Source organism: Paramacrobiotus metropolitanus, unplaced genomic scaffold (assembly GCF_019649055.1).
Source record: "Paramacrobiotus metropolitanus isolate TYO unplaced genomic scaffold, Prichtersi_v1.0 Parri_scaffold0000017, whole genome shotgun sequence".
Classification (NCBI taxonomy): domain Eukaryota; kingdom Metazoa; phylum Tardigrada; class Eutardigrada; order Parachela; family Macrobiotidae; genus Paramacrobiotus; species Paramacrobiotus metropolitanus.
In genome coordinates, this window is record NW_026570237.1 from 744,819 (window position 1) to 805,766 (window position 60,948).

The following is a 60,948-nucleotide window of genomic DNA, read 5'->3' on the forward strand; positions in this document are numbered from 1 at the left end:
CGCCAAACACTAACCCCCGAACAGGCCCGCAAACAGGAGGACATGTACATCGACCGAGTCGAGCACATGTTCGAACGATGGGCCAAAGATGGGATCATCACTTGCAGTCACTGCCTGTGGGGAAACCACGCAACCGATGGCTGTGGCTACGCAAACAGGCCATACGGCGGAAATCCAAACCGAAAGTGGTACTTGGATTGGCGGAGCCGTTACACAAAGGGCTACCCTACCGGGTCAGCAAACCCCAATCGCTTTGGCTTGGTGCCACCCAAACAACCCAGACCACAACGTGGTAGTGGGGAGAATGGCAGCCGAAAGCCGTTTACCGGCTCAGGAAGCGGGTCTGGTGGCGGCAACCGCCAGAATGGTCCAAAACAGGGATACCAAACGCCAGCCAATGAAAGGCCAGCGCTACCACCCATACCGGACCAGCTGGTGAAGCCAAATGGCAACGGCGGCGGCCCTAACCGGGCCAGCCCAACCGCGGGAAACGCTTAAGGTCGGGGAGTATCGGCAACTCACCCGACCTAAGACCAGAACCAAAACCGCCGGATAAAGATAACCACCCTGTACAGTTACTAACCCACATGGATCCCAAATCGATGGCTCAACAGCCTACCGGCGGATCCAGGTTTAGCGCCAAACCAGCGACTAAGCCATTTGGTTCTAGAAGTGATGCCAGACCGACAGTCGTCCAGCTGGCGACCAAGTCGTTTTTCGGAGCCTCAATTAACCCTAAGGCCAACCGATCACCGAAATTCGGAGCCTCACCTAACGCTAAGGCCAACAGATCACGTGGCAAAGCGAGACGTCGCACCACGAATATGACGTACCCGCAATCGGCGTCAGACACATCCTCCGACAGCGCACCGGAAGGATGGTCCGTAGAAAATACGGACAGTGAGGTTGATCCACTAGAAGAGTGGACAGCCGAACCTCTTGAGGCGTCTACTCCTTGGATCTGTGAGCTCCAGAACCGTGGACGATCCCTCGGCACCACACCAACGGTGCGAACTATAAACAGCTCGAAGACCTTCCTAAACACCAAAAACATGTTTTCAACCCTACGGGTAGTGGAAACATCACCACAGGAAGAGTCTGACGAACAGGAGCTTTCAGCACCCCAGTACGCCCCTGACGATCCAGGACCAGTGTCGCTAATCCTCATTGTACCGGTGATGCGGGAAGTGACAGTTGGTCTCCACGAAAACCGCAAACCGAAAACCGTCAGAGCATGGACACACAAAGTCCAAATCGGACCAGTCCACACGCTCGCTATGCTGGATACTGGAGCGGAGATATCCCTCATCAGCCAGCAGTTTTGCACCGCCAATGGCATCAAAATAGAGCCATTAGGACGGAACACCAAAATCCTTGGTGTTGGCGGACAAACCGCCTTTGTGGTCTCCCACTGCTGCACCGTACCTGTGACATTGCAGGGATATAAGAGCCATCACACGTTCTTCGTCCAACCGACGTTAACGGAGGTGCACGTATTACTTGGATGTGACTATCTCCACTCCAAGTTTACCTTCATCCTCAAGCCAAACGAAGAAATCGTTTGGGACGCGGTAAAGTCTATCCCGATACCAGAGGCACCGGGACCCGACGATGAAGTGAGAGTCAATCGGCTTGATCACCCAAAAGGTTCTCCTTCTACCTGCTGGGAATGCCTGGACACCATTGAAAGCCTCATATGGGAGCTGCGCGTCCACAATGCAATCAAGCGTTACATGACCCAATTCCGTGCAGGCATACTCAAGCCAAATCACGGGATAGTAAAGACTATACCGATACCAGAGGCACAGGGCCAACGGCCGGTGCCTGACAGAGAAATCAAGGAGAAATTGGTCCAGCGCTACAAAACTTGGTTTACGGGAGTCAGAAATTTCCTGGAATACCGCGCTAACCAACTCCTAGCCCTAGAAGAGGGCTGGCTTGAAGAAAAAGGCGAACCACTAACGTGGCCGCAGATAGCCGCACAATATGGACCATTCGCCCAAGAACTGGACGACTTGGTCCAAGAAGGAGTTTTATGGGAGGACGAACGTCTAGCCCTTTGGTGGGAATATAAAGAGTACCACATGGAAATGCCGAACGCACTCAAAAAAATGTGCACGGATCTCTTCGATGACATCATAGCACTTCGAAGAAAATTGGCCGAACATCCAGGCGTAACCGCCACCATATGGCCAAAGTATGACCTGAGCCTGACTAACGTCAGGACCATACCGGAATTATTGCCAGAAGCTGCACCGCACATAGCGACAAGAGTGTGCTCCAATGATGGCCCACACCCAGAACAGGGAGGCCATCGAAGGGACACCAGCCAGAACGAGCAGGACCCTTCGTCAGAGGAAGTCCAGTTGACTTGTCCTCTATGTGGAGACGGCGTTGAAGCGGTAATACGGGCCATACAAACCCGTTCTGCTCAATGGTAGACAGGAGGCCGACCAGCCTCACCACTCCCTAACAGGAACCGTCCAACCACTTTGGCGGAACCGGACGAACCTGAGAAGCAAGAAATCGCAACCGGAACGCCAGAGATCCAAGAAACGGATCTTACAACCGAACCGGCACCAACAGTGGCCGGCGGCGCGCCAACCTCTACCGAGGACAAAGGCAAGCCAAAACCCGAGCAGGACGACAAACCCGAGTCTACTGATTCGGACGTCCATACTCCTAAGCTCAAGTGACTCACCGGGCACTGACTCTGATAACCAATCATCGGAGGAGTCAAGTGATGACGAAGAGGACACAGAAATTCTCCAACTACGAGCCGAGACACCGGTAATCCGCAAACTGCGGACCGAACGTCCAATAGACGGTCTTAAGGAAGAGAGAGAAGTTGTCTTCGTTTATCAGCGGTACACTCTACCAGCTTATTCGACTTGCTGGATTAAGGTCCGGTCCTATCGGACTGTGGACCCGGGACGGCCAATCCACTTTAAATCGCTGAGACGACCACACCGCTTGGTCATACCGATCGAAGCGGAGGTCCAAACTCGAAACAGCGAACACGCGTGGATCCAGATCCAAAATAGGTCCCGACGCGACCAAATCCTCCACAAAGGTGCAAAAGTTGGCCATATGTACTACAGTGACATATACGAGCCAGACATCAAGGAGGACAATGTAGATTGGTCCATTCCCAATGCCGACGCCTTACCATGGCCAAAAGCGGCGGGGAATAACCCAAACCGGTACCGCACCATTAATGACCATGCTATGGTCCGGGCAACGGTAAAAGTGGAACTCCTACCGGAGTCCATCACCCCGGTCCAAGTCTGTATTGACTTTCCTGTCGACCCTAGACAGAAACTTATGTACCTCGGAAGCCAGGACACCAAACGGAGCCTGGCCATGCTCGACGGACCAGTCCAGCATGATGGCAATAGTTTCACCATACTTGTGTCAAACTACTCCAAAGAGCCCCATATACTCCGGAAGGGAGTTAACATGGGCCAAGTGGAGCCATACGAGGAAATCTCGGACGAAGAATACGCCAAGATCAACTCCCTCCAAACCGGAGAGGAAGATCCTGAAGTGGAACGCAAAATCCGCGCCCACATCGCCAATGCACATTTTGGCGACCACCTGACCGAGGAGGAGACCGCTCTACTCCGTCAGGACTTATGGGAACTCCGGGCCATATTCCCGACGCCCAAAAAGCCTTACGGCGACGTCAAAGGAGTGACCCACGTCATAGAAGTTGGCGACGCTGCACCGATTAAAATGAACCCAACCCGAACGAGTGGGAAGGGACGAGAGTTCATCAATAAGCACGTCCAGGAAATGCTGGACCAAAGCGTAATTGAACCGTCCATGGCAGCGTGCAGTTTCCCAATGGCCCTCGCCTTGAAGAAAAACTGCGACGGGACCATGAGCACCCGGTTCCGCATAAATTACATAAAGCTGAACTCGGTGACCAAAAAGAACAATTACCCATTGCCCAATCCAGATAAACTTCTGGACCAGTGTGCAAGAAACGCCTATTACGGCAAGGTAGATTGTCAGTCCGGATTTTGGCAAATCCCAATGGACCCAACGTCCATGGACTGTACTAGCTTCATTACTCCAGAAGGAATGTACCGGTCCGAACAAATGCCGTTTGGCGTCTACAATGGTCCAGCCACTTTCCAAATGACAATGGACAAAATCATAACGCCGGCTCGCAAGCAAGGCGGCGTCTTGGCATGCTTCGATGACGTAATTTTCTTCGGCAAAACCTTCACATAATTCAGGAAACAGTTCGGAAATACGCTTATCTGCCTCCGAGTTGCCAGGTTCACGATAAAACCGTCGAAATGCGAATTTGGAATGGAAAAACTCCAATTCCTCGGACACATCCTCAGCAAGGACGGTGTCCATACTGATCCCGAGAAGGTAGCGGCCATCGCCGAGAAACTACCGCCCAAGACCGAGCGACAACTTCGCTCGTTTCTTGGACTCGCTAACTACTACCGGAAGTTCATCCAGGGCTACGCCCAGAAGACTTTCAAGATGTATGAAATCCTGCGGAAGGAAAGTTCAGTCAAGAACGACTGGACTGACGCCCACACCGCTGAGTTTAATGAAATCAAAAAGGTTTTGACGGAAGCCCCTATACTGGGCAAATTCGATGCGACTAAGCAGACCACCATCGAATGTGATGCAAGTGGCGCTGGCATCGGAGCCATACTCAGTCAGGACTCGAGGCCAATTGCCTACGCAAGTCGTGTCCTACATGGAGCTGAAAAAAACTACGGCGTGACCGAATGGGAATGCTTAGCCGTAGTGTGGGCCGTCCAAAAGTTTACGCACTACATCGACCACGGACCATTCACCGTAAGGACGGACCACAGAGCCCTAACTAATCTGCTCAGATGCAAGTCTAACCGGCCCGGCATCAATCCTCGTCTTACTCGATGGGCCCTCCCCTTACAGGGACGGGACATCACCACCGAGTACAAGCCAGGCACATTCTGTGACAATGCTGACGCATTGTCCAGATGGCCACTCGAACGGGACGACGACAAAGGCCCACACGAAGAGTTGAACCAAGTCCCTAACTTCGAGGATTATAAAGACGAGATCCCAGCACGCATCATAAAGGTGCGCAGGCTGCAAGTCACGGACGAGGACCCCGCAAATGAATGGGATAAGCCTCTCCTTCCTGATTGTAACGCAATCAGTGACTGGAATGAATTCAGCACGGCGGACATACGGGTCATCAATGTACCGGCATCCACACCGGGAGAGCCAGAGCCCGAAGTCCCACCGTGTCCAGAAAAAGTTACGGACCGCACCGCGCAAGAACTGCGACGGATGCAACACCGCGATCCAACTCTGGCCAAGAAAATCCACGAGTTGGAATATCAAAGCGAAATGGATAAAAGGTCCAAATTACCCGAACATTACCAGATGGACAAAGGTGTGCTCTACCGACTCACCGAAATCAATGCGAAACTCGAAAGGAGGTTTGTTGTCCCTCTGTTTATGCGGAAAAACATTATCCAGTCCCTTCATGATGGAAAAACAGGGAACCATTTTGGATACCGCAAAACCATCGAAGCAGCCAAACTCCGGTACTACTGGGAACGAATGAGCTGCGACATACACGACTACATCGACCGATGCCAGACGTGTATTTTCGGCAAAGTACCGCGGCGAGCTACCTACGGTAAGCTGCAGCCGACCGAAGCTGTTGCGCCTTGGTACCGCGCCTTTGCTGACTTTAAAGGACCTTTACCGGTAACCCAAACAAAGAAATACCGGTACATCGCCGTGGTGGTCGACCAAATGACGAAGTTCACCATAGCCCGGCCGATCAAGACAAACTCGGCCAAGGAATTTGAGAAGTTCTTTGTCGAAGAAGTCGTACTAAAGTATGGCATGCCACATACAATGCACTCCGACCGGGGCACGCATTTCACGGCAAAATCTTTTGCCAAAGTGGCGAAATTCTTCGGCATCGAGCAGACCTTAGGATCCTCTTATCACCCAGAGGGCCAAGGCCAAGTCGAACGCCAGATGCAAACGATCTGGGACGGAATTCGAAACTTTGGCTACGCCGGCGACGAACATCGTTGGCACCGGGCCCTACCGTACGTGATCTCCGGCATGAACCGTGCCGTTCACGCGACCACTGGATTCTCGCCTTGCCACATGCTGTTTGGACGAGAAATGACCATACCGCAAGACGTCCTCGCTGGGACCAACGTCCCAGAAACCTTTACGACTAACGAACGTTATGTCCAGAGGATGCAGGAGCGCCTGAACCGGGCGCATGAAATTGCCAAAACGCAGATCGAAGAAGGGTTCCTGCGGGATACGGCTATCTATAACAAGAAGAAGTCGCAGGCCGAGTTCAAAAAACGGGACTTGGTCCCCCTAAAGAACTTGGTGGACGACCCGACCAATCCAAACAAGTTCGAAGGCGTCTACATTGTCATCGGCATACCTAAGCCGAACACTTATTGGATCCAAGAGCGGGACACCGGTGTGGAACACACCGTATGTGTCGATCGCCTAAAGCCATACCTTAATCCGGACGGCCCCACCCGCAGAATAACTCGCTCAACTAAGAAAAAGGGCGGCGACGCCGAACCGGAAAGTACAGAGTCAGGAAGGTGCACCAACAAGACAGAGCCGGACAAAAGCAAAGATGCGGCTTCTCCTCCCGAAACCAAACTGGAGGAGCTGCTGAGGAAGCAGAAGCCCGGAAAGGGCCCGTCCAAGAATCTTGTGGCGGAGCAGCAAAAGACTTTGCAAATCCCAGGCTATGGCCCACCTTACCTAAAGACCTCGGACTCAGCAACAACAGTGAAGCGTGGCCCAGGCCGACCTCGAAAGGCCAAACCGGATTTCGAGACACCGGCGCTGACCAAGCTTCAAAACCAGCCATTAGCAGTCATTGATCCAACTTTGGCCCCGGCGGAACCGGAAAATGGGACATCCGTCACGGACAAGCCCGCGGCGCCAGAAGAGCCAAAAGTAGCCCCGGCGCCCAAGGATAAGCCCAAAAGACCAAAGACGCCCAAGAAGCCTAAGGCAACCCTTACGGCCCAGCAAGTCCTTGAAGAGGACGTAGTTGCTGAAGATGAGACGGATAAAGACTTGCTCACTCGTATAACCACGGGACGAGAAAAATCAGAGAGAGTCATAAAGGGAAAAAAGCAGAAGTCCAATACGCACCCACCGGGCGTATCGGACAAGTCCAGTACAGTCCCACCGGATGTACTGGACAAGACGGTTGATAAGGCTGGACAAAATATTTAGCGTCATTCTGAAATAGCTAAATAGCTTTAAAATAATATCCGACATGGTAGACTTAGAATTAGTCTGGCTGAGGATTTTTGCAAGCCGTAGCCGATGCCAAGCCGGCTGCTTAGGCCGGCTGGGAGCTCCAGCCGCGATAAGTTAGCCGGCTAAGGCTAAAAATGGCAGCGGCCGGCCGAGAGCCGGCTAAGTCGCGGCTTAGCCGGCGACTGGCCAGCCGGCTGGGAGTTCCAGCCGCGATGAGTTAGCCGGCTAAGGATTTCAGCCGGCCGTCAGCCGAAAAGTCAGCCGTTTAGCCGGCCGTTGCCATCTCTAAACTAACCTAAATTGACTAACCTAAATCTAAATTACCAGTAGCTTAGAAGTAGCTTAACTTGGTCCGATATCTGACATGATAGCTTAGACGTAGCTAGCCGTACATTGAACTAACCAAGTAGGTAGGAGTCTAACACCGCGTGATTCGTCTCGTGACAGCGCCTCATTTAACAATGGAAGGACGCCGACGCACCGATCGCTCTGATGACTCCCACCGCAGTAACCGTACACACCCATATTCACGACCGGAATGCCGGTCGGGCGGATCTTCCGCTCGGTCGTCTAACCGGCCTCCGAGTGTACAGGTACCTAACATTAGGGCCATTCTAACCGCCGAGCAGTTGGCTACTATGTCAGTCGGCCCCAGTTCACGGGCCGACACACCGCTACCGCGTTCCCAGCCTCTGCCACCTCGAGCCATTCCGCCACAACTTTGGCCGCCAGGGACATTCTCTGACCATACTGGACTCTTGGTGAATGCAGCAGTAGCTGGTAGCCAGCCAAGCTCAACGTCGAACCAAACGGTCCGACATTACCCCCACGGCCGCACCGGCCCTCCTCAACGAATCCTCCTCCTACCGACCACTTCGGCAAATTAGCCGGTCTTTACAACCGCGGCAGTCGGGCCAACGGTCACGACTACGCCGGTCCATACTGGACCGCGACCACAGTTTACCCCGCCGCCATATGACAACTCACACTATGGATATCCACCGTATCCTGCGCCTGGACCTTCAAACCAGCCGCAGCCGGACACAAACCCATGGCGATACCCACCACCGTGGATGTATCCGCCTGGACCTTATGGATATCCACCGCCTTACGGCGGATATGGAGCATACGGCCAGCCGCCGTATAGCCCACCTTCAGCGGCACAACCTGACCCTACGGGCCAGGTGCCGTCTGATTCATCCATTGAGCCTCCACGAGCGGGACCGGAAGCGTACCGAACTGCAGCGCCGTCGGAAACCCAGCCAAGCACATCACGGCCCGACGGGTTACGTGATTACCCATTACGGGTATTCGTGGACGGACGACTCACCGTGTACAACCGGCCAGAAGAGGTTCCACCGGAATTGGCGGCCCAACTTGGCCTGGCCGAACCGGAACCGGCGACAAGGCCAGCACTGAATTCAGTGTTAGCCAGGCGTGAGCAGACTGTCCCACCGACAGAACCTGTGTCTTCGCCAGAACCAGAAGATGAAGAAGATGAAGGGGACGTTCAATGGGACCCAACAACCCCACCAATGAGAATTGAATCCCCTACCGAACCTCTGGCTGACGGCCGGACTCCACTCTACCAACTTCAGGACAACCTGAAGGAGGTAGAGAACGCCATCCGAGAACTGGAGGTCATGATTCGAGAGTTAGACAGGCGAAACCCTCACTACCGTGAGTTGGCCCAGCGCATCGTCCTCGATCAAGACGAATTCCGGCGCCTCGCATACGAACTTAGCGAGGAAATCGCGACCCGCCAGGCTTAAAATGAGATTTTCCCATTGCATGACCAAACCGGTCAGGCATTGCTGGCGGCATCTCGCAGGCTGAGGGATCAGCTGGAACAGCATCGGACGGAAAGACAGCTGACCGAAGGATCCGTAGCACTAACACGTCCGCCACCAGCACCATCAGCACCGCCTCCTCCATTGAACCGAACAGTCGTAGTTACCGCTACGACAGGGAAATCTTCCGCGCCACCAGCGGCCCAGCCTACGTCTAACGACGAGGCAATACTGAGGGCCACTGGCTTGGAAACGCGAGAACTGGCATCTTCTCCGTACGACTTGAGGGCTTACCCAGACATACCGCCCCTGGAACGCGAACTCCACGCAGCGGAACTCCTGGAAGAGAAATTCCGCAAGGCCATCAGTGGCCTAAAAGGCGTGGACATCGCCACTCTACGGAGAAAAGTCGCGTTGGGCTTAGAATTCCAACGGGTCCTGGAATACATAACCAGGATTCGACGGGCCATGCTGCGGTTCATGGATAAGCCATTAAACACGGCTAATTACGCGCCAGCACTGCGCGATTTCCGTAACCGGCAGTACCAGCTTGGCCTGATAGAGGAAGCACTTAGGCGCGTGTTGCCCAAACCTCGACCGGGGCAGCCAACACGCGTCGGACAAACTGGACTTCTCACGCCTACACAGGACTCAACAACGCCAACCGGCGCAAGAGTTGAGACAACGCTTCCTCAGAATCATGCGGATCTCGGCTGAACGATTTGCAGCCGGACCAGCACTTAGTCGACCAGCCAGCGCGTCGGACACAGAAACCAACAGCGACATCGAATGGCTCGACATGCCAGATCCGATTCCAGTACCACGATTGACAGTTCCGCCCGATCATATGGTCGCGCCAGAACGACAGGTCCACCCGAGACCAGCCTCACTGGTGCCGCCACCGGACATAGCGGAACGCCTGGTACGGATCATGAGGGGTAACGTTACGCAAGGCAGACCGGTTTACACGGACGACTTCCAGGTACTGAACCAGCCGGCCAACGTCGATCAACCGGCCCCTCGGACCTTACGTCAACAATGGGACGAAGAGCAGGCAGCAGCGGACCAACGGTTACGCGATGCCGACACCGGGCCAATGCAGATGACGATACCTCAAGTACTGAGGATTCGGCACCTTATCAGGGACGCCGAGGATATCGAGCGTCGCATTACCAATCGGATCCAAAACCTCAGCACGTCTGACCCAGGAGTGGCCAGATTAACGGACCAGCAGCAAACACTGTCCCAACGGATAGCTTTGCTTAGGGAGATTACTCCGAATAATACGATGCCCACCGGCCTCGGACTAAGAGTCTTTGATATTCTAACGAGGGGGGTCCGCGAGACTATCGAAGAATACTGGAACGTCCAACGACCTGGCCCGTCAACGACGGCACACTCCAGCGACTTCGACCCGGTAAACGAATGGCGACCATCACCAGTGTCCGCGCCAGCACCTTTGGCCCTGACATACGAACCGGTCGCCCCAGCACCAGCTGGACAACCAACTCCAGCTGAGTCGGCTCAGGCCCTAACGGTGCCTGGTCCAACATTAAGCCAACCTAGGGACACTGCTGGAACTGCTACAGCGGGCAGCAGTATAGAAGTCCCACCGCAGAACGTCGAAATGGACGTGAGCCTGCCGGATAACACCTTAGAGCTTTTGTTGGAGAAGCCAGTCGAACCGAAGTCGACACCAGTCCAACCGGCTGGTGAAACGACAAGTCCAATGGTTGTTGATGCACCAACGGTGTCATCACAGCAGATGCCGAAACCAATCGAGGGCGACACATCAAGTGGAACCCTTATTGTCCGACCAACGGACAGGAAATCCACAGGAGGAAGGCCAGAACCAGCCACTCCTGCCACAACAAGTGGTCCACAGTCGCCCAGGTTTAAAAAGAAGAAGAGGACTCCTCCAGAAGCAGATGAGCCTCCTTCACAACGGTCACTTCCACCTTGGCAGGGACCAAGAGAAAACATGGAGCTGAACCGTCTGACCAGGCCCACTCTAACAGCGTGGAGTGGTCCGCCAAAGAACTTAGACGTCCCTGGCCCTACCAGGCCCGGCCCGTCCATACTTAAACCTAAGAAGGCGGAACCACCGACTTTGACGCTTCGAGGCCTAACGACCAAGAAGAAGAAGTCGCCGCCGAAGAACTTTCCTGGCAAAGGACATGTGCTTTCACCACCGGAAGCACCAAAGATTCCGTCAGGAACGACTTAACCTTTGCGGGACGAACCTCCAACGAGGCATCGTATCCGACTGACTCAAAAAGAGTCATGGGATGACCCGCATAACCGGGCTGTAAGCGAGATCATAGAGGTTGATCTGCGCTTAAACTTAACCGGAGAGGACATGCGCCAGCGACTACGCGCCGGCGATCCAACATTAACGGACCGAGAGATTGACCGCACCAACCGGGGTTGTCAATTGTTGGTCCAAGAACGGACAATCCTCATCAGAAAATTGATGGCCATGCGGAGCAAAAAGCCAGGCCCTTCGCCAACGCAAGTTGCCTAGCGAAATCATTGAGCATGCCATCTACATCAGGGGCCCACACATCAATCCAAGGGCATGGACAGTCGAACCGCGTCCACGACCAGGCCAGCCAGTAGAAGACGAACTTCCACCGGAAGAGGCAGAGAGCGAGGACGAACGTCCTCAACTGCCTGCGGCCTTTTGGGCCGTCTCATCCAGCGAGGAGTCGGAGATTGAAGAAGACTTGGACGAAAACGTCCAAAGGGAGTTATATGAGACCAGTCAGGTCCGGCCACCTTCAACGAAGGAATCGCCACGCCGAAGCCGATCTCCATCAAAAAGGATTTCTCCCGGACGCGCCACATCAACTCCGGCGCGAATGCCCTGTATGCCGGCCATCGAACCGGCGCCTGCCAGGTTCACACCGAGCCGGCCAGGCAAGTCCCCGACCAAAGAGAGGATGGACACCACACCTCCTCCACAGCCAACCATGACCATTACTGTGGAAAGAATTGCAGCACCTACGGTGTCTGCAGGTTTATCACTTGAGCCAGTAACGGTCACAGTTAGGACTCCTGCACCAGTGGTCGCAGAATCGGCCAAAACGACGGTGCAGATAACTCCGGCTGTCTCGGACCAAGAAGTGGAAGCTGACACGGCCCTTATGCCCATGAGTGCTCTCACTTCTATCGAGCAGAGACACTTAATCATCCACGCAGACCAAAACGAGCGACGGCGATACCGATTCTTGCTAACGAAGAGGCAGGAGGCGAAGGAGCAGAATAACATGGAAGAATATGACATGTTATCTGAGATGCTCGCGCCATTAGTTTACCGAATGGTAAAAGACTGCCGGACCCGTCGCAACCAAAGGGCTTTTCCCCCACCGGGGCAAGATCCAATGATGGCCGAAGCACTGTCGTCAAGTGCACCACCAACCGTGGTACCACCAAAGGCACAACTACCAGCGGCTTCAGAGCCAATGGACACTACTCCGTCTGGGCCTGTGGCCATAGCGCCACAGCCAGAACCAGTCCAACCGGAGGAGCCACCGAAGGCCACTTCGTCGGCACAAGAATTGGCAGGCCAAAGTTAGTCCGGAACAGGGCCAACGGCCGCTGCTCCGACAATACTGACGAACATGCCCGCCAGTGTCGACGACATACCTTTTGGCCGCCCAGTATCATTCCCTATAACCGGGACACTGGAGAACTTGGCACTTGGCATGAGAGTGATCCACTCAGCTAATTCCCAACGGAATAAGCTGCCGAGAAAAGCCAAAAACCCAGAGAGGGCCAGACCGGCCTCTCGTCCAAACTCCCCTCAACCGAGTGGAAGTCAGGCGGCCACACCTTGGCACAACATCTAATCCAGAGGCCGAACGGAACCGCCAGAAGAAGCAGGCGGCCAAAGATAAAAAGACAGAGGCCAAGATCACCCAGCTAGAAAAGCGGCTGTCAGGCGATGACGACGTCCAAGTCCTATCGGACAGTCCAGACAAACCAGCAGAGCCCGTACTAAATCGTCCACGGCGAGATCAGGAGTATGAACCACGCTTCGGGACAGAACCGCCCTCAGAAGAAGTGATGCTCCCCGCGCCCTGGGACGACGAAGCCGAGCTACCGGATCCTGGACCGGAGGCCACACACACAGAGATCCCAGCGGACCACTATGTGCGATTAACCGTGGCAGCCGCCAGGGCTATGAGGCGCGCAACAGGACGAGACATGTACCAATGCCTCGTCTGCGTCCTACGATCTCGGATGAAATACAAGGAAGAATACCAGGGCCTACCGCCGGCGGACCGTGTACTAACGGCACCCTTTATGCGGCGGATGGTATCCCGGATTCTGGACATGGGACTTCTGGTCCGCACACACCGTGACTGGTCCAGCATGATGGAATAACACGTGGCCCATCGGCCAGCAGGACTTTCCCATAGCAGGGACTTTCCATCAGATATGCAGAACTATCGCTTATCTGCATAATCCAAGAGGCTCCAACCTGACCGATATCGCCAGGACACTCAACGCCCTCTACTACCAGGGAGAAGAGAACCTGGATAAACTCATTACCAGACTGGCCGATGAGCTAATTGCGCTGGTCTGGGAAGGAACCCTGGAAACGACCAACGCACATAGGGCGGAGCCAATTCGCTTCACTATTCCGGGATTCATCCCACAGAAGACCCTACTGTCTCTGTATGTGTCACACGACGTTGACACAAAATGGGATCCGGACAGAAAGAAAGCAGTGGGACCGCCAAAGGACAAGTTGACCGGCAGAGCCAAGGAGGCTTATTTAATCTCCCAAGAGGCCAAACTGCCCGGTCCGAAGAACTTGCCGGTCGAAAAGCCCCCTCGACCATCGGTCACAAGGAGAGAGAGGGCCGCACGGCAAGAAGAGGAAGATCAAATGCGCGCGGCCGGAATCCGACCCGTGCCTAGGGACACTGTGTCACTGCCTAACGCAGCTGGCCAGTCCAGACCTTCTTCACCGACTCCATCAGCCACATCAACCAAAAGTCGAAAGACCACGGCCACAAAGGCCACGGCTGCAAACAGGAGCCTGAGGAAGGGCCCGCTACCACCGGGTCGAGACGTATCAGGCTCCGAGGACTCCGAACCGGAGGACTCAGAGGAAGAACAGCAAGAAGAGCCGGACCAGGACCAAACCATGGAATCCCAAAGGTCCGACTCTGACGACGATGATGACCAGAGCCCTGGTAAACTTACCATGGACGTCCCACGGGACCATGACACGGAAATCCTACCTGGTTGTCAGATATATGTGTGTATACACATCACCTTTCTGCATAGCAACGTTATGTATACGAGTCAATGTTTTGGTTTTTGCTGACAGTCAGTCAGCGACCTGCGTTCGATAATAAAAGTACATTTATTATCACGTCACGACAAACTGGCGTGAAGGCCACACGACCTCACGCGGTCTGATTCCTTACACAAAATGTCGACCCCGGCGCCGATAACGCCTGCATCGCCTACTTCGCCATCAGCCCCCACGACGTCCAGCGAGAAGACTGGATCCGGGCTGATCAAGTTTGAACCCGCGAAGATGACATGGCGGTGGTGGCAATTCCAATACAGGAATTACGTGAAGCTACGGAAAATCAATGACCTGGAAGACCAGAAGTGTTTGCTGCTAGATTCACTCGGGATCGATGCGGGGGAAATGCTTTTTTCCATGTGTTTACCTACTGATCCCGAAAATTTCACAATTGCGCAGCTGGTGGACAAGCTCGAGCATGCCTAAGTGAAGAAAACGAACGCCGCCACCGAGTGGGCGAACTACTTTAAGCTGCAGCAAGAGTCCGGTGAGACCTTGCTGGATTTTTCAAATCGCCTGCGACGAAAGGCATTTCCCTGCGGTTTCCCAGCCGACGTACTTGAGAAGAATATGTCGGCGACCTTTCTGAACGGAATCGCAAGCGACGCTACACGCCAACACCTGCAATCCCAGACCTACACCACTCTGGAGAAGGCTCTGGAGATCTGCGAGGAGTACGAGCTCCGGAGAAGCAACAAGAAGGGCAGTACGGCGCCTGATGTGGCTCGCGTGGACAATGCACGCCGTGGCGGCGGCGCAAGAGGAAGAAACCGCGGCGGCGGCCGAGGCGGACAGCAACGGCGCGGCGCTGGTCCGGACAGGCAGCTCGCAACTAGTAGTAGTACAGGAAGCGTGTGCGATGGCTGCGGCTCTAGCCAACATGTCCGAGCGGAGTGCTGGGCGAAGGAGCTAGCATGTAAAAACTGTGGAAGAAAGGGTCATATTGCGAAAATGTGTCGAAGCGGGAAGCAACCTGCAACCCAGCAGCGAAGAGACGGACGACGGACATTACTCGTGGAAGAGGAATTTGACGTCTTGTCAGTGGACACAACGGGGGGACGATCCATCCACGTACCAGTAAAGCTGGATGGCGTGCCTGTGTCGCCCGTTCTGGATACAGGATCCAGCGTGACGATTATTGCGGCCGACACGTGACGATCAACCGGATCCCCGAAGCTGTCACCGTATACGAATACTCTGCGGAGCTTCACGGGGCACACACTAAAGGTCATCGGTACTGCAACCGTGGAAGTCGACCACGCACGCACTCGCAAGGCACTGCCGGTTGTGGTGGTGGCCACTGGTGGAAACGTGCTGGGTAGAGACTGGATCCGCGCCTTGGATCTCAGCCGACTGAGTCTGCGGGATTTGCAGTCGACCAGGGTGTCTACAGTTTCCGGCACACTGGAGGTGTAACAGCTGCTGAAGAAGCACAGCGCAGTTTTCCGTGACGAACTGGGCCATTGCAAACATTACAAGGCTTACCTGCACTTGAAGCCAGGCGCGACGCTTGTATTCCGGAAAGCTCGATCAGTGCCATTTGCCTTTCGCGAAGCACTGGATCGCGACCTGGATCGCCTGGTGGAGAGGGGCATCCTTACACCAGTGGAACGGGCCGACTGGGCAGCTCCAGTGGTGACGGCGCAGAAACGGGCTGGAGAAATCCGCACCTGTGCCGCCCTTAGCACGGGACTCAACGACGCTCTCAACGTCCAGCAGTACCCGCTGCCGACGCCCGATGAGCTGTTCGCGAAGCTGAACGGAGGGAAACAGTTCAGTACGTTGGACCTGGCGGAAGCGTACGCCCAGGTGGAGCTAGATGAAGAGAGCAAGAACCTGGTAGTGATCAACACGCACAAGGGGTTGTTCCGGTACAACCGACTCCCCTTCGGTGTCGCCTGCGGTCCCTCCGTGTTTCAGCAGATCATGGAAAGTGTCCTCCAGGGATGCGAGGGAGTCGCCATTTACCTCGATGACATCATCGTCACCGGGGCGACGGAAGAGAAACACCTCCGGAACTCCAACGCCTGGAAGAGCACGGTTTCATGCTGAAGCGCAGCAAGTGCTTCTTCCTTCAGGACTCCGTGGAGTACCTGGGGTTCGTGGTGGACCACCGAGGTCGCCACATTTCCCAGGACCGCGTCAAGGCACTCCGCGATATGGCCCGGCCGACCAACATCAGCGAACTCCGAGCGTTCCTGGGTCTGGTCAACCATTACGGGAAGTTCGTACGCGACCTGTCCGGAAAGTGTGCGCCGTTCCACAATCTCCTGAAGGCCGGAGTCGCCTGGTCCTGGTCCAAGGACTGCGAAACGCAGTTCCTCTCCTTGAAGGAGCAGATTGTCCGCGCGACGTTCCTGGTTCATTACGATCCCCGGATGCCGCTGGTCCTCGCCGCGGACGCGTCACAGTACGGCGTTGGCGCCGTGATCTGTCACCGTTTCCCGGACGGAACGGAACGGCCAATCGCACACGCCCCGAAGACGCTCACAGCCGCCGAGAAGAACTACGGCCAGATAGAAAAGGAGGCCTTGGCACTGGTGTTCGGGTGCCGGAAGTTCCATCGAACTCCTTGGACGATATGACGTACAACTTTCAACGTACGACCCTCAGCTGAGTGACGGGAATGAATATCCCCCTAGTCGCCCTAACGGGTTGCACTATCTCAGCGAGGACGTTCGATACGTCGTTAAAAAGATGCTGCGCGTAGGTTGGCTCAAGCAGACTGTTGACGAGCCAGAAGCCCAGCAGCGTTATGCAATGAAGACTAACCCACCAGACCGATATGGCCCTCGCCCCACTGAACCCGCCTCCTTGGCCTCAACCAAGTCCAAGAAGAAGCGGCGCACTTACCATCAGTGACCTAGGCGTAGAATTCGCATAGGGTCTCGGGGGTGATCCCGATATAATTCACCGGGCAAGAAAAGCCTAGTTAACAAATTACACGTAAAATTATATGGACGTAAAACATAGGGCGTAATTATCATAGGGACCTGTCATAGAAAGCGGACTTAACCTCATTCTGCAAGTTTCATTTCTGTTACCACAGAGAATGGGACTTACACCGCAGCAGAAGTACGAGCCGTGATTTTCGGACTGCAGACGCAATAGCGGGGATCACTTAAACCGCCGGGACAATTCCTCACGGGAATTGTTCCCCTGCGCATACCACCTGCGGCCGGGCTTCCGCGACAAGACCGACAGAGCCTACTGCTTCTACTTAGAAGTGGTGAGAGGCAGTTTCGACGCATACTGTCATATGACCAGCCGCGATGGAAGCCATCTGTTTCCTCTATTGAGGGACCATAAACAGATAGAGATCTACGATCTCTACATCAACGCAGTGGCGACCGACAACCTGGCTGGAGCAGTACCGGAACCCCGATCCCCCCACTCAGCCAATCGGCTCGAGACCAGAAGGAGCAACGGGACCGGGAACGTCGAACCCGTAACACGGGTTCTGACCAGTCCTCAGGGCGTGGCCCAACGGCCGCCCCGAGAAATTACGTACATCAGCCACATCCGCAGCAGCCATCGTCAGGCTCTCAATCCTACGGATATGGGTTGCCTATACCGACGACATATAACCAGATCCTGGAAAACATCAACAAAGCAATGGTTGACCAGGTAGCTAAGCAGCTGCTGGAAGGTGGACTGCTGGATGCCTTGAAGGGCCAATATCAGCCAGCGCGCACTGAGCACCGCCCGCCACTGGCACCGCTACCGCGGAACCCAGATGACTTACGTCATCAGATTCAGAGTCGCAACCAGGACCAAACTGGCCGCCAAAGTCGTAGCCAGCCCGAGGAGCGCCAAACGCGCACATCACCCGGGAAGCGAAACGAGGCCAAGTCTAACCTGGTTGTCGCTCAGTCCACCAAGCGACCAGAACGAAGTGTCAGCTCGGTGGCCCACAACATTAGCATTCAGATCCCAATGGAGACGGAGTCCGCACCGCCGTCATCGGACCCACCGGCCCGACAAGACGTAGGCGTCAGTGCCACGGACTTCGATCCATATAAACATGCTGAGGACCAAGGCATCAATATCCGGCCATTTCCCCACCGGGTGGTGACGGATTACATTATGGGCGCCATCCCATACCCCAGGGACAGATGGGCCCAAGTCGACGCCATGGTCCAGAATCTGCAAACCTTCGTCATCCGGTCCGGACTTGAAATGGAGATGCAGAAAAAGGAGTGGCCCCGTGCTTTCAGCATGGCGGAACACACTGAGAACCGTTAGGGCTACTCAATGGTCCGTGACAATGCTCTATCGAGCATCACGGACTCTATCGAACTTACTTGGACAGCCTGTTACCAGACCGGACTGGAATGACTTGTGCCAATTGCACATCAAAAACGACCAACTTGACGTCGTCAAATACCTGGCCCAGTTTGTCCTACCGGACGCAAACGCCAGCTTCATCATCGCAGCTTGTAGAGCCGCCATGGAAATTCCATGCAAGCCGGCCGATTATAAGGAGGCCCCACTTGGAACGTACGCCTACTCGTACAACGGCATGATGATACGCATCTTTGCCGCCAGACTTGGTCACCTACGGAACTCGAAGTTGCCTATCGGCAGGGGAAGATCATTCCTCGGTTACTGACCCAAGTGGCCCTCCTTGGAAACCAAATCCACGAAATTGAAACGGGAGTCAAAATTCAGAGCGCCCTGAATGTTTTCAGGAGCCGCGCTAAAGACTACCGTTATCGACACCCAACGGACTTCGACGACGGAGCGGAGGCGTTCGTTAACCGAACGGCAGCGCGGAAACTTCCAACGAAGTTTCGCACTCAGCGATCCTCGACAGGATCGTCCGCTCAAGTCCAGACTAAGGCCGTACATTCTGGCCCAGAAGTCCAGCCGACCAGCGCCTCCAGCCAACCACAGGACAACCTAACTGAACAGGAGTTGGCGGACATGGAGGAAAGCGTCGTCGACCCACTCAATCCTGGGTTGGGCGACGGCGACCAAGCCGGACAAGGAGGGCAGGAACAGGCCAACGGCCATTCCTGCATGTTGGCCCTAAAAAAGGACCGACATCAGCTGGAACCGGATATGAACACCACGATGGGTATCACCCAACGGTTGTAGCCCTCGCCCAACAAACGTGGCTTACGGCCATGTACCGTCCACCTCACCAGACCTTCATCCCTGGATCTTAACCGGATTCCCCGGATAGGCTCTGGCTTAGCGGCTGGGACCATGAATTTGGCTCGGCCATCCCAGACCATCCGACGGAGTTTACCGGACCGAACTTGGCACAAGGCCCCGTTCACCGGCATGGAAAGGATCCAGCGCCCAGAAGACGGCGACTGCCCGCATAGAAGTTGCGACAAGCCATGGATTAGCCTGGCCCGCATAGAAGTTGCGACAAGCCAAGGCCAAGTGCTGGCCCATAGAAGTCGGACCAGGCCCGCTGTGTGTCCAATGGACCATATGCAGCTCACGAGTCTAGTTGCCATACCAGGCAACTGGGACAAGTGAGTACGGGAGCCACATAGAAGTTGTGGTACACCCACTTTGCATGCCATGTCCAACATCCTCACCACGGACTGCCCAGAGGCCCATCCAAAAGATGCACCGCCCCGAGGCCAAATGAGGATGCTTCTAGTTAGAAGACCGACTCCTTTGTGGAAAACGCCTACCAGCGCCCACAATCTAATTTTTTGGAGTTTGGCCCGGCCAACCTGATGTTTTCGTCAGACGCCACTTAATTTTGTTATGGCCACGGTCTTAGGGAAACTTACCCGTCATATCTGACATGGTAGTTAACTCATGGCCCACGGCCATTGAGGCGGACCAGACTTAACCAGTCTGCAACTTTGGACCGTCGAAAAAACGAGTAAGTCCTTTTGGCCCGCCATCAACTTTGGACCGTCGAAAAATCGACTAAGTCTTTTGGCCCGTCCAACGACGTGGCCACTGAAAAATCGACTAAGTCTTTTGGCCCGTCCAACGACGTGGCTCATCAAAAAACGACTAAGTCCACATCGGAGAGCCGAAACCGGTTATACAGGACCCACACCTCAGCAAAGGCCAGAAGCAAGGCCCTGCCATTCCGGAACCCTGTATCCCGGCCCAGAGCATGTCAGAGAATGTCAGAGACCGAGTTTGGACCGCCCCAACGGGTTTGGTCCATCACCCCACTCCGGTCCTGGGACTTAGCAATTTTTCCATTGCGGCCCTTCTGGACTTAGAAAATTTTTGGACCTAGGCGCATGACCAAACCGGCATGCAAGGCCAAAACCGGTCCAAGTTAGAGACCCATATGGGCCATCCAAACGGAATCGGTCTAAGCATTCTATTTTGGTCACAGGAGTACCCCTCCTGTCCAGAGGCATTACTCTGGCCCCATATGGACCGCCCAACCGGGCTTGGTCCGCCATACTGAACTAGGAAGGGGAAAACTTGTCCTTGCGCATGCAACCGTGCCCTCCTTATACCGCACCGCTGGAATTACTACACTGGACCCCTGTGGATATCTCTGGGAACCGTCGCCTCGGATCTACAGGATCAGAACAATCCTATCGGATAAAGCGGACCGTTGACTAGGACCCCTGTGGATAACCGCGGCCCTGTGGTATACCTAGTCGGAATAAGCCATTTTTGTCTAGTTTTTTAACCAAACCTGGTTTTTCTAGACTTTAATAACCAAAGAAATTGATGTTTTTATTTAGCCATTAACCAAAGGAATTGGCTTTGGGATCTCTAACTTTGATCTTACTTTAATTCTCACTGGAATTGTGATTTTTCTATTTCAATGTTTAACCAATGAGCCTTATAAACTTTATTTTTTTACTTGTTCGACCAAAGCAAGCCTTCAACCACACTGGAACCCCCTGCAAACAGAGTGCACTCCAGATTTCGGCCGTTCGGTGCACTGCACCGCGGGTCTGGAGGAAGCTTACCCTACCGGGTTTAGAGACAAAGTGGCATCCGGCCCTACCGGGTATCGGATCCTGGCACCCTACCGGGTTGGCCAGGGGCAGAGTCGGAAGGTGCTCGCAGGAGCTCCCACTCCCGCCCAGAGGCATGTCAGAGACCACTCACTCGAGGCGGTAGACACCTCTTGTGGCTTTCTCTGTCGCCCGCCCGCACATGGCTACGCCATTCGTGCCGCGCTATTACGCTGCTCACTCAGCGTATACTTTGTCTACGCTGACCAATCAGCGTATTTCTGCACTCTTGAGGGCGTAGCCCAGCGCTTACGAGCGATTCTATGCTTTACGGCATCAGCTGTTGCATACCTGCAGCACGCTGCATCATTATCACGATTTTGACTTGCGCGCTTGCAGCTACTTTCCACAGCATATGCCGCATTGGCTTTTTCTGTGTCTGTTTGTGGTTGCTTTATTGATCTTCAATAAAGGCATATTTTGCCCCATTTTCTCCTGCTTCTGTGTCATATCTGACAGGTGTGTGTTCAGCTAATGCCCGTTTACGGGTTGAAAGTGGTAGCAATTAATTTAACTGGGATACTAATTAGTTTAAGTGAAATAAAAACTATCAATTATTTTAATTTAGATTGCATTGTTAGTAAAATAGGTGAAAAGGAGGAAGTATGCATCGTGGGGATGGAGGAGATTCTAGGATTCTTGCATTAATTTCAAATGTCCGGTTCGGTTCGTACTGTGCAGATTACAGTCATATTATTTTTCTTCTTAGCAGTATGCGAAGCCATGATACTCTTATCAATAGAGCGATTGTTTTGCCTCACGAGCGGTAATGTATCGATTTTGATTTGGCCACCGTTTTATTGAATTTTTTTAACTGAATTCGGTTTTCAATTCAGTTTTTAATTTTTGTCTGCATCGTCCGCTGTGCAGTATGGTTTCCACTCGGTGAAATCAGCGGGAATAAAATCATTGGCTTTTTTCATTTGATTAGGTATTTTACAAAAAAGCTTTATTTATGTTTTTATTTTAATTTCTTCAAATGTTCTCTACCACAAAAAATTAACCGAAAGGAAAAATAGCGAAAAGAAAATATCAGATCTTGCCGGGGCTCCCAACTACACGTCCAAGAAGGGCGTCAGCGGCACGCAGCGCCCCATCATCTCGGTGAAACGCGGCCAGGGCGGCGGGACGTCGGTGCCGTGGAAACGGCCGGCAGCGCTCAGAGTCCATCCGCTCTACCACGCGGGGAGGCGGGATACTACGTGCTGGCGGGTGGTTAAAGTGGGAGAGAGGGGACGCATTTGGAGGGTGAAGAGGGCGGGGTACTTCCGGTCGGCGATCTACAGGGGCCTGTTCAGTAATCGGAGGTCGGTTAAGGAGTGGAGGTGTTGCAGCGCTGGTCCAGCGCGCGTTTGCTAATAGGACAGTTACGTGTGGTTCAGCTGGTCCGAGCTGCGCTGGTGCTCTCAACTTCGCTCGAGGCTTCGAGCGAGCAAGTTGACAGTAAGTGTTTTCGATTTGGAAAGGGTGGAACGCTGTTTCTGAGTGTCTCACAATAACATGCAGTCCTGCGATACGCCAAACACCAGCACGTACGTGCTCAACGCTGGCTGGCGCAACTGGGTAATTCCACAGGCACCTAATGGGGATTGATGATTCTCGCCGGGATGGTGCCCTGGGGCGGTTGGGAGCCGTGCGACTCAGGTGCGACGGGAAGTCATCGTAGACACATAACAACAAGTGCTCATCCCGGCACTTCTTAAACAGTGCGCGCTCGCAAACTATGTTGTTGATTTATTGGATAGATACATGAAAATTAACAGAAAACCATTCTCTGCAAACGACCAAAAAATGTGTGATAAAAATGTTTACGGTATTCTTAAATTTAGCGCTAATGCTACGGCCACGGTATTGCATTACCGCCTCAAAAATTTCAACACACGAACAGAAACAGAGCGAATGCATAATTCTCTGTTGGCGCAGTCCAAAATCCCTGTTTGTTAGTGACGTCAAAATGACACACTGCCAGCCTGCAGTCTCGGCGAGAATCACGAATTCCATTGGAATCGCACTACTGTGGCCATACTCATAGGTACCACCGTAGCAACAGTACTATATAAGTACTTGTACAAACTAGTACTCCTAGAATTATACCTATAATACAGATACCAAAAAATCATAATTATATGAATACCGTTCGGAAAAACCGAGACAGACCGCGGCCTTCGGCATCGGCACGTTAGAAAATATTGAAAATTTAAGAAACTTGTGCAAAAATTAATCGCAGTCAATCCCACCAGCGTGATTGGTATACCTCGTATTCTTTCATATACGATATTTCTTAGGTTTCTTAGGTTTCTTAGGTTTCTTAGTAGGTTTCTTAGGTTTCTTAGATTTTCTTAGGTTTCTTAGGTTTCTTAGGTTTTCTTAGGTATTTTCAGGTTTCTTAGGTATTCTTATGTTTCTCAGGTTTCTTAAGTTTCTTAGACTTCTTGGGTTTCTTAGGCTTTCTTAGGGTTATTTAGGATTTCTGAGATTTTCTTATTTATTAAATTTCATAGTTTTCTAAACGGCTAGGACCAATGCGATCAACCGTTACGAAGTGTGCATTGCGTAACAAGCTTTCGCTGCAAAAGGGTGTGTACGGATGTAGACCCCGTAAACTGGTTATATGAATACTAACTAAGTAACAAGGGTCCTCGACACTTTGCCGATGGAGCGAATGTTCTCCCGTTCCACACATCCAATCTGCACGCTCTAAAGTGCTACAGAATCCTGTCAGTGTCGAGAGTGTTCCTGCATCATCCATTTTCTGGAAAGGCCACTACCCACAATCCAGTGGTCACTCAGAAGCTTGTTACCATGGTGGACATTAGCTTAACATGGGCTGTTTGTAAATCCCCAGATTGTTACTATGTGTTATTATATCGAATTGTCACTGAAATTAGCGAACTGCGAATTAGCAAAAACAACAGGTTCTGCTCACGCCTGTTTATTTTGTTCATGCCTTTCCAGTGGCCTGGTACTTCAAGAGTACATGCACGAAAACTTTCACTCGCGCACTCATAAACATTTTGTTTCGGTTATGCTAGCCAGAAGATTTATACACTGGGTGAAAATCGTTTGTGCAGAACATCCGGTTCTGAGTTATGTGTTAGAATTCCAAAGTTTAATCATTCAGGTGTACCAAAGATATGGACCGATCTCCTCATTTTTGCACGTAAATGCACACAACCACGAAGAACGTTTTTACACCGATCCACTGTTCTAGCATTTTTTTCAAATTTTAAAATGAATTTCAAAAATTTTAAAATTCATTTTAAAATTTGAAAAAAATCATGGAAGTCTGGATCGGTGTAAAAACGATCTTTATGGACATGCGCATTTACGACTTTTACGTGCAAAATTTGACGGAGATCGGTCCATAATGAGACTTTTGGTACACCTGAATACATTTAAACTTTCGGAATTTTCTAACAGCCATGACTCCCGAACCGGATGTTGCGCGCACAAACGGTTTTCACGCCAGTGTATACAAATCTTCTGGCTACAAAATATCATAAACCGAAACAAAACTGTGTTTGGAGTGCGCGAAAGTGAAAGTTTTCGTGCATGTACACGAATTTGGTACCATGTACCGGCCCACTTCCCTTAATGTAATAAACATCGTGCCATATTATTTATTACATATGCAGTTAACCTTTTTACATGCTCGAAATCCTAAGACATTATTCATCCGTGCTGGCTTGTATATATATTATTTAAAAGGCTCCTGCTTGTAGCTGACGTCAGCACGAGTCTTGAGGCTACGCAGGCCATAGACGCGCGCATCCTACGCTCGTGTGTGTATGCGGACTTTTCGATTTTCTGAAAGTCACAGCTCAGCATTTTTAGTGTTGCTGATAATTGACAGTGGAAATTAGTAAGTACAAAATGTGTAGTATCTCACTGTGATGTATTTTTTGAAATTTGAATTGATATATTGCAATTGATATATTTATATTAAATAACAATATTTTTCACTGAATGGAGATCTTTTGATTAACTGGCGATATTGACAAAGTTAAAAATGGCAGGAACGTATAGAAAATATTGAATGATATATTGAATAATATATATTGAATAATATATAGAAAATATTGAATTGATATTTTGCAATTGATATATTTATATTAAATAACAATATTTTTAACTGAATGGAGATCTTTTGATTAACTGGCGATATTGACAAAGTTAAAAAATGGCAATCGTTGGCACTGTGAGCTCTTTATGAATACCCTAATTCAACTTAATCCGAACCCAGGCGTTTTTTAAGTTTGTCAGGAACCTACGAGACTTAGCGTTTTTTGGTGGAACGTGACAGCCGCAAAGCTAGCTGCAGCAGAAAAGGCAGTCATTGTACGCAATAGTGCGCATCACACTTAACTAAATGGCTTGTGCTGATATCGACCGCGCAGTTGATCCCATAGTTTACCTCCCAGTGAACTCAAATTTGTTAAGTCCTCATACGCGTACGAGCGTAATGTACGTGCTTCGATAACCTGCGTAGCCTCAAGACTCGTGCTGACGTCAGCTACAAGCAGGAGCCTTTTACATAAGATTTTTTGGTTAATACAGATAGGGACTAGGGAGAGCAGTCAGAGCACTCCAGAGCGCATGCGCAAAAAACTCTACATAAAGCCACATTACATCGTTCCAACGGCGGCGCATTAGGCAAGTGTTGTCAATGATCCAGTGTATACAAATCTTCTGGCTACAAAATATCATAAACCGAAACAAAACTGTGTTTGGAGTGCGCGAAAGTGAAAGTTTTCGTGCATAATACGTACCATGTACCGGCCCACTCCCTTAATGTAATAAACATCGTGCCATATTATTTATTACATATGCAGTTAACCTTTTACATGCTAAATCCTAAGACATTATTCATCCGTGCTGGCATATATATTATTTAAAAACCATGCTTGTAGCTGACGTCAGCACGAGTCTTGAGGCTACGCAGGCCATAGACGCGCGCATCCTACGCTCGTGTGTGTATGCGGACTTTTCGATTTTCTGAAAGTCACAGCTCAGCATTTTTAGTGTTGCTGATAATTGACAGTGGAAATTAGTAAGTACAAAATGTGTAGTATCTCACTGTGATGTATTTTTTGAAATTTGAATTGATATATTGCAATTGATATATTTATATTAAATAACAATATTTTTTCACTGAATGGAGATCTTTGATTAACTGGCGATATTGACAAAGTTAAAAATGGCAGGAACGTATAGAAAATATTGAATGATATATTGAATAATATATATTGAATAATATATAGAAAATATTGAATTGATATTTTGCAATTGATATATTTATATTAAATAACAATATTTTTTAACTGAATGGAGATCTTTGATTAACTGGCGATATTGACAAAGTTAAAAAATGGCAATCGTTGGCACTGTGAGCTCTTTATGAATACCCTAATTCAACTTAATCCGAACCCAGGCGTTTTTTAAGTTTGTCAGGAACCTACGAGACTTAGCGTTTTTTGGTGGAACGTGACAGCCGCAAAGCTAGCTGCAGCAGAAAAGGCAGTCATTGTACGCAATAGTGCGCATCACACTTAACTAAATGGCTTGTGCTGATATCGACCGCACAGTTGATCCCATAGTTTACCTCCCAGTGAACTCAAATTTGTTAAGTCCTCATACGCGTACGAGCGTAATGTACGTGCTTCGATAACCTGCGTAGCCTCAAGACTCGTGCTGACGTCAGCTACAAGCAGGAGCCTTTTACATAAGATTTTTTGGTTAATACAGATAGGGACTAGGGAGAGCAGTCAGAGCACTCAGAGCGCATGCGCAAAAACTCTACATAAAGCCACATTACATCGTTCCAACGGCGGCGCATTAGGCAAGTGTTGTCAATGATCTGATAATTATTAATATGGGTGGTCAAAATCTCTGTGTAAGTTTGCGCTTGTTGTGTTGCGTTGTCCATGGTAGTGAATGGCACTGAAGGCAGATTTATTGCAGAATTCACGGTGCTGTCAGATTTGGTGTTTATTTCTACGAGTGTATCCGTTATCAGTGGTGGGAACATGTTTCAATTTTTTTCTCTTTAGTCATAGCGGAAAGATGAGTAACCGATACGTGCGCAGCAGTCGTGCCGCAGATACAAGCGGGCTGCTGATATTTGACAGTCCTAAATATAAGTAACGCCCTGGCCGAACCCACAACGCGGCGATTCGCCGCCGCGCTAAGTAGATGTGTGCTTGTGTGAGGGCGGTGCCAAAAATGCATACTCGTAAGGGCCTTACGCGTATGTAACTCCACCCTCTAGCATGCATACATACACGAAACTGATCGAACTGCCAGTGGATCTCGAAATTTCAAACGCTCGTCTTTCGTTTAAGTACTTCTTAACAGAACTTCCCAATCGATATACCAAGAGATAGAGAATTAATTTTCATAACTTTTTGGTACCTAGCAAGTGGATATCTATGGCAAACCGAGAAAGTTATGGCTGTTTTGGTTTCTCGTAGACTTAGCATAAGGATGCAAGCAACGCCTCCTCGCACGGACCCATGCTATGTCTACGAGAAACCAAAACAGCCATAACTTTCTTGATAGGTTACAAACATCCACTTGTCAGGTATCTAAAAGTTCGTAAATTTCTCCTCCATGTTTGTATGCAGGTTGGGATGTTCTGTTGAGAGGCAAACGAAGGAAGAGTGGTGCAAGTTTTGAAAATTATCTAGCAGTCAGGTAGGCTACTTGTATGTGTATGCGCGATGTGGTCACATCTACACGCGTGCCGCACACCAGCTCGTTTTGAGCCATACGCACAAGCCAACTTCCGGCGGCCGGAAGTCTTACTTGTGTGGATGGATGCTAACTTGTGTGCCATACAAGTTGCAACGCAAAGCCCCTACTTTATGATTTACGAGGATCTATTTTAATAGACTGAAAAAGAAAAGTGTTATCCAGATCTCAGCCTCTTATAGTCTTATTTGAATTTGATCTTTTTTTACCGTGGACGAACTCCTGTATCGTGAGTGGGGTAAGTCATTGGCATGGCATCGGAATTTCTTTTCAATTGAGGATTTGTCTCGGTTTTCAGGTTTTCTTTACTGGTACGCGTATAAAAAATAGAACACACGGTATTCATTTGTAACATTGGATTAAATTTCTCGTAACATCTCGCCAGAGGAACAGTTACGAGGCCCATTCGCTATAATTCAACTCACTAAGTTCACAATCAGTAAAGTACTCGTACAGAGAGAATATTCAGCCACTGCACAAACTCAGTGAAGGAGTACCCTGTCTACCTTCCGCTTCCCAAGAGCTCTGTTTTCGGAAAATAATAAAAAACTGTTTCATTACTGAAGTACAAGTAACATTTGTGAATATGCTGATAAAAAGCATTCGTTATGTAGCGTGGCAGCCGTGTTATTCGCTGAGAAATGGAGATGGAAAACAGATACGCATACTATATTCCGCAGCTTCAGCCCTTAAACATCATGGATCACTGTATGTAATAACAATTTATACTAAAAAGGTAGCCTCGCGCATTCGCGCTCGGGACGTTCGTATTGGAAAAAATTATAAAGTTTTTAAACTCGCAAGGTGAATAAAATAAGGGAATTAGATTTTAAAAACTTTATAACTCGTAACTAAGACGCATTTACTTACTTACGTGCTTTACTTTTACGGCCGTTTTACGTTCTTAACTTTTTGCGTTCAGAGTGCAGACGTTCTGATGTTCTGACATTCTTATGTTCTTAAATTTGCACGTTCTGAAGTTCTGATTTTCGGACGTTCTGACCTCCTGACGTTCTAACGTTCTGAAATTCTTAATTTTTCACGTTCAGACGTTCTAACGTTCTTAATTTTTTACGTTGTGTCTATCTCATGTTCTAACGTTCAGTGTTTGACGTTCATAATTTTTTACGTTCGGAGGTTATAATTTTCTGACGTTATTTATTTTCATGCTCCGATTAGGAAATTTAGCGATCCGCGTTCAGAGCAAATTTTTTATAACATTTTCTATACTTCGTATTTCGACTTTAGAGTTTGCCTTTTGAGTTTTCGTCCTGGCGAGTTTAGTTTCAAAGTTATAACTCGTTACTTTATTTACCCTTTAGCGATTGAGACGTTGGGAGTATTTTGCCCCACTCTGAGTGAACTGTTGCATTTCATGGGCCGTAATATTCGTGATTTAACCGGAGAAGCGCGTTCTACTGCTTTCCTTAAGCAGCGCTTCAGTCTCGCTGTTGTAAAAGGAAATGCCACGGCTGTCTTAAGCACGTTACTTTTTAATCCACGAGAAGATAGAGATTTTGGTTGTTTTTTTAATGTTTAAATTTTAACTAGCAAGTAGTGTACCGGCGCTTGCAGTCGTTGTTATCTTGGTGGGTATTGCCCATTAAAAGATAACTCGTTAACTCGAAAAAAACTCACATTAAGTTAAATTATTAAATTTAACTGCCCAGGTCTGTGTGGAACTATGGTAAACAGCACCTATGGAGCTATGGGACGTACCGCTCTGTAACTATCTTTATGAGCCCTGCTAGAAACCTTCCGCGACGACGAAGTTAGCTGAGAACGCCTCTTGGCACAGTCCAGTCCGGAAGCCGGTATCTGGCTGAATGCCTTGCCTTCAGCGCATATTGGCAAGTGGCAACCTTCTGGAAGATTACTCCTTGAAGAAATCGGTCGGGATTAGACTTGGTGCAGTCATTTGTGATCCGCGATTCCGCACCCATACGCAAAATGCCATAAAGCATTCGACGTGTACGGTCACCACGGGCTGTCATGCTTGTACTCCACTGGGAGACATGCGCGCCACGGCGGCCTGAACAGCATTGTGTGCCACTTATTGCCCACTTATTGCCACTTATTATTGCTGTAAAGCGGGCATCGCAGCGAAGCTCGAACCCCGAGGTCCACCCTATTCGTCCGATCGTCGCCCTGACGGGTGCATCACCTTCGCCTGAAACGCGGTATGTGTTTGGCTTGGGACGTTACCTGCGTGGACAGGTCCGCCCATCGCACATCAGGCCCACTTCCGCGGCCGCGTAATCCGCTGCCGCCCAGGCCGAAGACAAGAAAACGAGATTGTACGCGTATCTTCAGGGCAGACGAATTTTTGCTCTGCTAGGTTTCGAAATTCACGGCCTCGGGGGTAAGTCGGCTTCCGTTCTAAAAAGCAAATCGGCAAGTGGCTACAGCAGCACACTGCAGGTGAACCTCGCCCCGAATTCCTACGCCAATGCCTGTCGATCGAAATACAACGGGGATACGCGGTTTCCGTCCTCGGAACCATGGATGGATCGGACAATTTTCAAAGATTTTTTTTTTGCAACTAGCTCTGTTTTGTTACAAAATTTGCTCGATGCGACTGGCTTGTGCTAACAAAAATATATAACAGCAGCACATCTCTGTGACATCAGTGCTTTGAACACTGCTTTCTGTATGCGAGACAGCAAGGGTGATAACGTAGACGACCGTTGCGCTTTCCGTTCCCAGTCCTTTCGGCTAGTCCGCCACTTTCCAGTAACTGCGGCAAAGACCACTGTGAAGAAGCTTTGTGCGCCATAATTTGCATAACAAAACAAGGCATTCCCGGCCCCGAATGATTTACTACGTTGCATGAAAATAGGTAGCAATCTGATCAGCTTCAATAAATTAATTTACTTCATTTCAATCATACTGTCTTGTAGTGTAAAGTATAGTTAAGGATTCTCGTGAATGTCAATTTGAAGAGATTGTGTTATACGAATTATTGTAATGTACAATGTACCTGGCAACTGGCATATTAATTTTATAGTATGGTGTAATGGTACGTACGCTGTTGCGCTGTTGTTGTTGAATCTGCTTACAAGCGTAACTAATTTAAGTAATTAAACATGAGCTGCTAATGAAAGTACAGGTATCAGTATTAAAGTGTTGCAACTTTCCTTCAGGTCCTTTGGCGACCGGGTACCCTGGACGCGATGCCGCGGTGTATATATCAGCCTTTATTGGCGGATGCCAGTCAAATGAGCCATCGCAACACTGTCGCCGTCCGGATGACCCGCCATCCGGATGAAAGCGCCTGCGATGGCGACACCTGGTGGCTAGGGTACATACAGGATATCGAAGGCGAGCGCGCCTTCATCCACTTCAACTCTACAACAGCCGAAGCTCGCTGGATGCACATGGAGGACGTCTGGCCACTACCGACGTATCGTGACGCGCTGTACAGTCGAAATGCCACAATATTTGCGGCACTGCGCGACGAAGACAACGGACCGTTTTGTTTCCGCCCAGCCGTCATGCTGGATGAAATTCATGGTTGTATACGATGTCTTAACTTGGGTTCTATGATGTTTGGCATCCGAACCGACGTGTCCAGCAGCAGCAACGCCACTGCATGTGCTGCACACACAGCTCGTCCATGTGTTGAGGTGGTCCTCGACAGCCAAGTGTCCAATGAGCTGCCACCGAGCGGACCTCCCTTGCTGGAGCGCCGCAGCGGTTTGTTGTACACCAAGCACTGGATACCCTTCCCCCAGGCCAGCGCCCTTCTCAGCGAACCTTCCGATAAATTTCGCATCATCAAGCATGTCCGTGCCGCTCTTAAACACAAAATAAAGTTAGGAGATGCAATTCTGTGGGACTGCTGCCGGTTTCATTTGCGCATCGGAGCGGAGGGCTGCGTGTTCGTCGTCGTCGGACTCGCGACCGACGCGGAATCGACGCACTGGATGGCTAGAACCTTGTCGACAGTCCTGGAAACTCATCTGGCCAGCCGCGCCCTTCTTCCGCCTATTCACAATCATTTAGCGTTGCGCACCAGCGAAAATATGCCTTGCGAAGCCGGTACGCAGCCTGTCGTCAGTGTCATTTTTAGGCGTTTGGTTTTTCTACACATACGTACGTACTTGTACAGTAGATAAGGCAGCGGGCAGTTTATTGGGTCATACAATTTGTATGATACAATGAACACTGGTTAAACGCTAATTCACGCAGTACGTTTTAGTTGAGTAATTTAATTTCAGCACTAGGGATGGCAAAATTTTTTTAGTAAACTAATTAGTGGTTAACCGTCACTAAAATTTGCGAAACTAAAGATTTTAGTTTAGTGAATTTTGGTGACTAAAAGTTTTGACGAAGTTTTAGTTTAGTGAAGTGAAGTCTGGTGAAGTCTTGCCATCCCTATTCAGCACATAATACACAATACACTTCATCCAGCCTCTTACCGACACAAAACGTTTCCTGAACGCATGCATCAAAGCGATACTGATTCTCTTCTTCAGGAACTGAGTGGACCGCTTCTCCTGTGCCCTTTCAGACAACATCTTACCGAATGTATTAGTTTCTTTAGTAAATAAGTAAGTATTGCCGAACGAGGCATAAACGAGACAGCTGTACTAGTGTTTCTAATAACAGAGACAGACGGCCCGTGTCGATCCAAGCGCTTTACTGGCTCGAAACAAACTGAAAGTTAGTACTCTGTACAAGCCACAAGGCTTCCACTTATTAAAATACCGAATAAATATCGCAGTGCAGTGACTTCTGCTGCACCGTGATATACATGTAAGTTAGGCATCGACAGCTGCGTTCCCTTAAACTGACTAGTTATGTCTGCACTCTGCTCCTGGATCTGTCTACGCTTTATTTACTCATACGGTTGTAACTCCTTTATTGGGCAAAAGCCATCAGTATAACAAAAAGTGCATACGCGAAATTATTCGAAAATGATTTAAATTTAAACATTGTAAAAACAACCAAAATCGTTGGCGCCGTCAGTCATTTTAGGACGCATACCCAAAGTGCCCAGAACAGCAGCAGCATTTCATTTTACAACACCTAGGCCTAATCTCTGCTTTAAAAATGCAGTAGAACGAGGCTCCCCTGTCGCGTCGCGAATCCTTCTGCAACGAAACGAATAAGCTCCATAAATGTCGAACCAAAAGTTCCAAAAGTCTCGACCGCCAGGGAATAAAAAAGATATCCTATTCTTTAGGAGTATTTAGACGTTTACAGTCTTCGGCCAAATGTGCAACACTATCTGATGCATTTGCACTAGCCCGGACATGCGATGCAGCTACCGTGTCCCAGCATGTAGCGTCCCATACAAGTGCCCATACGCTGTAACTTTACAATTTAATAATTTTTTGCGGTAACACCGTAACGGCATGATCTGTACAATACATTACTCCCGTTTAGCTAGCTTAAAAGCAAAAAACACATTCTCGTTGTCAACCATGTCGTTAAACGTTCCAAGAACAGAGACAGCGTTTCCCCGTTGTATCTCAATACTGATTTTCTGGCGCAAAAACTCTCCTGACCGAGGATTACCAGTACAATCGCTGATCTTTCGCGACAGCTCCTTGAAGAATTTCTTTGTGAGTGGTCCAAATGTGCCCGTGGTTTCGAACGCGATCGGCTGTACTACATATCGGTCTGCAAGTCCATCGTACTTTCCTAGCTTATGGTTTTCGCGTGCTTCCGCTGCACTTCCCGGCACCCGTGACGTCCGGGCGATGTACGTTTGAGCGAACGTGTCTGCCACTGTCACATCCCATACTAACGGTTTTCCATTTTTCCAAGGGAAAACGGTAACTCCGTCTGGTCTTTGCCATCTCCTCTGTCCAGTCCCGGCGGCTCGAGGGACGATGGCATTCGTGCAGAGTTCAAGGCTCGCTTTGTCACGTCATTCAACACGGCGTGAACGCCATGCCTTCCTTTCGCTAACTTGCAAACCAAGCCATGGTGTCCCAGGCTGTCCACTACGTTACCGCAACGGCATACATGCTGTTCGCAGACCGGGGCTCCCAACCGTCGCGCAACGGCTATGCGTAAGTGGGCATCTTCCAACAGGTTTCCGAAGAGGGATACTGGCAATGCTGACAACCAGGCGCGCGACTCCGATGAGGATGCAGCCAACAGGCGGGCAGAGGTAATTACGCTGTAACTTGTACTTATGTTTGGTTGACCTGCTGTGGAATCTCGTGTGATCAGAAACCGGTAGAGCCGATTCTCCTGAAAATGATTCCGCAGGACTTTTACTTGGAGTGGGCTTCCTCTGCAGGCAAGCAGAGATCTGAGGATTTTGTCGTTTTTGCCGCAAATTATGGTTGTGGGAAATAATACTAAGCCTTCGCACTGTACTACAGATGATCACAAATCACAATCATTCCATGTATGTCGAAAGGTTGTAACGAGGGGGCGTACCGTCACCGTAGTCTTTAAACTGTAGGAAGAAGTTTTTTCTATTCTTGCATGAGCTTAAAATGTACTCTTTCCTCAGGTATCGACATTGATGCACCGACGCTGACTGAATTGACGCCTTGGCTACTAAGCGACATCCTATCCCATTTGGACGTGCATTCCCAAATGAAGGCCACACGGTATAGATTTTCCTTGTGGTCGCGTATTTCTTTCGAAAGGCAGTGACGATAGCGGGTCGCTGTGGTTCAGATGTAACCAGCGCTCTTCCGGAAGCAGAAGTTGAAAGCCGGTACATCGATAAGCTTCGCTGAGTGCACGTCGAAAAGCGTAAATATCCTCATAATACTCGTATTATGTTCAGTCAGACTCGGATGACAGAAGCGAACGCCACGGTTATTTCAGCGCCAAAATTATTGCTTTATATATTTTCGAGTGCGAAAGTCGGGAGATCGGCTTCGCTCATTTGCTGCCACTCTTGTAAGGCGCCGCAACCGTACACTTCCGGGTCGAAATCCACTATCCTGATAGTTAGTTACAGCCACTAAGCCGATGCCAAAAAGGCCGGCCTTTTGTAGCCTATAGAATTATTTCTAATTACAAATTAGCTTCATTACGCTTCAGCTACTGCATCCATGCTGACGAAGAACAACTAGACTGGTACTGAAACAGAACTGCTTCCCAGACTACAGATAGGATAAAAGAATCGGGTTGGTGTTAATATTAGAGACCATGCAATAGGAAACGGAAAGAGTACTGGGGATTGGGGAATATACAGGTAATCGATCGTATGTACGTTGCGCATAGAAGACAGATCGACTCTTGAAGAGTACAAACGAAGCGGCCTTTTGAAAGGTTTGAACTGATTTTACTGCCTACTCTAGCGAATTGTTGTAGTTTTAATTAACAAGGAGTGTGTGTACGTGTGTGTCTTGACAGGGTGTGTGCCATATGGCAGATGCTGCTGAGCCATCCCAGGATGAAGGAGCACGTCAGCATCTCATTCGAAAGCTGCTGGCACCTGCAAGTCGACACCGACACCTGCTTCAAAGCGGCCTCCCTCCTTACCCGCTTCCTCAGTTCAGCGACAATCAGTCTCACCGTGTTGCGAGTCTTCCCGCCGCGCGCCGTGCATGATTGTATAGAAGGGATACTCAGTTCCAGGGAAATCAATTTGCCTATACTTGTCCTCAGAGACCATATCGACATGGAACCAAAAGCTCTTTCGCTGCAGAAGCGGTCGCGTTTGACGCATGGGGCAGTGGTTCGTATGCTGTTCAACAAGCACATTTGCGACTTTATCTTGCTGTACAACTGGAAAGTTAGCATTCTCTTCGGTCAGCAAATGTACGACGTCTTTGAGGAAGGGTACATCTATAAGCCAGATTTCGGCGCGTTCAGGCGTCCTCTTCCAGCGCACGAGCGCCAATGGATGCTGCGCCTGTCCGAGCGGCCAATCTCGCCACCACAGCTGGCCATAGACGAACTACAAATCACTATTCCCAAGCTGCTGCTGTCTTGTAGCAACAGCGAAATGGGCATAACCAGTCGCTTCATGTGCGCGCTGAACGACAACTTCCCGCCGGTGACGCCGGACATGCTGGCAAAGGTCACGGCGGTCCACGCGCGCTGGCTGCGCACCCTTGATTATCCCGATGACTGGCACACCATCCGCAACTATCTTCTACTGTAAGTCATAAGGAGGAATAAAATTACTGTACTACCGATCCCATTTTGCCTGAGAAGTACCGTACAGTGGACACATGAGTACACAAGGCGATGATGCCGCTATAATAATTTTAATTTTATTATTAGCGCTTTCTATCATCACCGTGTTAAGAACACAGATTCTTTGCCTTAAGTCTTTGCTCGAAGAGGGAGCAACAAGCTGTTGCGGTGAGGTTGCCCTTTTTCTGTACGTTAGAGGCACTCGGGCAGTTTTCACAATCAGACACAGCGGGCAAACATCGTCAGGTCACTACTCTAGGAAATCAAAGGTCCCTAACTCCCTATTAGCCGTCAAAATAGCTGATAGCTACGTTACTGCGTACGCCCTGCGACGACGATTGGGGTCACAATGTCATCCTGCTGCTCCAGTACTAGAATGAGTGATCACATTCTAACGCAAATTTACTGTCTGTGCAGGTACAGTGGGTTTCACTCGGACGGAAGACCGAAATTCTGGGAGGAGGTCGATCTGCGCTATGTGAATATTTCCACCTGGAGCAAAATGGCTATTTACGGGATAAACGAGCTTTTCCGAGTTTGAATCCTTCTACCTTGTGCTTGCAGCGATAGCTACCACACTGATCGGATCTGCCTGCATACAAATTCGTGTGCCTGTACTGTACGGCATGTCCGTCTCCCCTTATAATATCTGCTGCATTATCCTGGCAGGAGTAAACATGGCATACTCCTTCCGAACGAGCGAAGGGAGATCACCAGAATTTGATATTGAGTGCTGTCCATACTGATAATTGAAATGCCACTTCGTGTCTAAATAGGGATTCGGAAAAGGGTTTGTAATTTTTTAATGCACGGAGGCGACAAAATAATTTGAACGAAAAATCGGCCCTGGCAGTAAAGCTGCAAATATGTAATGCACTCTGATGGCGAGATTCCACTTTATTGTCAGATACATTTTCATCGGTAACCATGAGTTCATTGAAATGTGTGATGATCCTGGTGAACTGAAAAACCTGTACAAACTCAAAGGTGTTCTGATTTTTTTTCGGCAGTCAAACGGTAGTCCGGTACACTTATCACATGTTACTGCTATAATAACCCATTTACCAGTTCCAAAATGACCCTTATTTATTTAACGTGGGTTAAATCCTGGGAAAAATTATTCTTTCCTTTCGGCAGTGTTGCATGAACTTACATCAGTGAAAACCACAACAGCAAGTTACACCGGCATGCTGCGTTTTCTCCTTCGCTTTTTGGTGCAGATTTGGGCATTCTCTTCCTCTTCCGCCCTTTCCCTTGACCATGCTTCCGTTGAATGTGCTCGGCCAGCTTCTGCTGCCCGCCGCACACCACCAGACAAACCTCGCACACTTTCATATTGGCCTCCACGAAATGCTCGCTGGAGGCATCGTACGTCGGGAATATCAACGACATGCTCCGCCGTGTGCGCGCTGAACTCTTCCGGTGAATAAAAAATACACGCACAGTACCAGCACTCAAACTGCGGATCTACCTCCTTCATAGGCTACCGATAACTTCGGCCGTTTTCATTTCGGCCACGTTCATTCAAGCCAATGCTTTTCGGACGCCGTTCATTTTGGCCACCACTCACTTCGGCCACAGAAAATTTCGGCGGAAACAGGGCTTACCTAAACCTTTACTCTGCCGACTTCTCGTTGTACTTCTTTGTTTATATCTCTTTCGCACGTACTATTTTGTGACTTCCTTTCTACGCGTTCCTCTTACCATCGTGTCTCTCTTACGCATTTTGGTCTGACGAAAAGCTAGTCGACCGCCACAAGGTCGATCAAAGAAGTCTCGGACATGCGCTAACCTGAAAGAACCTCATCAGAAGAAATCAATCTAGGAAACATAAAACAACTTAAGAAACCAAAGAAATTTAAAAAAACTAAGGAAACATAACAATAAGAAACCTAAGAAAAAATACGAAAGAATAAGAAATACGAACAATAAGAAAATAAGAAACCTAAGAATCCTAAGAAACCTAAGAAACCCAAAGATGGCCAAAATGAGCAGTAGCCGAAATAGCGTTGGCCGAATTGAGTGCTGGCCGAAGTGAACCACGGCCGAAATGTAACGCGGCCGGAGTGATGGACGCGTTTTTCTTCATGTGGTCGTGTAGTTGACTTTCAGCTTGAACGTGTACCCGCAATCCGCGCAGAGGTAATCGCTGTGCTTGCCAAGTTGTTTCATTTCTTGAGGGTGTTCCAAACGCATATGATCCTGCAGTTAAGGTTGCAATTTAAATACAGTAGTTGTGAGCAGTTTTTGAAATGAATTTTGAAATTAAAAAATTAACTTCATTAAAAACTATTCTCCGTACTTCAAGTATATTTTTTATGTAATCAGCAGTGAAACACCAAACAGTTATTTTCATCAGTTATTCCACTATATTTCATTAAATAGACACTGACCAATTTCTTCAACGAAAATTAATTTTCCATTTCAGACCGTTTCAAATTCTCAAAGCCCTGTCCGGTTTTGAAAAGATTTGATTTGAAGCTTGGAATGTGAAAGGTTAAAAACTGAAACTGTACCCCTATCTTCAGTCGCGTATTCTGTAATCCACAGATAACACAGGGCCGGCATTCCTACCCGGAGGAAGAATGCACCCAGACATGCGCCACCAATTCGGCAAAATTTGCGGCATTGAAATCGCAAGCGGGACAGTCGCGTTCCAGATACCGATCCGGGTTGGTAATGCTCTGGTGTTAAAAGCTGTGCAAATGGAAGAGCACCGTGGTGGGGAAGTGCCGGTAACATCGCCGACAATAACAGGAAAAGGTTCCGGTCTGTTTGATATGCTCCATCGCGTTCCTCCAGTTTTTTGGGTGCGGTGGTCGGAACAGGAGTTTCTTGTTCAGACGGGGCGGAATTGTAATCCGTGCCCATTGCTGAATCGTCAGAACTGGATAGATCACCGTCATTCAACGAGCTGTTATCAACTGCAACTAATCGTGAAAAATTAAAACAGTTTTTAAAAACAAATGTTGCACACCTCATCGATATCGCTGAACGATTGCATGCTAAATCGGTAAAACGCTAAATCTCATGCAGAGGTTAGTGAAAAACAAACCTTCCTTTGAGATTTTGATTTTAAATTGCAAATTGAAGGAAAGTATTGTAGCTGCATATCAAGAAGCACATGTAGTGGCTACCGGCTCATAAAAATTCCTAGAAATACTGTAATTCGCCTAGCTGAGTCAAACTGTGTCCAAAAATCCAAACAACAACAACATTTCATCGAAACTACAAATACATTATTTCACTATTTTATCCACTTACGCATATAAGCAGGGCGCAATCCGAGGGAAACCGAGAAACGGCTGAAAAAGACGCCGATGGGGGAATCGAACCCCGGCTACGTCGTTAGATCCGCGTAGGCAGTACCACTGCACCACGGCGCAAAGTGTTGAAAATCCTTGAAAGATTTTGTCGCTGTACGTGAGCCGCTTTTCCGCTCACACCCCCTTTGCAGCTTTCGCTACGTCCTCGTAGCGAGACTAAGCGACCCTTTTAAGCGGCGGCTCCGGCTCACCGCATCCTCCTTTCGTTTTATCTTTTTATTCGTTTTTGCTCTGTTCCTCCTGTTCGAGGTTAGCACACCAGTCTCATAGGCGAAGTGGACGTACCGAACCACGATCTGCTACCATATAAGCAGGGCGCAATCCGAGGGAAACCGAGAAACGGCTGAAAAAGACGCCGATGGGGGAATCGAACCCCGGCTACGTCGTTAGATCCGCGTAGGCAGTACCACTGCACCACGGCGCAAAGTGTTGAAAATCCTTGAAAGATTTTGTCGCTGTACGTGAGCCGCTTCTCCGCTCACACGCAGTTACGCTTACCATTTTCCACACAAACAACATCCGCTGGACGCTCTATATCTCCGTCGCTGCAGGGCAGTTAGCTGGACGCTTCGGCCAACAATATTGCCTCCGGCGTCGCCTACAGTCGAACGACACCCGTTCCTCGACATTTCCTGTATGGCCGACCGGTATCACTCACAAGAGCTGCTGCAATCAAATTCCCGCTCGTGAGTACAAAGCTAACTGTTGTCGTAAACAGTCGAGACAGGTACAAAATCAAAATTTGTTGACGTATACAAACAAAACCCTGATAAAAGCGGTTCGAGTGCTATTTGTAAAACAATAATTCAACACCATAATTTGTTTAACTTGTTTAATTTGCTTTTTCATTTAATCTCTGCATTAACAATGAGAAAGGACTTTTCTTGAACTGACGCTAATTTTACTGGCTAACGTAGTACAACTGCTTCCATTAAGATGTCCGTGTATCAACCATAACGATAATGCGGAAGCTTACAGCTGATTATTTCCCGTGATCAACTAAATGAATTCTCGCGCGTACCTTTTTCCCCTTCTATTATCTGTCATGAAATGCAAACTTTACATCACGTGGTGTAAGGGTCACTAAGGATCGTATGAGAGTTTGTACTCTGTAGTACTGTAGCACATGCATAAAAATAAGTCAACGCACGCTCTATTTTCGAACTCTTTGGTCGTTCATAATCCCCGCTTTGTTATCGACACCGACCTAATATTTTCCAGATGTGCTCGACATTTCCAGCTCGCGTTACGAATCATGTTGGCGTAACTTGACGAATATCCAAGTTTCAGTTCCTCGTCCGCCGAAATATCTTCCGTTGTGACGAACATGACGCGCGTTTCCAACAGCCGACTTGCGGTTGATTCATCGGTTTCTTCGACCTGAAAAATTCTGGGGATTTTCCAAATTTCACTTCACATACTTCAATATCAGCTGTTTCTTAGAATTTAACAACTATCGCATTACTGCAAAAGTAATAATAACAAAAGTTTCAGTAATAGGAAACCACAAAAATAACACAATTATTTCATCTTGCCACCGATTCGAACATATCCCATTTCCATACTTTCCATACTGATCGACGTGAACAAAAATAATAATATTTCGAATCGATTTTACCTCATAAAGCAACATTCTGCTCTGCTAGAGTGTCGGCAAATCTGACAATTTCATCCATTTCTCTGTCTCATCTGAATCCAACTGGAGATATCGAAGCCTGGACATTCCGACAGACAAAATCAAATTCATCCGGTCTCGAAATCGGTGCAACTAACGGCCCAAAGTCGGTCAGTGAAGGAATGTTATCTTTGGCAAACATGGCATTTTCTGCAAAAAGCACAAAGCTATGCGACGAATAAAAACTCTTACGCAGGTATTTTGCACCGTTTTATTTACATCGTTTTATCGAATTCTGTTCGAAAGGCTAAGGGAAAATTCAGCATAATGCTACTGATATACTCTTCAGCATAATGCTTCAGTGTTATTATTATTTACTATTTTTTAAAGTATTATTGCTTACAGCTTATTAGTTTACTTACAGATTCCCCGAACGGTCTGGCGAACTGGCCGCTCATCCACCGTACTCAACGGCCTCTCCCCGCGGACGCCGCCCTGCCCGGTGAGTCGCTTGTACTCCCGTTCCGCCGCCTTCCAATTCTTCGGCTCCGCAGCGGGCACGCTACCATCAGGGGCAGCGGCGACACCGTCACCCAGAACTGGTCCGCCTGGGCATGCGCGTGGTTGAGGTAGGTAAACTTCTTGTGACCGGCATAGCACGCCGTGGATTTAGCAGTTCGCTGCTTATTCATCTGTAGCTCGCACAAAATTAACATTTCTTTGATCGATTCAAGGATCACGACCGTTTTCGACAAATAACCATTTCCAATTTTCCAGATCCAGATAATGGAACATATGGGTGGATGGCGTCCAACGGAGCCATCCAATACCCGCCTCAACCGTTGATGAACCCTCAACAAGGACATCAGCCAGCCCCAGTGCCACAGGCACCGCAACCGCCGCCACAAGTGGTGGTACAGCACATAACGCCTGCACCATCGCCGAGGGTCAGTCCACCAGTACACGACTTAATGCACATGCAGACGTTGGCTGACTCATACGCAAAAGCCAACGCAAAGGCCAATGCCCGGACAACCCTACCAACCTTCGACGGCGACAAAACAGCTGTGAAAGGGTGGATTGCACAGGTTAGAAGAATCTGTAAGCAATCGCCCGACTAAAACAAGCCGGACACGGACTTTATGAGCCGCATATTCGCATCCTTGTCCAAACCGGTCAAGGAATGGTATACCGGCCACGCCAGCCGCGAAGAAGGCGATGGTCGGACAGTCGACGAGTGGCTTCAGAAGTTTGCCGCTCGATATGACGACGAGAACCAACAAGCCAACGCTTTTGGAGATATCTCGCACCGTACCTACCGGCACGGTTTCGAGACGCCAGAGCACTACTATGATGCAATCCTAACTCTCAAGGCACGCGCCAACTTAGATGACACCATGACTTTTCGTTTTCTGAAGACCAATATGAATGAGCCAGAATTGCGTCGTGCCCTGAACATCCGGCTGCCGAAGTCTCCGACAGAATTCCGGGACTATATCCGGCAGTTTACGGCAGGCAAACCTGAGAACGACGGGAAGACGGGCCAAGGATACTCGGTCATTCGGGACTCTGATAAACAATCGGAGTCTCCGACTGGTTATCGGGACTCCGATAACCAATCGAACACGGAATCCGATAACCAATCATCGGAGTGATCAAGTGTTGACGAGAATGACCCAGAAATTCTCCAACTCCGAGCCGAGGCGCCGGTAATCCGTACACTGCGGACCGAACGCCCTATCGACTGCCTCAAGGAAGAGAGAGAAGTTGTCTTCGTACATCAGCGGTACACTCTACCAGCATACTCAACTTGCTGGATCAAGGTCCGGTCTTATCGGACTATAGACCCGGGCAGACCAATCCACTTCAGGTCACTGAGACGACCACACCGCCTGGTGTTACCGATCGAGGCAGAGGTCAAAACTCGACATGACGAATATGCGTGGATTCAGATCCAAAATAAGTCTCCACGAGACCAAATCTTCCGCAGAGGTGCAAGAATTGGCCACATGTACTACAGCGACATGTTTGAGCCAGACACCAAGGAGGACGGCGTAGATTGGTCCATTCCCAATGCCTTATCATGGCAAAGGTGGCAGGGAATAACCCCAATCGGTACCGCATCATTAATGATCATGCTATGGTCCGGGCAACCGTAAAAAAGGAAGTCCCACCGGAGTCCATTGACCCGGTCCAGGTCAGCTTTGATTTTCCTGTTGACCCAAAGCAGAAACTAATGTACCTCGGAAGCCAGGACACCAAATGGAGTCTGGCCATGCTCGACAGACGAGTCCAGCATGAAGGCAGTAGTTTCACCATACTGGTGTCAAACTACTCCAAACTCCAAGGAGCCCCATATACTCCGGAAGGGAGTAATATGGGCTAGGTGGAGCCATACGAGGAAATCTCGGATGAAGACTACGCCAAGATCAACTCCCTCTAAACCGGAGAGGAAGATCCAGAAGTGGAGCGTGAAATCCGCGCCAACATCGCCAACGAACATTTTGGCGACCACCTGACCGAAGGACAAACCGCTCTGCTCCGCCAGGACTTATGGGAACTCAGGGCCATATTCCCGACGTCCAAAAAGCTTCACGACGACGTCAAAGGAGTGACCCACGTCATAGAAGTTGGCGACGCTGCACCAATTAAGATGAACCCAACCCGAACGAGTTGGAAGGGACGAGAGTTCATTAACAAGCACGTCCAGGAAATGCTTGACCAATGCGTGATTGAACCGTCAATGGCAGCGTGGAGTTTCCCAATGGCTCTCGCCTTGAAGAAAAATGGCGACGGGACCATGAGCACCCGGTTCCGCATAAATTACATAAAGCTGAACTCGGTGACCAAAAAGAACAATTACCCATTGCCCAATCCAGATAAACTTCTGGACCAGTGTGCAAGAAACGCCTATTACGGCAAGGTAGATTGTCAGTCCGGATTTTGGCAAATCCCAATGGACCCAACGTCCATGGACTGTACTAGCTTCGTTACTCCAGAAGGGATGTACCGGTTCAAACAAATGCCGTTTGGCGTCTACAATGGTCCAGCCACTTTCCAAATGACAATGGACAAAATCATAACGCCGGCTCGCAAGCAAGGCGGCGTCTTGGCATGCATCGATGACGTAATTTTCTTCGGCAAAACCTTCACATAATTCAGGAAAGAGTTCGGAAATACGCTTATCTGCCTCCGAGTTGCCAGGTTCACGATAAAACCGTCGAAATGCGAATTTGGAATGGAAAAACTCCAATTCCTTGGACACATCCTCAACAAGGACGGCGTCCATACTGACTCAAAGAAGGTAGCGGCCATCGCCGAGAAACTACCGCCCAAGACCGAGCGTCAACTTCGCTGGTTCCTTGGACTCGCAAATTACTATCGGAAGTTTATCCAGGGATACGCCCAGAAGATTTCCAAGAGGTATGAACTCCTGCGGAAGGAAAGTTCGGTCACGAACGACTGGACTGAAGCACACGCCGCCGAATTCAACAAAATCAAAGATGCCTTGACCAAGGCGCCCATACTGGCCAAATTCGATGCGACCAAGCAGACCACCATGGAATGTGATGCAAGTGGCGCTGGCATCGGAGCCGTTCTCAGCCAGGACTCGAGGCCAATCGCCTATGCGAGTCGCGTATTACACGGATCTGAGAAAAACTACGGCGTGACCGAATGGGAATGCTAAACCGTAGTATGGGTCGTCCAGAAAATTAAACACTACATTAACCATGGACCTTTCACAGTAAGGACAGACCATAGAGCGTTAACTGCTCAGATGCGAGTCTAACCGGCCCGGCCAACCCTCGTCTTACTCGATGAGCCCTCGCCTTACAGGGACAAGGCATCACCATTGAGTACAAGCCACGCACATTCTGCGATAACACCGATGCGTTATCCGGATGGCCACTCGAAAGAGACGATGATAACGGCCCACACGAAGAGTTGGATCAAGTCCCAAACTTCGAGGATTATCAAGGCAAAATCCTATTACGCATCATAAAGGTGCGTAGGCTGCAAGTCACTGATGAGTACCCTACAGATAATTGGGACAAGCCTCTACTTCCAGATTGTAACGCAATCAGCGATTGGGATGAATTCAGCACGGAAATTGGAATGAATTCAGCACGGCGGATATACGGGTCATCATTGTGCCGGCGCCCACACCGGGAAAGCCGGAGCCCGATGTCCCGACATACACGACTACATCGACCGATGTCAGACGTGCATTATCGACAAAGTACCGCGGCGAGCTACCTACGGTAAGCTGCAGCCGAATGAAGCTGTTGCACCTTGGTACCGCGTCTTTGCCGATTTTAAAGGACCATTACCGGTGACCCAAACGAAGAAATACCGGTACATTGCTGTGGTGGTTGACCAAATGACGAAGTTCACCATAGCCCGGCCGACCAAGACAAACTCGGCCAAGGAATTCAAGAAGTTTCTTGTCGAAGAAGTTGTACTGAAGTACGGAAAGCCACATATAATGCACTCCGATCGAGGCACGAATTTTACGTCAAAATCCTTCGCCAAAGTGGCAAAAATCTTCGGCATCGAACAGACCTTCGGATCAGCCTATCATCCAGAAGGCCAGGGCCAAGTTGAACGCCAGATGCAAACGATATGGGACGGAATTCGTAACTTTGGCGGCGCCGGCGAACGTTACGTCCAGAGGATGCAGCAGCGCCTGAACCGGGCGCATGAAATCACGAAAACGCGCATCGGAGAAGGGTTCCTGAGGGATGCGGCCATCTATAACAAAAAGAAGTCGCAGGCCGAGTTCAAGAAGCGGGACTTAGTCACCCTAAAGAATATGATAGACGACCCGACCAATCCAAACAAGTACGAAGGCGTCTACATCTCATCGGAATACCCAAGCCAAACACTTACTGGATCCGAAAGCGAGACACCGGTGTAGAACACACCGTTTTTGTTCATCGCCTGAAGCCGTACCTGAACCCGGACGGCCCAAGTCGCACAATAACGTCCAAGAAGAAGGGCAGCGACGCCGAACCTGAAGGTACAGAGTCGGGAAGGTGCAACAATAAGGCAGAGCCGGGACAAAGTGCAGAGTTCCCACACGCCCAGAGCAGACTCGAGACATTGCTGGAAAAACAAAGCCCGGAAAGGGCCAGTCCAAGAAACTTGTGGCGGAACAGCTAAAATCTTTGCGAATCCCAGGCTACGGCCCACCTGACCCAAATACATCGGACCCAGCTACAACAGCGAAGCGTGGCCCAGGTCGACCTCGAAAAGCCAAACTGGATTTCGAGACACCAGGGTTGACCAAGCTTCAAAGTCAGCCATTAGCCGTCATTGACCCAACACTGGCCCCAGCGGAACCTGAAAAGGGGACATCCGCCATGGACAAGCCAGCGGTGACCGAAGAGCCTAAAGTGGCTCCGGCGCCCACAGAGAAGCCAAAAAGACCAAAGTCGCCTAAAAAGCCTAAGGCAACCCTTACGCTCAGCAAGTCCTAGAAGAGGACATAGTCGCTGACGACAAGGCAGATAAAGACTTACTCACCCGTATAACTGCGGGTCGAGCAAAATCTGAGAAAAGCTCAACGAGCAAAAAGCATAAGTCCAATACGCTCTCACCGGGCGTATCGGACAAGTCCAGTACACTCAAACCAGGTGTACCGGACAAGACGGTTGACAAGGCTGGACAGAATGACGATAAATAGACTAATAATAGCAATTCTAATTAGTTTTAAGTCTACGATCGTACCGTGAGCCGCTAACCTTAAACTAACTAACCTTAACTAACTTTAACTTAGAAGCAGCTAACCTGTACAATAAACTAACACAGTAGGTGGGGGTCTAATATAGCGTGATTCGTCTTGTAACAGCGTCCCACACAACGATGGAAGGGCGTCGACGCACAGATCGCTCCGATGACTCCGACCGAAGCACCCGATCACACCCTTACTCATGACCGGAATCACGGGCAGGCGGATCTTTAACTCGGTCGTCTAACCGGCCTCCAAATGTACAGGTACATAATATCAGAGCTATTCTAACCGCTGAGCAGCTGGCTAACATGTCACACGGACCCGGTCCACGGGCCGACACACCGCTACTGCGGGCCCAGCTTCTGCCAGCTCGAGCCATTCCGCCGCAATATTGGCCGCCAGGGACATACTATGATGACACTGGACTCTTGATGAACGCAGCAGCAGTCGGCAGCTAGCCAAACTCCTCGTCGGGTCAAACGGTCCGACATCATCCTCACGGAAGTACCGGTCCACAACCAATCTTGTATGGTGACCTAACGACCACTTCGTCGAATCAGCCGATTTTTACAACCGTGGCAGTCGGGCCAACGGTCACGACTATGCCGTTCCATACTGGACCTTGGCCACATTACACTCCGCCGCCATACTACCATCCTCACTATGGATATCCACCGTATCCTGCGCCGGCCATTCGAACCAGCCGCAGCCGGACTCGAACCAATGGCGATACCCACCACCGTGGATGTATCCGCCAGGACCCTATACATACCCACCGCCTTACGGCGGGTATGGAGGATATGGCCAACAGCCACACAGCCCTACTTCAGCAGAACAATCTGACCTTACGGGCCAGGCGCTGTCTGATCCAGTACTCGAACCCCCACAAGCGGGCCCAGCGGCGTACCAAACGGAAGCGCCGCCGGCACCTCAACCAACCACATCACGGCTCAACGAGTTTCGTGATTACCCATTACGGGTATTTGTGGATGGACGGTACACGGTGTATAACCGGCCAGATGTTCCACCAGTTTTGGCGGCCCAGCAGGGCCTAGCCGAACCGGAACAGATGACAGAGCCAGCACCGAGTCCAGTGTTGGCTGGGCGTGACCAGACCGTCCCACCGACGGAACCTGCGTCGTTGTCAAGGCCAACGCCCGGCGACATCGGATGCCACCTGGAGCCCGTGTCGTCGCCGACGATGCGAGTAGAATCGCCCATTGAACCATTAGCCGATGGCCGGACTCCACTCTACCAACTCCAAGACAACTTGAGAGATGTAGAGAACGCTATCCAAAAACTGGAGGTTATGATTCAAGAGGTGGACAAGCGCAGCCCTCACTACCGTGAGTTGGTCAAACGCATCCTCGTCGATCAAGAGGAGTTCCGGCGCCTCGCGCATGAACTTAGTGAAGAAATTGCGAACCGCCAGGCCCAGCATGAAATATTTCCGCTGCATGACCAAACCGGTCAGGCTTTGTTGGCGGCATCTCGCAGACTGACAGAGCAGCTGGTACTGCACCGGACGGCGAGACATCAAAGGACAGAAGGATCTACGGCTCCCGCCCGACCAGCGCCAGCGCCATCAGCACCACCTCCCCCATTAAACCCAGTAGTCGTAGTAACCACTACGACAGGGAATCATCCGTGCCACCAGTAGCCCAGCCTACGTCTACCGGCGAGGCACTGTTTACGGTCACTGGTTTGGAACAGCGTGAACCTGCATCATCTCCGTATGATCTAAGGCCTTATCGAGATATACCACCCCGGGAACGCAAACTTCACGCCAAGAAGGCCCTAGAGAAAATCCGCAAAACCATTAGCAGTCTGAAGAGCGTGAACATTGCCACTATACGGAGAAAAGTCGCGCTGGTCTTGGAATTTCTGCGCGTCCTGGAATCCATTGAACACAGCCAATGACGCGCCAGCGTTGCGTGACTTCCGCAACCGGCAATATCAGCTTGGCCCGATCGAAGAAGCAATGCGGCGCCGGCGCGTGTTGCCTAAACCCCGACCGGGACAGCCATCACGCGAAGCTCAAGTTGGACTCTTGACGCCGACACAGTCTTCAACACGCCAACCGGCGGAGGAGTTGAGACGTTGGTTTTTGGATATTATGCGCATCTCGGCTGAAAGATTTGGGACGATGGACAAACAGCGGCGAACCAACGCTTGCGCGCCGCTGACACCGGGCCCATCAAGATGACAATCCTTCAGGCGCTGAGAAACAGAAACCTTATTAGAGACGCCAATGAAATTGATCGTCGCATGACTATTCGCATACAGGACCTCAGCCCATTCGACCCAGAAGCGGCTAGGCTGATAGAACAGCCGCAGAGCCTTTCCCACCGGTTGGCTCTGCTCAGTGATCTCACTCTGAACAATACGACGCCAACCGGCGAATCGTTAACCGTTTTGGACCATACTACAAGATGGATCCGTGAGTTCATCGAAGATTACTGGAAGGTCCAACGACCTGGCCCGGCAACGACGGAACGACCCGGTGACTTCGATCCAGTCAACGAATGGCGACCAGAACCAGCGCCAGCGCCAACGACGCTAGCCATCACTTATGAACCGGTCGCCCTAGCACCAGCTGGACACTTAACTTCAGCTGAATCGGCCCAGGCCCTAACGGTGCCTGGTCCAACATCAAGCCAACCTGCGGACGCCAGTATACACATTCCACCGCAGGACATCGAAAGTGATGTGAGCTTGCTCGACAAAACTTTCGAGCTCTCGCCGGAGAAGCCGACACCAGCCCAACCGACTGGTGAACCGACAAGTCCAATGGCTGTGGATGCGCCAACGGCGTCATCACAGACTACGCCGAAACCAATCGAAGGCGATACTTCTGGCGGCACCCTTGTTGTCCGGCCAACAGCCAGGAAATCGATAGGAGGAAAGCGCACGCCAGAAAGGACGGCTACTCCTGCCACAACAAGCGGCCCACAATCGCCCAGGTTTAGAACGAAGGAGAGGACTCTGCTTGAAGCAGAAGAGCCTCCTTCGCAACGGTCACTCCCACCATGGAGAGGACCGCGTGAGGACGGGGAGTTGAATCGTCCAACTAGGACCACCACACTATCGTGGAGTGGCCCGCCAAAGGACTTAGACGTTCCTGGCCCCACCAGGCATGGCCCGTCCATACTCAAACCAAAGTCGACTGAACCATCGACTTTGACGCTTCGTGGCCTACCGGCCAAGAAGAAGTCACCGCCAAAGAAGTTTCCTGGCAAAGGACACGTCCTTTCACCACCGAAAGCACCAGCAGTTCCGTCAGGGACAACGCAACCGCTGCGGGACGAGCCCCCAACGAGGCATCGTATCCGGTTGACCCAAACGGGTTCAACATAATCGGACCTGCATAGCAAGTCGTCGGCGAGATCATAGAAGTTTATCTACGCCTAATTTTAAGTGAGGAGAATATACGCCAGCGATTACGCGCCGGCGGTCCCACCTTGACTGACCATGAGATTGACCGCATCAATCGAGGCTGTCAGTTGCTGGTCCAGGAACGGACCATCCTCATCAGAAAATTGATGACCATGCGGAGCAAAAAGCCAGGCCTTTCGCCAGCGCAAACGGCCTGGCGAAATCATTGAGCATGCCATTATATAAGGGGCCGCGATCTGAGAATGAGCCATATCGGTTTGGTAACGCAGTTCCGCGTCAGATCGTAGATTGTTGCTCATAGGTGGGATCGGTAGGGCTGGTACAGGCGGTAAAGGCATCGACGTTACGACTTGTGTAGTCGTCGTCGAAACAGTTCCTTGTGGGTTCTGTCCTCCAACCTGATTTCTGTGTTGACTCAGTCGATCGAGCAGATAATCCGTCGCGTTTGGGTTATTCCACACATTCTGTTGTCCGGAATGCCCGAGCTGAGTCGGCGAGATTGTGTTGTTCGGGCCGACCACGCTGATTGCTGCCAGTTTCGTTGAAGATGCCATTTCGCGCGTCGGCGGAATCGGTACAAACCGAATTGGCGGTCCGTTATACACCATACACAAATTTGGGCGTCGTGTAAATTGGTCCCGCTGTGTTACCCAACCCTGGCGCCAGTGTGGTTGCCGGATAAATTGAAACAGATACGTTCGCCATCCTGGGCACCATTGTGGGTGTCGGGTAGACTGGTCCAGTCATCATTGTTGATGCTGGGCTGATCGGTTTGACTATTGTAGTCGGCACCGGCCAGTGATGAGGCGTCATTAGACCATGTATCGACCGATGTGTTCGGTGGCAGGCTCTGTGGCGGTATTGGTCGATGTTCCGTTCCACGTTGGGGCCCGACCGAAAGACCTGCTAACACATTAGCTGTTACGTTAGCATTGGTATTTTCTATCTGCGGTAATAGCGTTTGTGTGGCCGACCGCGAATTGTTTGATCGCGACGACGAGCGCGGTTGACGCGGTGTGTTTGTTCCGGCCACTATGTCCTGTGGCATGGTCATTTCTCGACCGTATAGCATGTAGAGCGGTGAGAACTTCGTCGCGGCGTGGACTGCTCGGTTCATTCCACAGACGACATAGTCTAAGACTCTGTGCCAACGGTGTCCGTCTTTTACGTCGCAGAAATTTCGTATACCGTTCCATACCGTCTGCATCTGCCGTTCGACTTGTCCTTGTCCTTCTGGGTGGTGGGCAGTTCCAAGTGTGTGTTGGATGCCAATAATCTGCGCGACCCAGGCCGTGAAGTGTGTCTCTTTGTCCGAATGGATGAAAGTCGGCATTCCATACTTCAGTAGGACGTCTTTCACGAAGAACCTTTCGAAAACTCTCGCGGTGTTGGTTTTCGTTGCCCGGGCGACGGAGAATTTCGTCAGCTGGGCGGTTGCCACTGCGATGTACTGGTATCCCTTCGTCTCCGTCCGAGGCAGGGGGCTTTTGAAGTCCGCGTAAACGCGATACCAGGCTTCGTCGACCTCCGTCTTTTGAAGTTTACCCGGTGGCGGACATCGGGGTATATTCGTCATTATGCACTGTCGGCATTTCTCAATGTATGAGATGGCGTCGCTATTCATCCTTGTTCAATAGTAACGCAACTTAAGTGCTTCGATCGTCTTCTCCCGTCCGAAGTGGTTTCCGGTTTTTCCGTCATGGTGCGATCGGATAACTTGATTTCGCATAAAGAGCGGTACGACGAAATATCGTTCCAACTTTGTGTTGATCATCTTCGGTCGGTACAACACTCCTTGAGCCATCTGGAAGTGTTCCCGATATTTCGACTTATGGTCAAGTTTCTCAGGGTTTTCCAGTTCGTCGATTATTTTGCGTAGTTGCAGGTCTCGCAGCTGCGCTTTCCGAAGGTCAGCATTCGGTTCGGGCAGTGGTGGAAGTGTTTCTTCAACATCCAACTCATCCGACTCCTCCGCCGTGTTGACCATCCGAACAGTCGGTTCTGGTGTCTCCGGTGCTGGTATGTTGATGACTCGTACCTCTGTGGTACTTAAGTCATGCCAGTCGGATACAGCGTTACATCCGGGAAGGACCGGGGGAAGCGGAATTTTCCGTGGTTTCTCCTTATCCTTTCGCTTCTTCTTCCATGCGTTATTCTTCAGACGTCTAAGAGTCCGTATTGTACAGACCTTGATTTCGTCTTTAAAGTCCTCGAAGTTGGGGACTTGATCCAGCTCTTCGTGTGGGTCTTTGTCGTCACTGCGCTCCAGTGGCCATCTCGACAGGGCATCTGCACTGTCGCAGAATACTCCTGGCTTATACTGGATGGTTATGTCCCGTCCTTGTAAAACCAGTGCCCATCGCGTTAGTCGAGGGTTGAAGCCAGGTCGGTTCGTCTCGCATCGAAGGAGGTTCTGCAATGCTCGATTTTCCGTCCTTACGGTAAATGGTCCGTGGTCGATGAAGTGCTTGAATTTCTGCACCGCCCATACCCGAATCGTTTCCCCTCATGTTTGGTTACGCCGTCCATCATTTCTCCTAAGTCTGGTTTGGGGTCGGATCCACCCAGGTACATAAGTTTCTGTCCGGTGGGTACTGCTACGTCCATGACGACTTTTTCCATCGTTATGGCTCCAGGTTCAAGTTTGACCTTCCGTTGAGATCGAACTCTTGTCGCCTCGAAAATCTCAAACTTCGGTGATGGTCTTGGCTCTGGTTTGGTCGGCCAAGTTTTGGTTACTCCAAGTGGGAGCTTCCAAATAACATGCTCATTGTCGATGTCCGGTTCGTAGAAATCGCTGTATTGCATGCGGCCAAGTCGTACGCCCTTCTTTAATATCTTCGGTTGGTGGGTCGTATTCTGGATGTTTATCCAGGCCGTATCTATCTGAAGTCGGATTTCGATCCTGGCTTCAATTGGCCGTACAGCTCGAATTTTCCGCCGTAAGGTGACGAAGTGAGTGTCTTCTCAAGTCCATTGGTTTGGCCGTCCGTACCTTGACAGAACATGTCGACCTAGGTGAGAGAGATACTCGTTCGCTATTAAAGACCAGTTGTCGGTCTAGCGGCTTAGAATCCATGAATGGGTCCAACGCCAGGTGGTGAGCTTCTGGGCATTTGTTGTCCAGGTTAACCTCTTCGACCGTCATGACTTTCGCAATCCGTGCCTTCCATGTGTTGAACTGCACTGACTTCTGTTGGTCGGCCAAGTTAACCGAGGTCGGTTGTTCTGTTGACCACTGCTGGACGACTATGGTTGGAGGTCGGAGATCGTCTTCTTCCAATTGATCTCCTCCAAATTTCCACAAGATTTTAAGTTGGTCGAGTACCGCTTGTTGTTCTGGATCGACCGGTTTTTCCTGTTCGGTTTGTTCCGGTAAATCTTTGTCTATAAATTCTCTGTGAATTATAGACCGCAATGCTGCAGTTAGCCGGACATCGAAGGTCGGTTCTTCGTCTTCCGATGACGATTCATCCGAATCGTCTTTTCTCGGTTTATCCGTCTTACAATGTCGGACTGACGGGTCGAATTCTTCGTCACAATCTTCTTCGGATTCTTCCGAAGGTCGGTTATCGGAGTCTGTGTCCGCTGAGTCGCTCGTGCTTTGTACATCCGAGCCGTCCGACTCATAGTCTTTGTTTTCTACGGCTTTTCCGTATTCATGTTCGACCTGCGGTGTGTGACCGTCTTCGACCTGTGTGGTCGGTTGACGTTGATCGGCAGTGTCCGTCGGTTTGGTCGGTCGATTCGCTCCGTCTTGATTCTTGAGGTCAACTGGCTGTGAGTATATGTTGATCAGCCATCGGATGACTGTCGGTAGAGTCTTCCGAAAGCGATCTACCTTCCGTTCCGGTGGCGGAGGTGACGGTGACGACGGTCTGTCGCCCGACCAAGTTATGTCGTGATGAGTCTTTATCGCTCGTATCACTCCGTTAATATTGTCTTGACAGATGATACACCGATAGGGTTTATCGGTTTCTTCCAGGAACACGTTTCCCTGGGGCTCTACCGGGCTACTCAAAAATTTCACGTCTTTCGATGAGTGCTCTATAACAGGTGGTAACGGGTCAAGGATTTGCCGTGTTATAGCGGTGTCCTCGCTGTACCGTTGCTAAAATGCAGTTGTTAACGATTCTCCGTACAACTGTACTTGCTGCATGTAGGCGAAGAGTTGAAGTCTAGTTCCTGGCATGGCATTTCTAGCGGACGTGGTACTGGAAGTCCGTATTCAATGTATTGTCGATGGATAGGGATTCGTTCGTCTTCCCATTCCCATGCTTCGTCCCCTATATCGTTCGTGAGGGCGATTACAGGTTCGCAACTTTGTTGCGCTTCTCGTATCCCATCGTAAGTTGCCGCTTCGTTCTGCTGCAGAGTCGCCACCATCTCCAACGTCCGTTGGTCGAGAAAGTGTCGAACTCCCTAGAAGCAAGGTCGGCACTTTTGTCGTACCTTTTCTAGGTTCAGCGCATCCGCATCAGCGGATGCCTCTGGTGTCTGGATAGATTTTAGTATTTTCTTCAAAGGTCGTAGTGTACCGGTGCTTTTCTGTCCTTCGTACGCTTCGATGGCGTTGTGCAGCTTCAGTTCCTCGAGCAGAGTCCGATTATTGCTTCGGCAGTCACAGCAAATTTTACGCGAAGGTTCCGTCAGCTGGCCAAGCTGGTTTACCCTAACTTCACTTATTGCCGTGCCCGATGCCTCTGGTATCGGGATAGAAAGAACTACCGCCCTCCTCCTGGTTGTTCCGTGGTAGATGTTGGTGTTAAGACGGTGAACTTCGAATGCAGGTAGTCGCACCCGAGTAGCACTGGAATGTCCGCTTCTTTCAGCTGGACGTGAAATGTATGGGGACTCGTAAATCCCTGCATCGTTACAGGTGCAGTACAGCAATGAGACACCATGAAGGCGACTTGTCCGCGTGCACCGAGTATTTTTAAGTTATGTCCGACGGGTTGCATCGTTAGACCGTTCCTCTCGCAAAATCGTTGCTTGATGAGCAAAGTCTCCGCTCCGGTATCCAACATCGCCAATGTGGGCGTGGATTCGACTTGGATTTCATGTGTCCAAGCTCTAACCGTCTTTGATTTCTTGTGCGTTCCCTTCTCAAAGGTGACTTCCCGTACTGTTGATGTGACGGGAATTAACGACACGGGTCCGTGGTCGGCTAACTGTTGTGAACCTTGTGTAGGTTCAACTCCGACTTCAACCACTTCTTGTACCTTGGGTCGGTTAGCTATTCCGTCCTCCGGTATTTCGGCGGTTCCAAACCGTTGTGCCTGTTTACGTTTCCATTCCTCCACTTTGACTTCCGTCGGCCTTAACTTCGACCATATGTAGTCGGGGTTGAGGAATGTTCGGGAGCCAGCTACTGTTCTTGCTGGTTGCTCCTTTGACTGAAAGAGGTCCGCTACCTGTTGCAGCCAGTGGGCGGGTGCCTGTGCTTCCAGTGGGAATGTGTTCCATATTTCGACTTCTCTGGGTTCTTCGGTGAGGTCGATTGCTGCCATTGTCGCAGCGTATCCGTTGCGCGTGCGGATGATACATTGGGGAAGTTTCTGTTGCCCCTGTGCGTGGATCGGCGTCCCGATCCTCCACGTCTTGAGCCTCGTCTGGGTTGCTCGGTTGAGTTTCTTCTCACCGGCAATCCGGTCCAAATTCCATGACCGGGCCGTACTACGTCACTTTGTGTGGCGGACGGCGCAGTCGCATTGTTTGCGCTGCATAGGCCCGGCGGTTTTCGCGTTCCGACTCCGACGTTCCAACGCCAAGTTGATGCGCTGGGTCGGTTGCCTTGAGTACTTGTTGTATCTCGGGCCAAGCTTCGACGATGCCATTGTTGACGTACACGCCGAGCTGAGCGGCTAACGTCCCGAGCCGTCACCGCCTCCTTTGTGGAGGTCGACATCGCTTTTGCGAAGTCATCCTCGGAAATATTTTCGTTCAGTCCAAGTAGTTGGAGGATGGTTTCTATCTGTTGAGTGCCTTCCTCGACCGTTATGGGGAAGTCCAATTCGTTCCGGTAATTAATCGGCTGGTTAGTCGGGTTATCCTTGTCCGGTGGTTCGGTGGGATGTTAGAGGTCGAATGAGGCACCGGAGCTAATCGACCTTAGGCGTTTCCCGGGGAATTGCCCCGAGCCGGCCCATTGTTGGGCGGCGTCAAGTTCAGAGACTGGCGAGGCAGCAACGGTCCTCTATATGCCGGGAACCCTTGTTGGTTCCCGCCGCTGTTCCTGTAGTTTCCGGCATTTCCTTGGCTAGTCGACCGGCTCCGTTGCCGGAGCCGCCCGAGCCACTAGCCTGTTGCTAGCGAGGGCGCGGTGGTGGCACGATATCCCTCCAAAATGGATTATCCGAGCCGATTAGGCCCTGCGTCGTATATCGGCGATACCAATCGTCGTACCAGCGAAGGTTCGGGTTATTAGCTGGTCCGTTGGCGGCGTATCCTCAACTTGCTCTGTCATGGTTATTGAACATGCAATGTCTGCATGAGAAGGTCTTGCCCTTCGTCCACTGGAAGAAGGCTGCCTCCATCTTATCGACATATGTTGTCGCCTGCCTAGCACTCTGTTGTGCTTGGGGAGGTCCGTTCCCTTGTTGATTTCCGCCTCCGCCGTGGTTCGGGAAGTTACCACTGCCGCTATTTCCGCCACCGCGTCCTCTTCCGCGACCCAAGCCTCCGCCGCCATTTCCTTGTGTAGGATACTGGCCATATGCGGAGTATCCCTAGTCAGAGTTCTGGTTGTAGCCGAAATCTGTGTTGTTTTAGTTACCTCCCGGACTATAACCTGCGCCTCCGTAGTTGTTAGCCGGGACTCCAGTTCCAGGTGCCGGGGGATTCAGGCTCATCGCTATCGTTCCTGCCCAGGTCAGTGGCTGAACAGGTGCTTGTTGCATCTTTGGCGTCGGCGCCGGATTCGGTTGTCCGTACTGTTCTCGGTCGGATTAGTGCCCTACAGGATGTCGCGTATCGTTTGCGACGGGTGATAGTCCTGTGCCATGGATGTTCGGTACGAAGGAGGTTCAGCCCGGCTTTGTTCCAGGTGCTTCTTTTCCTCCATCAGACACCTTATTCCAGTGTCCATTTCATCCATCTGCCGCATCATCCATGTGATGTGCTGAGCAGCCTGTTTACCGAAGTCGTAAAGTTCGGGCATCCAGGTAACCGATGCGACTTCGTTGCGCCTCGTTCACCTTTTGGGCTTCAGCCAAGTTGTATTCCAGCTGACCTCGGAGTTTCTGCTCTTCTTTTCTTCCGCGTTTCTACTAAGGACGTCGTTAAGTCCGTGGACCTGGTCGGTCTGCTAGGCATTCGCTTGTACGAGGTCGGCGTTGGATAACCCTTGGTTGGGAGAGCTCGACTGCCGACTATGCTGGTCTATGAACTGTTGCCCGGTTCTGGCCGGGAGGATTTCCACCTCCGTTTGTAGTCGGTCGATATGTTTGTGTTGCCGGTCGACCTCCTTGTCGGTTTAAGTTCGACTATATATCTATCGACTTCGTTTCGATAGACCTCGGCTTCTTCGTTAGCCTGGTTCAGTTGCCGATGCTTCCATCGGCATTTCATCGGCATCGTTCCTGCTGCCATTTCCGAGGCGACCAATGCTGTTTGTACATCGGCCAGTTTTTTTGTGCTTCGGCAAGTGCTTTCTGCGACTCGTCAAGTTCGCGCTTCAGCTCGAAGAAGGCCGCTGTTGACCGCTCCAGCCTACCGTTAAGTAAGGTAACTTCGTCTAAGTCATATCGACACGGTTGGTCGACTCGTTTGAGTATGGCGTTCAATTGGTCGGTTTCGCGTTGTTGAGTGGCGATGGCTTCGTTAGCGTCGAACATATCGCGTTCCCATCTATTCCGTTCGAGTTTATAGGTGTCTTCGGAATGTGAGATTGAACCTTACGCTGAATTGACAATCTGGTCTGCCAAAACGATCTGCGTGATCAGTTAACGGCATCTTGCGCGGAGTAGGTCGATATCTTCGATCTTAGGCGGTGTAGCCGCAATCCACTTCTTTGCCGTATATTCGAGCGCACAGGCTTGGTACCTGTTGTCGTCCATGTGGGACTTCACCGGTGTTGTGAAAAATCCGTCCGCACTATTGGGACGTGGCGCATTTGTTGCGTCAAAAACTTCTTCCGATGGTGACGGGGTTCTCTCACAACCAAGTTTGCCAGGTTCGAACATTAGTGCTGACGGTTTGACCTTCAGGTCGACAGGTTAACTTGTTGGCGCCCTGGTCGACCTCACCGTTTGTTGAGCTTCTGTCGCTCGAGTCGACTCGCTTCCAGTTGGCGAAGGTCGGCTTGACGTTGAAATAACCCGTTCGTTGGGTATGTTGGTCGGCGATCCAGCTGGATGGGGGCCGCTTCGTGGCGGTACCTCGGAATCATCCTTTGCGACCATTGGTTTGGTCGGCTGGTTTGCCGCATCCGACTTGTTGCCGGTTGGTTTCCGTTCCAAGCTGGTCGGCTGCGTATTGCTGACTTCCTTCTGACCGACCTATGTGGTCAGTTGCTGTTGACCGACCTTCGAGGCTGGCGAAATCCTTCCGACTTCTGTAGTCGGTTGGACTTTGCCGACTTCTGTTGTCAGTGGTTCCTGTCCGGTATTGGTCGGCTGTTGTTGGCCGACTTCCTTGGTTGGTGGTTGGTCGACTTCCATAGTCGGTTGCTGTTGACCGACTTCCTTACCCGGCAATTTTCGACCGACTTCCTTAGTCGCCGTGCCCATGACGGGCCGAGGTCGACTTCGGCGTTCATTCCGTCATGTTGGGTGATTGCCCTCCGAGCTCGGTGGCTTTTATAGCCATTACCGAGTCCTGAGCTTTGTGTAAGCTTAACTCCTGACCGGCATGAGACAATGTCGTCTCAGCTTGCAGCTATTCCCCTTCCCCCCCGGTCGGGTGGGACGGGGCTGCTGTGTCAGCTTAAGTGTCCAGGAACGTTTTGTCCCTGGCGTCCTAAAAACTATCGTCCGATGTTGGATTCGAATCGGCGGGGAGGATCCGCTCGTTACACCTCTTCCTTGCCTCGGCCGACTTAGTTGAGTCCGTTGAGGATGACTGACTTCTCTCCTGACCGGCGTAACGGAGCGAGTACGACGCGGTCGAGTTCAACTACTTTGCGTATTCATTTTTTTTTGGTTCGACATTGTTGTCGAATCAGGTCGGCTTTGCTGGAGCCTTAGAGGCTTGTCTCTCAGAAAACGTAAAATCGAGCAATCTCTTGTGTAGAGATGTTCGATATAATCAGGAACTTCTTTTGGTTCAGGAACTTCCGAGTGTCAAGATCTTCCGACGAGATGTTGTTGCTGTTGTTGTGTCTGTTGGTGACTCAGTACACAGGTATTAGTATACAGTACTATGGTACAGTACAGTATGTAATAGTAGTACAGTGTGGTACGTCCTACACTACTGTGCTAACCAATATGACGTCACAGGGTTAAGTGGTCTACCGTCTAGCACTTTACTGCCTAAGTTGCAGAAAACGATGATTCACGCCTATGTTAAGCTATGGGAACTTTCCCCTGCACGCTCTTTGGCTGCCCTTAAAGTACTGAAAAGCGGTCGTTCTGACGACACAAGGAAATTGGAGAATTTTGGCGCTATTTTCCGCGAAAAAAAAATACCTTTGGTCGGCCAAAAAGTTTATTTGGTCGAATTTTCGAAATGAAATCCATTAGAAATAGGTTTTCGTATTTAAAGAATTTTTCTGGCAATCGAAACGCCGTTAAAAATCAAAAAGAAGAAAATTTCCGACGAGTTGCCGGTTAGTCTTTGTTGGACGGTTCGTTGACCTAGCAGGTCGGTTCTCGACCAAAAGTAAAATTCCAAGTCGGTTTCTCCGTTAGAATGAGCCTTAGTCATGTGCATGATCACCCCACCATTTCCCTGTACTGAGCTTGCGCACGCAATATTTCAGAAGAGAGACTAACGATACTCGTATTGACAATAATTTTTGCAGTGTTACTAATAATCACTGAGCTTGCTGGATTGCTATTAATTGTTTTGTTTTCACAACTACAGCTTATTCTGATTGATTGCTTATTCTGAAAGTATGCCAGAAGTCAAAGTACCCAAATTTTACGTCAGTTCATAAGAAATCGACATCATTATGGCGTACATGCCGTGGCTGTCATCAGCCAGCGAAGTAAGAGATAGTTTGTACGAAATTCCGTACTGTGTGTTGGAAAATTTATGGAATAAATGTCGTCCTGAATTAACGCTGTGGACCGCGACTTTTTAATCGGATGGGATCTTTATGGGGGAACGTATAAAAGCAAACGCCAACAGAGTTCGGGTTAGACCAGTAATGTGGACAACGTGGAACGCTGCAGCAGTTCCCTCCCGAATTCGAAGCCTGATGATCCGGCTCCGATGAAAGATCGATGTCGCCATCAACGGTAGTCGTAGCGTCTTCGAGCTCCTCCGCAGCACAATCCATCAGAATTATTGGAACGATTTTCGGAGATAGTAAAACGATTAAGCTGACAGAAAAGCAGTAGAACAACGAGAACTGGGACAGTGCAATATGCCACTCTAAGTTGACATTACCAATGAACGATTTCTCCGATATGACAATGAATATGACATCGCAACACTATGACAAATCTGAACGAGTAATGTCACAATCATAAT

The 60,948-nt window shown here is 50.2% G+C and overlaps 3 protein-coding genes across 12 annotated transcripts; 2 read left to right on the plus strand and 1 right to left on the minus strand.

The window, feature by feature from the left end:
- The first annotated feature begins 15,142 nt into the window (after positions 1-15,142).
- On the plus strand, positions 15,143-16,991 carry LOC129585536 (uncharacterized protein K02A2.6-like). The gene is made up of 3 exons (XM_055478250.1): positions 15,143-15,217; positions 15,826-16,389; positions 16,485-16,991. Exons 1-3 carry the CDS (start codon positions 15,143-15,145, stop codon positions 16,989-16,991), a joined length of 1,146 nt encoding a protein of 381 aa, XP_055334225.1.
- A 4,733-nt stretch (positions 16,992-21,724) lies between these two features.
- On the plus strand, positions 21,725-36,979 carry LOC129585579 (uncharacterized). Of its 7 annotated transcripts, none has more exons than XM_055478311.1 (7): positions 27,694-27,778; positions 27,995-28,064; positions 28,262-28,359; positions 31,265-32,162; positions 34,597-34,696; positions 35,454-36,203; positions 36,660-36,979. In XM_055478311.1, exons 4-7 carry the CDS (start codon positions 31,295-31,297, stop codon positions 36,781-36,783), a joined length of 1,842 nt encoding a protein of 613 aa, XP_055334286.1. In that variant the 5' UTR covers positions 27,694-27,778; positions 27,995-28,064; positions 28,262-28,359; positions 31,265-31,294; the 3' UTR covers positions 36,784-36,979. The 7 variants fall into 7 exon arrangements, with proteins under 7 accessions (XP_055334284.1, XP_055334286.1, XP_055334287.1 ...); XM_055478312.1 differs by lacking the exon at positions 27,694-27,778 and adding an exon at positions 29,792-30,960 and having other exon boundaries at positions 27,790-28,064; XM_055478309.1 differs by lacking the exons at positions 27,694-27,778; positions 27,995-28,064; positions 28,262-28,359 and adding exons at positions 21,725-21,830; positions 21,953-22,037.
- Positions 36,980-37,218: 239 nt separating this feature from the next.
- Positions 37,219-53,741, minus strand: LOC129585585 (uncharacterized). 4 transcript variants are annotated; one of them, XM_055478324.1, is made up of 7 exons: positions 41,606-53,741; positions 41,187-41,393; positions 40,776-40,948; positions 40,067-40,231; positions 39,507-40,006; positions 38,759-39,172; positions 37,219-38,444 (listed from the first exon to the last, which is right to left on the minus strand). In XM_055478324.1, the coding sequence occupies exon 1, from the start codon at positions 51,935-51,937 to the stop codon at positions 50,960-50,962; it is 978 nt and encodes a 325-aa protein (XP_055334299.1). In that variant the 5' UTR covers positions 51,938-53,741; the 3' UTR covers positions 37,219-38,444; positions 38,759-39,172; positions 39,507-40,006; positions 40,067-40,231; positions 40,776-40,948; positions 41,187-41,393; positions 41,606-50,959. The 4 variants fall into 4 exon arrangements, with proteins under 4 accessions (XP_055334299.1, XP_055334301.1, XP_055334297.1 ...); XM_055478326.1 differs by having other exon boundaries at positions 38,759-39,166; positions 39,507-40,231; XM_055478322.1 differs by having other exon boundaries at positions 39,507-40,231.
- Positions 53,742-60,948: the final 7,207 nt, after the last annotated feature.

What these genes read in the sequence shown, in the direction of transcription:
- LOC129585585 (XM_055478324.1), bottom strand. Translation starts at nt 51,937, where the DNA reads ATGAATAGCGACGCCATCTCATACATTGAGAAATGCCGACAGTGCATA.
- LOC129585579 (XM_055478309.1), top strand. An exon ending in AAATATGCCTTGCGAAGCCG is followed by an intron (nt 32,163 to 34,596) that starts GTACGCAGCCTG and finishes CTCTTTCCTCAG; the next exon opens with GTATCGACATTGATGCACCG. An exon ending in ATCCGCAACTATCTTCTACT is followed by an intron (nt 36,204 to 36,659) that starts GTAAGTCATAAG and finishes CTGTCTGTGCAG; the next exon opens with GTACAGTGGGTTTCACTCGG.
- LOC129585536 (XM_055478250.1), top strand. Translation starts at nt 15,143, where the DNA reads ATGCACGCCGTGGCGGCGGCGCAAGAGGAAGAAACCGCGGCGGCGGCC. An exon ending in ACAGCAACGGCGCGGCGCTG is followed by an intron (nt 15,218 to 15,825) that starts GTCCGGACAGGC and finishes GAGGTGTAACAG; the next exon opens with CTGCTGAAGAAGCACAGCGC. An exon ending in TTTACCTCGATGACATCATC is followed by an intron (nt 16,390 to 16,484) that starts GTCACCGGGGCG and finishes TTCTTCCTTCAG; the next exon opens with GACTCCGTGGAGTACCTGGG.